Source organism: Natrix helvetica (assembly GCF_964273705.1).
Source record: "Natrix helvetica genome assembly, chromosome: Z".
Lineage (NCBI taxonomy): Eukaryota > Metazoa > Chordata > Lepidosauria > Squamata > Natricidae > Natrix > Natrix helvetica.
In genome coordinates, this window is record NC_138554.1 from 46,794,830 (window position 1) to 46,866,918 (window position 72,089).

The 72,089-nt window shown below is 43.0% G+C and overlaps 1 protein-coding gene across 1 annotated transcript; it reads left to right on the forward strand.

The window, feature by feature from the left end:
* Positions 1 to 22,013: 22,013 nt before the first annotated feature.
* On the forward strand, positions 22,014 to 51,053 carry LOC309401559 (keratin, type I cytoskeletal 17-like; the record flags this gene model as incomplete). The annotated part of the gene is made up of 9 exons (XM_081970629.1): positions 22,014 to 22,130; positions 24,639 to 24,767; positions 37,423 to 37,505; positions 39,118 to 39,274; positions 41,288 to 41,449; positions 43,347 to 43,472; positions 44,065 to 44,273; positions 47,863 to 47,885; positions 50,658 to 51,053. The coding sequence occupies 9 exons, from the start codon at positions 22,014 to 22,016 to the stop codon at positions 50,753 to 50,755; spliced, it is 1,104 nt and encodes a 367-aa protein (XP_081826755.1). The 3' UTR covers positions 50,756 to 51,053.
* Between the last annotated feature and the right edge of the window lie 21,036 nt (positions 51,054 to 72,089).

Consider the following 72,089-nt stretch of genomic DNA (forward strand, 5'->3'; position numbering starts at 1 on the left):
TTTGTATACCCCATTTTTTCTAGCACTGATGATGACACCTGGTTGGGTAATGAGATGCATGCAAGAAAACCACCAAGTTCAGAGAACACCACAGTCCTTTTCCTCCTTATCTTTTTCCTTTTTGTCCTTCTATCTTTCTCCTCCCCCCCCCAACCCCACTCCCTTCTAGCACTGATGATGTTACCTAGTTTGGTAATGAAATGTCTGTAAGAAAACCACCAAGCTCAGAAAGCAGCAAGGATCCCTCTATCCTCCACCTCCTCTTTCTCTCTCTCTTTCTCCTTTTTGTCCTTCTATCTTTCTCCTCATCCCCCCTCCCCTCTCCCTTCTAGCACTGATGATGTTAGCTAGTTTGGTAATGAAACGTCTATAAGAAAACCACCAAGCTCTTTCTCCTCATCCCCCCTCCCCTCTCCCTTCTAGCACTGATGATGTTACCTAGTTTGGTAATGAAATGTCTGTAAGAAAACCGCCAAGCTCAGAAAGCAGCAAGGATCCCTCTATCCTCCACCTCCTCTTTCTCTCTCTCTTTCTCCTTTTTGTCCTTCTATCTTTCTCCTCATCCCCCCTCCCCTCTCCCTTCTAGCACTGATGATGTTAGCTAGTTTGGTAATGAAACGTCTATAAGAAAACCACCAAGCTCTTTCTCCTCATCCCCCCTCCCCTCTCCCTTCTAGCACTGATGATGTTACCTAGTTTGGTAATGAAACGTCTGTAAGAAAACCACCAAGCTCTTTCTCCTCATCCCCCCTCCCCTCTCCCTTCTAGCACTGATGATGTTACCTAGTTTGGTAATGAAACGTCTGTAAGAAAACCACCAAGCTCTTTCTCCTCATCCCCCCTCCCCTCTCCCTTCGAGCACTGATGATGTTACCTAGTTTGGTAATGAAACGTCTGTAAGAAAACCACCAAGCTCAGAAAGCAGCAAGGATCCACCATCCTCCACCTCCTCTTTCTCCCTCTCTTTCTCCTTTTTGCCCTTCTATCTTTCTCCTCATCCCCCCTCCCCTCTCCCTTCTAGCACTGATGATGTTACCTAGTTTGGTAATGAAACGTCTGTAAGAAAACCACCAAGCTCAGAAAGCAGCAAGGATCCACTATCCTCCACCTCCTCTTTCTCCCTCTCTTTCTCCTTTTTGCCCTTCTATCTTTCTCCTCATCCCCCCTCCCCTCTCCCTTCTAGCACTGATGATGTTACCTAGTTTGGTAATGAAACGTCTGTAAGAAAACCACCAAGCTCAGAAAGCAGCAAGGATCCACTATCCTCCACCTCCTCTTTCTCCCTCTCTTTCTCCTTTTTGCCCTTCTATCTTTCTCCTCATCCCCCCTCCCCTCTCCCTTCTAGCACTGATGATGTTACCTAGTTTGGTAATGAAACGTCTGTAAGAAAACCACCAAGCTCAGAAAGCAGCAAGGATCCCACTATCCTCCACCTCCTCTTTCTCCCTCTCTTTCTTCTTTTTGCCCTTCTATCTTTCTCCTCCTTGCTCCCCAACCCCACTCCCTTCCAGCACTGACAATGTTACCTAGTTTGGTAATGAAATGTCTGCAAAAAAAACCACCAAGCTCCGTTCTGCGAGATTTTCCGCCAAACCCTGTGGAGAAAATCCTCCCAAGCTGCTTCCCCCTCCACGTTAGCCCCAAGAGCCATGGCCACCGACGCACGTGGAAACCAGTCAACTCCGCAGCCTCAAAAAGAGAAGGGGGGCAGATTTATCATGAAAAAGGAGCCTGGCAAAAGCCTAACGGGCGGGAAACGGTGTAAGCACTGCAGCCAAACTGACCTGGAACAAGGAGCGATTGCTTCCTCCGCCTGCTTCTTCAAGGACAGGCCTCGGCGGTGGTTAAGGCTCCTATCTTTAAACGCGGATCATTCCTCGCTGCTTTATGAGGTTTGCCCCGGACATGCTTTCTGAGCACGGGGCAATGGACGGTAGTTTGCGCCCATGCAAGTTCTTTGCTAGTAGGCAGATTCTAGGATGCCTGCCATCACCAAAGGATCTTCCCAGAGTTGCTTTTCTGAGCACAGGGAGACAGATGGTGCAAACTACCATCCCTCTCCCCATGCTCAGAAAAGGAAGCCCATGCAAGTCCTTTGCTAGCAAGCAGGTTCTAGGGTGCCTGCTACCACCAAAGGACCTTCCCGGATTGCTTTTCTGAGCACGGGGAGACAGATGGTGCAAACTACCATCCATCTCCCCGTGCTCAGAAAAGGAAGCCCGTGCAAGTCCTTCGCTAGCAAGCAGGTTCTAGGACGCCTGCTGCTACCAAAGGACCTTCCCGGAGTTGCTTTTCTGAGCACGGGGAGACGGACGTGCTTCAAATGTGGCCAACTGGGCCACAGAGCCTTCAAATGCCATGCACCAGCTCTGGCCCCTCAGGCGCAAACACCAGCAGGTGCAAAATTCAGGAGAACTCCCAGAAAGCTGCAAGACAAAGGCAAATTTGTTTGGTAAGCCATGGAGGTCTTCCCTCCACTGTACCATTAGGGGAGGTCTCTGGTTCCAGAACCACCAATACCAGTGGAAGTGGCAGGGGGGACCCGATGGTAAGTGAAGCCATTCATCCCTTTGCCATAAAGTCTCGCATAATAGTACCCAGGACAGGCACCCGTGGGAACCTAGAGGCCATAATAGATACTAGTTGCACCAGGTACTTGATCAGGTCCCAAACTGAGCAGGATCTAGGGATAGAGATGAGAAATTTGAGCCGTCCCATCTGGTTGAGCAGGTGGATAGATAACTAGTGAGTGGTGCACCTGCAATCTTAGTCACCGACCCTGTAAGACTGGAAATGGGGTGCCACTGGGAAATCATACAATTCATAGGTGCCCCCAAAATGACTGAATCACTCATCCTCAGTCTGTCCTGGTTAGACAAGTGGGCCCTGACCATCATATGGGAAGATGGCTATCGAAAGCTAAAAGTGGGCATTGGACCACTGCCCCCATTCTGCAAACTGAGAACCAGTCCTCTTTAGGATCACACAGCCTCAGCCAGAGAGAAGGAATAGCTTCTGCCAGGCTGCCTGAAAATACCTAAAGAGTACAGAGACTTAGCAGGAGTTTTCAGCAAAGACAAATGCAATGTACTCCCTCCACATTGACCCACAGTCTGCACAATAGAATTTGTGCCAGGGACAAAGCTGCCTAAGCCAAAAATTCCATGATCCCTAAGGAGATGGGTGAATTGAGAAAATACATTGATGCAAACTTAGCAAGAGGATTTATCTAGCCTGCTAAATCTAAGGTTGTAGCCCCAGTACTTTTTAAAGAGAAAAAATATGGGGGGAGACTTTGCATTGATTTCTGCAGAATAAATACAGGGTGTGTGGAAAACACCTACCCCCACTCCTCATGAAGGGCATGCTCAACCACCTGGCAAAGGGAAAGGTGTTTGCAAGCTAGACCGCAGAGAAGCCTACTACCGCTTGCGGATCAAGGAGGGTGATGAATGGAAAATAGCATTCAATTGCCCATTAGGCAGCTTCCAGTTTAAAGTCATGCTGTTTGGGCTAAAGAGAGCCCGCCCCTGAAGTTTTCATGCAACTCATTAATGAAGTGCTGCAACAGCACCTATACAAAGGAATTCTAGTGTATTTGGATGATATTCTTATTTTTAGCAAAACTTTGAAATAATACATGAAACTAGTATGGCAAATCTTGAAAAAAACTCCTAGACGACTTCCGGCTGTTCTTCCAGTGCCATCGGAAGCAAGGACTGCAAGCTCCAAAGTCCCACTCTGAGCTGTCCCTGTTGGAGGGCTCCAAAAGGAGCCATAGTCACCCTGTACGGGTGGTGAAGTAAAGGGTCTGTGTGTGTTGCAGGTTGAGGAGAGCTTCATCTCTTCTCCCTGACTTGGAAAATCCCCCTCCAAAGAGCAGGAGCAATCAACATGGCTGCCATGAAGCTAACGGCAGCCACAACACCTAAGAAAGTGTAGGAATAAAAAGGGCAGTGAACAGAGATTGCTTTTCTGCATGAGATAATTCTTTTGTCTTTACAAATTACCCCAAGGATTAAAAAAAAATCCTACAGAAGAGACTCTAACAATGTAACTGTTTAAGTGGGAGAAAATATTTTTAAAGAGATCTATGCTGAAAAGTAAGTTGAGACTGCTATCTACTGATGAAAGGAAAAGTGACTCCTAGACACCTGGAAATTTACAGAAAATACTTGATATTTGGTGGCTGTGATTTCTAGCTATTTATTGCCTCATGCTTATCAGAAGCGGAAATAAGAAAGACACTTTATAAAAGAGAGGCTAGGAAGCTAGAATAATAAACTAAAATCACAGAATAGACTTAAAGAACTTGGAAAATATCTTGGACTATCAGAGTATTGAGTGAATGCTGGAATAGGCCCATTTAAACAATTGACCTTGTTTTGAAAGAAATGGAGAGTGAGTGAAACAAATATCTGCTGGAAAAAAGGCAGTATGGAAATTTGAAAAGAGAGCCCCATTTAATAAACCTTACTTCTAGGGTTTTGGATTCTCTGAATTCGATTGAGGCATGATTTATTCCACTCTTATCGCTATTAAAGTAGCCAGATTGTAAACTGAAAGAGGCAGAAATAAAACTAGATAGGGGAAATATTAGAATATAAATTGTTTATAGAATGAATAAAAATAATAGAAAGAATAGAAGTTTAGAGATGTTAGGCATTTTTCTTTTATGTACATTTAAATAATATAAGGAAGATTAAATTTGTTCACAATAGAAAAATGTTTAAATTGAACAAGAAAGATAGAGATGAAGATAGAGATGAGGAGTTAGGCATTTTTTGTTTTTGTATGTTTGAACAATATAATGAGGATTATCTAAATTTGATAAATGTGATAGAAATTACTAATACTGTTATTGTGAATTGGATTAATATGAAAAAAATGGATAACAATTCAAGCACAAAAAAGGAGATGACATTAGACATTCTCCTTTTAAGTACGTTTAAATAATATAATGAGAATTATATAAATTTGATAAATGCAATAGAGATTATTAACAATGTTAGCGTGAATTAGATCAATATGAATAATACCTAGTCAAATTTATTCATATATAATAGAGAAATGTTTAAATTGAACAAGAAAAACATAGGTGAAGACAGAGATAAAGATGAGGAGTTAGGCATTTCTTGTTTATGTATGGTTGAACAATATAACGATTACTTAAATTTGATAAATGTGATAGAGATTACTTATACTATTATTGTGAATTGGATTAACGTGAATGATACTCAGAACCAACTCTGTTCACACACAATATGGGTGTATATTTAAAATCACACACACACACAGACAGCTGTACTTCCAGACATTCATACATACATACATAAATATATATGAAAACTCCTAGCCATTAAGCTCTAGGCTAAGCTGTCAAAATGCGAGTTCCACAACATCTCTCTAGACTCCCAAAGTGATCACACCTGGCCCGTTTCAAAGTACGAACGACAGAGACGTAGGGCACCGGAGTGCATATATAAAAAGGCCAGTAGCAAGACTGCGTCTCCTGTCTTGGGCAGAGGAAGACCTCTCCCTGAATGTGAGGATTCCTATTGACACCTGAGATGCTATGTATATTATCAACAAGACAATTGTGCAGATTTGCTACTGTTCACAGAAGTAGGGTACAACAACACTGTACACAGCAGCACTGGTATAACCCCTTTCCAAATCACTAGCGGAATGGACTTCATGCCCACACCTGAGTTACCCAGAGAGCCTCTATCCTCAATGATCCTAACTGAATGGATGGACTCACTCAAACAGGGGTGGGAAAATATCAAATTAGCCTTTACCCAAGCCGCAGAGAAATACCAATTGCAGGCAGACAAACACTGATATCTTCAAGCCCCCTTTAAAGTGGGAGACCGGGTCTATCTGTCCACTTTACCTTAGGCTAAGATTACCTACCAAGAAACTAGGTCCAAAATTCATAGGACTGTTTCCCATAGTGAAAATAATAAATCCAGTAACTATACAGCTTAACCTTCCCTGCTTGTTAGGGAAGGTGCATCTGGTGTTTCATAGCAGTTTGCTGAAACTAGCAACTAGCTTGCAGATAAGACCAAGAGATCAACCAGCTCCCAGGCCAAGTGTAATACAAGGGAAAACACATTATGAAGTGAAGAAAATATTGGATTCTAGAATGCAAAGGGGTCATTTACAGTATTTAATCCATTGGAAGGTGTTAGATATTAACTCTGTCTGCTATGGTTTCCACCAACGTCCTCTGTTCAGGCAGGAACCGAGATTGAATCCTATTGGTTAAGAGGTCTGACAGCTCCCTATAAAAGGGCTGCTGTCAGACCAAGCAGTTGCTGGATTGTACAGACTGTTCTACTGTTAATAAAGAGCTGTTGTTGCCACAAGCCTGTCTCAGCCTTCTCAATACCCAATCCAACACTGGTGACGAGGATGGGATTGGAAGGCATATAGGCAAAGAAGAAGAACAGCAGATCCAGCAAGTAGATCCAGCCCGGAGCTCTCGGTGCGACATCGAGCGGCCATTTTGAGCAGCAAACTCAAATCGCGCTCGGTACGAAAATGGCCATGCACACCCCGCCAACTCTGTATGACCCAGTGGCTGAACACTGGGAATCGTATATGTTACGATTCAAATGCTTTCTCGAGGCGAACGACTTGATGGGCATCCCTGAAACCCGAAAGAAGAACCTGTTTTGGGGGTACTGTGGCTGAGAGGTTTTCGAAATTACAAAGAACCTATCGGAGCCAAGCCCACTACAAGCAGTTCCTTGCGCGGCATTACAACAGACTTTGAAAATATTACTAGGAACGGGAGGAAAAACGATCACTAGATTATATAATTTTCTTTTAAAATATAAAATGGAGGAAGAGACAGTAAAGGAGGCAATGATTAGCTGGGGAAGGAATTTTGGCCACAATATAGAGTTAGAAAAATGGGATAAACTGTGGGAAAGAAGTTATAAATTTACGAAGGCAGCAGCTTACAAAGAAAATCTCTATAAAATGTACCCAAATTTATCCCCTAATTGTTGGAGATGCAATCACAAGCCTGGAACATTTTATCACATGTGGTGGACGTGCCCCAACACAAGGAAGTACTGGTGCAAAATTCGAAAGTGGCTGGAAGAAATTACTGAGCAAAAAATAGAACTTAAACCAGAAGCATTCTTACTAGGACTACTGGATCAAAAAATGGACAAACAATCTCAATATATAATCATACATATACTCACAGCAGCCAGGATTCCCTTCGCACAAAATTGGAAAGAAACTAATACACCCTCAGACGAAACTACAATCAGGAAAATACTTCAGTGTGCAGAAATGGACAAAATGACAATAGAACTAAAATATTAGGAACCAGAAAGAGGGTGAATCGATCAACGAATACATGGCGGTGCTTCGTAAGACAGCCACATATTGCAAGTTCTGTGACTTGGACGATTTAATATTGGACCGTATTATCTGCGGAGTGCGAGACATCAATCTGCAGAGAGATTGCTTGCCAGATCAAATCTGTCCCTGCAGATCGCACTCGACAAAGCAAGAGCGTCCGAGTCAGCAGACAAGTCAACGGAGACCCTGCAGTGCCAACAAAATGTGCTACAAGCCGCGCAGAAACAAATGCGAGTTCCACGAGGCTGCAGAGCCTGAGCAATCTGACAGGGAAGAAGATGACAGGTACCGCATGCGCAGTAGCCACACGAAGCCGGCACGAAAATTCAACTCGCGGATGCTGCCCTGCGCAAGCTGCAGAGGAGACCATGCCCGGTTTACTTGTTGATTCCGAGACGCAACCTGTTGGCGTTGTGAATGAAAAAGGAACATTGCCAAGGTGTGCCGGAGCAAATTCCCTGCCACCACATAGCAGCCTAAAGATACCCCTAACTGCCAGCAGAGGCCCACCCCAGGGGCCTGGCGTAAATCACAAGGGTGCCCAGAGAGAGAAACAAAAGTTACCTATCACACAGCGATAGGACAAGTCCGCACTAGGCAGCTAAAAAAACTGAAGATCACTATCCTCATAGAAGACGCTCCCTGTGAGCTTGAAATAGACACTGGATCGTCATTAACGATCATGTCTTGGTCGACCCTGAAGCAAGCCATTCTGAGCTTGAAAAAACAGCACCTTCGCACCCCTGACATCAGCCTGAGAGACTATCAGGGGAACCAAATCTCCATCATCGGCCAGGGAACCTTCCGCATAAGGTTCAAAGACTTCTAGGCTAAGCTTCCCATGACCGTGGCCAGAAACAACCCGCAGAGCCTCCTGGGGCTCGACTGGTTCCAAGCCCTGGGGTTGGAGGTGACCGGAATCAACTCCGTGAAGGAAGATGGTGCACAGGCCATCTTTAAGGAGTTCGAGGACATCTTCGGTACCAGTCTCGGTAAGTATGTGGGCACGCCAATCTCCTTTAGCTTGGACCCCAACATAGTGCCAATTAGGGTGAAGCCCAGGAGAGTGCCTTTCGCTCTCCGCCCTAAAATTGATAGGGAAATTGACAAGCTCCTGAGTCAGGGAATCCTTGAACCAGTCGACAATGCTCGCTGGGAGACCCCTATTGTGACCCTGGTCAAGCCTGATGAGTCAGTCCACATTTACCCAGACTATAAATGAACAATTAACAATGCGCTACCCATTGTACAGCACTTACTACATTCGCTAGGCCCAGGAAAAATCTTTGATAAATTGGACATGGTGCAGGCATACCAACAGTTGCCTGTAGATGGCACTACAGCAGAAGCTCAAACCATTGTGACGCACAGGGGTGCATTCAAATGCCACCACCTGCAATTTGGAGTTAGTATCGCCCCCGGACTGTTCCAAAGCGTCATGGAACGGCTTTTGCAGGGGATACCAGGAGTCGTCCCCTATTTCAACAACATCTTGATATCGGCTGCAAACGAGGCACAACTTTTAAAATGAGTTCGAATGGTTTTGACCAGAATTAGAGAAAAGGGCCTCCGGCTTAAAAAAGAAATATGCAAAATTAATGTACCAAGGATTGAGTTCCTGGGGTAGATGATCAATGGCTGTGGGATTCACCCGACCTCACAAAAAATAAAAGCAATCCAGGAAGCCCCCACACTCAGCAATCAAATCGAGCTGCAGGTGTTCTTTGGGCTCCTTAATTTCTACAGCATCTTTCTCAAACAGAAAGCCACCATTGCTGAACCGCTCCACCATCTCCTGGCCAAGAATGCCAAGTGGTCCTGGGGCCAAGCCGAGGTTGCCGCATTTGCCGCAGTCAAGCGACTGCTGACAGCTGATTCCCTTCTAGTCCAGTAGAGCCAGACGCTGCCACTGGTGTTAACCTGCGATGCATCTCCATTCGGCGTGGGTGCTGTCCTCATTCACTGCATGCCCAATGGCACAGAAGCCCCTATTGCTTTTTACTCACGAATCTTGTCTTCAGCAGAAAGAAACTACAGCCAGATGGACAGCGAGTGGTGGGAGTCAAAAGGTTCTACAAGTACCTTTACGGCCAGGATTTAGAACTTGTGACCGACCACAAGCTGTTGTTGGGACTACTGGCTGGGGACCAACCTACCCCAGTATTGTTATCTCCTCGCATGACCAGGTGGACTGGTTGCCTACTCCTACAATCTAATCCATCGCCCTGGCTCCACTCTGGGACATGCAGATGCTTTGAGCTGCTGTCTCCTACCAGAACTTTTGGCTGACCCCACTCCTGAGATACGCTCATTGACTGCTTGAACACTGGACCTGTCTCATCCAATGACGTTGCCTGTCATTCTGCCAAGGACTCCACCATCAAACAAATTTTGAACTGGGTGTGGAGGGTGTGGCCCAAGGTGCCTGTTGGGGCTGATTGTAAATTGTATGTTGCAAAACGAGATGAGTTGTTGGTAATTAATGGCTTTCTACTGTGGGGGGACCGAGTGGTAATTCTAAACAAACTGTGCAGGGCAGTATTGGAGGCTTTACATGTGGGGCATTCTGGCATTGTAAGGATGAAGTCTTTGGCTAGGAGTTACATTTGGTGGCCTAACATGGACAGGGAGATAGAAGAATGGGTGGCTACCTGCACACTGTGCCAGGAGTCAAGACCAGCTACCCCAGAGGCGCCCGCTAAGGAGTGGGAGCATCCTCAAGCACCCTGGTCTACGGTGCACATTGACTTTGCTGGCCCAGTGCATGGCCAAACTTTCCTTGTAGTTGTAGATGTGTACTCGAAGTGGTTAGAGGTAGTCCTGATGACCTCCACCACGGCAGAAGCAGTCATCAAGGTGCTACGGAGACTTTTCTCCATGCATGGCCTGCCCGACATCTTGGTCTCTGACAGCGGGCCCCAATTCACAGCCATTCAATTCGAGACCTACTTAGCAAGTCAGGGAATCAGGCATGCACTGGTCACTCCATTCCATCCAGCTTCCAATGGTCAGGCAGAGAGGATGGTGCAGTCTACAAAAGAGGCCCTCGTTAGGATGGGCCCGGGCAATTGGCAAATATGGGTTGATCACTATTTGTTAATCCAACACATCACGCCAAGTGCTACTACCGGGAGAAGCCCCTCCGAGCTTCTCATGGGTCGCCGGCTAAGGTCCCACTTAGACCGGCTACACCCAAACTACTCTGCTGCATCGCCCCCTGACTCCACAAGCAAAATTCGAAACTTTAGCGTAGGGGACTCGGTATATGCCCACAACTACACTGGGGGGGACTCTGTGGATCCCTACCATGGTGATAGGCATCACTGGGCCTCGCTCTTATCTGTTAGAGCTAGAGGATGGTAGAAATTGGAGGAGGCATGTTGACCAACTCCGTGGTCGCCTCTCCCACTCCAATCTTAGAACACCAGACGCAACTCCAGAACAATTCAGCCAAAGCCCTACCCAAAAGGAGCAAACACTCACTCCCTCTACAGCCATCTCAAACCCAAGGGTACTGGGGGACTTATCAGAATTTGTTGCAGGCCCACAGCGAGCTCCAAACGAGCAAATCCTAGAAGCTCCAGCCGTGGCCTGGGAAAAGTTCCAGGAGGTTCCACTGAGCAGAGCTGGAGAGCAGACAGGTCATCTGACCTGCCCAAAGAACCAGTTCCAAATGAACTGCGCAGGTCTGATAGGACTAAACAAAAACCCGCCTACTTACGTGATTACATAATCAATAGAAACATCCCAACTAAGAGGGGAGGGGTGTTAGATATTAACTCTATCTGCTATGGTTTCCACCTAGGTCCTCTGTTCAGGCGGGAACTGAGATTGAATCCTATTGGTTAAGAGGTCTGACAGCTCCCTATAAAAGGGCTGCTGTCAGACCAAGCAGTTGTTGTATTGTACAGACTGTTCTACTGTTAATAAAGAGCTGTTGTTGCCACAAGCCTGTCTCAGCCTTCTCAATACCCAATCCAACAGAAGGGGTAATCTTTGTCTGAGGCCATGGATGAAAAGCTGGGATGTGAAAGTGGATAGATTGGTGAAGCATGAAAAATTCACTGGTAAGCCAAAGGGCCCCCATGGGAGTGGGAGAGGTGGTTAGAGAGTGTTTAGACCCTTGTCCCTTACCCCATCACTTGTCTATTTTCTGGATGTTCTCATCGCTTGAGGGGATGCAGCCTGTCAGCCCTGGATCCATCTTTGATCAGACTTTACAGCGCTGCCACAGTGGGAATGGAGAGTACCAAAGGGAATAAATCATAATATTCTTTCACATGAGATCAAGGTCAGGCTGCTGGCACCTGGTGGGGAGTGAATGAAGTTTGGTAGCAGCTGAGATGGGATTGATTGGGCCACGTGATGTGAATGTCACTGGACAGAGCAGAATGTGAGTTTTAGTATGGATGGGGGAAATTGCGGGATATCACATTCGGGTTTTCCCCAGATGTGCCAATATGATTTCTCTAATTAAATCTTACTTTGATGGACTTTGCCTCAGAGTTCTGAATCGCAATGAGAAGTTAGTTGGGATGCTAACAGCTAGATCTATGCTATGAAGCCATTCATTTTCTATTTGGAATCTATCTTGGGCAGCTAACATGGAGGAGTCCTTCCCAATAAAAGCAGGTTTTCTTGGAAATCACGCCCAGGGTTTGCAAACGAAGTCTTGTCAGTTAGGACAAGATTCAAGAAATCTGTCTAACATGCACAATCTCCCCCCCCCCCCCATATTTTAATAAGACCAGGCAGAGACATGGACTCACTACAATACATCAGTCTTGATAAATTTTGCTTTTTTCATTGAATAGTGTGTTCTGAAAAGCCAAGTTACTTGACTAAATTAAAATGTACTGCATTGTGAATCCACACAATCAGAAAGTCATATAAATATGGCTCTTATTTTGTTTTTGGCAGATCTGTCAATCCTGGTCTGTTGGATGTTTTCTTTTTCAAGACTTTTTAATGTGTACTTAACAAGTCTCAGCGGATGGCAGCATCTGGTTGGCCTTTTTGGGAGTTTAAAAATGAAATCGAGTCAAATTTAAATATTGGACAAGAGACTACCAGGAAATATCATGGTGACACTTTGCCCAGATTGGAATATTTTAAAAAATCCTGAAAATGTAGTAATAAACCCATGAAAGCCAATTTGGTGTGATAATTATGACATCTGTCTAGAAACCCAAAGGACCATGTGTGTTTTCCTTAGAGACAAAACCAGTTGGGCAACTTTGGGCTAGCCACTTTCTCTTGGCCCCAGGAAGAAAGCAATGGCAATCTTCTTCCAAAAATGCTACCAAGGAAACTGCAGGATCCAGTCCCACATAGGAGTCAACACTGACTTGACAAACAAACAAACAACAACAAAACAAAACAAAGGAAAACAACCCCAACTACTTCTATAGCGATGCCAAAAAAACCTACACTGATATCCAGAGTTGTTAAGGATCAGGCAGCATATATTTAAATATTAATAAAACATTTATATATTCATATGGTCACCAGGAATTCAGTTCATCATTTACCTTTTTAAAAGGCACACATTTATAAACATGGTTTTCTGGACCATCTTGTATTATAAATCTGTGCTGGAATGGTTGTCATTCAGGCAGCTATTTAAGCACCAATCCCCTTGATCAGGAAAAAGATAATACTGTACATGATATTGCAAACCAAGCAGGAAAGAATAATGCAAAATTGCAAGAAATCAAGAGAAATAGAATAAGGAAGGTATAACACTATCTAATTATGATGTTAATTTGAATTGTTCTCATCATAAAGGGATTACAAATCCTACAAAATAGAAACATCTATTCTATTATTTGAAACGGATTTTCTCAGTCCAGAGGTGGTATTCAGCAGGTTCTGATCAGTTCCGGAGAAATGGTAGCGGAACTTTTGAGTAGTTCAGAGAACCAGTAAATACGACCTCTGACTGGCCCCGCCCCCATCTATTCTCTGCCTCCCGAGTCCCAACTGATTGGGAGGAAACGGGGATTTTGCAGTAACTTTCCCCTGGAGTGGGAAGGGAATGGATATTTTACAGTATCCTTCCCCTGCCATGCCCACCAAGCCACACCCACCAAGCCATGCCCCGCCCTCCAAGCTATGCTCACAGAACTGGTAGCAAATTTTTTTGAATCCCACCACTGTCTCAGTCAGCTTGTCATCCCTCTCTCCTTCCTCTCCTAATCTACTCCTATATAGTCTGTACAACGACCTAGCACATCAGGGGTGGGTTCCTGCCAGTTCTAACCTCTTCTATAGAAGAGGTTCCACAAATCTACAGTGCCATTTAGAATCAGTTCCAGCTCCCTCCCCCCCGCCTGTCCGCACATCATCAAGATGAAGAGCGAGAGGAGGAATTCTGGGAGTTGAAGTCCACAAGTCTTAAAGCTGTCAAGTTTGAACACCCTGAGGTTTTTTTCTAAAGGGTTAGGGGTGCAAGGGTCTTGTAACTTGACAGCTTTAAGACTTGTGTGCTTCAAATGCCAGAGTTTCTGAGCCAACATTTTGATTGCTAAGCAAGAGCGTTGTTAAGTGAGTTTCACCACATTTTATAAGTTGACCGTGCCCACCCAGTCACATGGCTGACAAACTACTCCCACCCGGTCACATGGCTGGCAAGCCACTCCCACAAAGCAGGCCACACCTACAGAAGGGGTTCTAAAAATTTTGAAACCCACCACTTTAGCACATTAAAAAAAAATCCAACTGTAAAGCTGGCAATACTATGAAATTATAAATAACAAGTTCTCAGGAGCTTTTCATTATGGATACCTTTGCTTTCTATGTGGGCTGGGAGCGGAGAAGAGAATATATATATATTTTCTGTAAGCCAGCAAAGCCATACTTGTCTACATAGCTGTGTATTTCAAAGGGTTGCAGCAGACCAGGAATGAATGAGGTTCCTGTATAAAAAGTTCAAGGCCCAGGTAGCTTTTTTCCTGGCTCCACTTTCTTAGTTACAGCATGCTTACCTGTGCCCAAAATCTTTTAGGGGTCCTTTGTTCCATGGCTTTCACTTTAAGGTACTGTTGCTATTCCTTATCCTATTTCCATTTCACATGTACAGCCTAATTTTTCCCCATGAGGTTCATCCATTACCTAGCTGCCTTTCTGACCCATGGCATCACACAATCTAAGACAGCCATTTTCCTTCCCACACATCTATCTTAAAGCATGCCAGAAATAATGTGGAAAGCAGCAGTATGTGTGACACTGTTAGATATTAACATATATCGGGATAAGTCTTCCCTCTGGTCCGCTCCTACAGCGGGAAACAGGTATCCCTGTGATTGGTCGAGGGGCGTGCCCAATCCCTATAAAAGGGGAACCCTCCGACTACAGAACAAGCTGGATCACTACTACTACTAATAAAGAGCTGTTAAGTCACTTCGTGTCCGCAGTCTGTCTCTCGTTGCCCAGATCCAACATTGGCGACGAGGGTGGGATTGAGAGACAGATAGGACGAAGAACGCTACCTCCAGAATCTCCGGATTTGATCCAGCCCAGGAATTCGGCAGTAATTCCGACAGCCATCTCAGATCACCGCAGCGCGGCAAATTCAAACTGAGAAGATGGCGATGCATGCTCCCCCCGCTCCTTTCGACCCAGCAAACGATGAATGGGAAGCTTTCATGATTCGTTTCGAGTGTTTCCTCGAAGCGAACGAATACACGGGGATCACCGATGCGAGGAAGAAAAACATCTTCCTCGGCTACTGCGGAAAGGAAGTCTTCAATACGGCCAGAGACCTCACCGCGCCTACTCCAATACAGGCAGTATCGTGGACGACGTTGCAACAGACTCTGCAAACTCATTACGCGCCAAAACCTTCCCGCCATGTCTGCCGCAAGGAATTCAACATGAGGACCCAGAAGGCGGGAGAATCCATCAATCAATATGTTGCAGCCCTACGAAAAGCAGCAACTCACTGCGAATACAGAGATCTGGAAGAGCACATCTTAGAGCAGCTCATCTGTGGGTTAAGAGACATTTCTTTGCAAAAGAAGCTGTTGGCAAACCCGAATTTAACCCTACAGACAGCGTTAAACGAAGCAAGAGCGTCAGAGTCAGCGGAGAAATCATCAGTGACCATACAACGAGGGGCCAACGTAAACCAGCCAGCACCAAGACAAACCAGAGTTCACTACGAGGACACAAGCCCCGACTTCGAGAATCCCGAGTTCGAGGACAGTCACCTGATGCAGAGCAGTCACGTGAGGCCTGGGGGGAGACCTGGATCCCGTTTGCCGCCCTGCGCAAGCTGCGGAGGGAATCACCCCAGGTCTACTTGTAGGTTCAGGAACGTTGTTTGTTCGCACTGCAACAAACTTGGGCACATCGCACGAGTGTGCCGGAGCGGAGTCCCTGCCTCACGGCAGCCACCCATGTACCGCCAACAGAAGCCCAACCCAGGGGCTTGGCGAAATCAAAAAGGGCGCCCAGAGAGAAATCCACAAGTGTTTACCCAGAGAGAAAATTTCCAAAGAGCTGAACGAGCGTATTCCCAGAGAGATTACTCACAAGGAAGTGAGCGAGCGTATCCCCAGAGAGAATACACACAAAGAGCTGAAAGAGCGTTCTATCAAGACGCTCAACGAGAGTATTTTCAGGATGTTGACGATGAGATAGAGTTGACCCAGAGAGAGGAGTTGCGAACGTATCTCACCACAATACATCAGGTCCGCCCTAAGCGGCCCAAAAGGCTGAGAGTCACAGTCCTCTTGGAGGGCTCACCTTGCGAGCTAGAAGTTGACACAGGATCGACCCTGACGATCATTTCATGGGCATCCATGAAACAGGCTATCCCTAGCCTCAGAAAGAGCCAGCTACACGCTCCAGACGTCTTGCTACGAGACTACCAGGGGAACCAAGTCCCCATCGTGGGCCAAGGCACATTCCACATCCGTTTCAAGGACATCGAAGCCCAGCTGCCTGTGACCATCGCCAGGGCACCATTGCAGAACCTTCTGGGGCTTGATTGGTTTGAAGCCCTGGGGTTAGAAGTCACCGGAATCAACGCCGTGAGAAACAGCAGCGCTGAACAGATTTTTAAGGAATTCGAGGATGTGTTCAGCCCCGGTCTTGGTAAGTATGTGGGTAAACCAATATCATTCAATTTAGACCCCAAAGTGGCGCCAATCCGACTTAAACCAAGACGAGTGCCTTTTGCACTCCGCCCAAAAATAGATAAAGAGATAGATAAGTTAGTGGAGCAAGGAATCCTTGAGCCGGTAGATCACGCGCGCTGGGAAACGCCCATCGTGACCCCAGTCAAACCAGACGGATCAGTCCGCATCTGCGCGGACTATAAATGCACAATTAATGTCGCGCTACAACAGAGCGCATATCCTGTGCCTGTAGTACAGCACTTATTGCACTCGTTGGGGCCAGGAAAGGTATTTGCAAAGTTAGACATGGCACAAGCTTACCAGCAACTGCCAGTTGATAGTGCCACAGCGGAGGCCCAAACTATAGTGACGCATAGAGGAGCATTCAAATGCAACCGGCTACAATTTGGCGTAAGCATTGCCCCAGGACTGTTCCAGAGCGTCATGGAACGACTTTTGCAAGGGATACCAGGAGTCGTCCCCTATTTTGACGACATCTTGGTGTCTGCTGCAAATGAGGAGCAATTAAACAAAAGAATCAGATCTGTTTTGGCCAGAATCAGAGAAAAGGGTCTCCGCCTTAAAAAAGAAAAATGCCAAATTAACGTGCCTAGCGTAGAATTCCTGGGTTATAGAATCGATGGTCAGGGAATACACCCCACTTCAAAGAAAATTAAGGCGATCCAGGACGCCCCCACACCACGAAATCAGACCGAGTTGCAGGCCTTCCTCGGATTACTTAATTTCTACAGCATTTTTCTGAGACAGAAGGCGACCGTTGCTGAGCCTCTACACCGTCTACTCCAGAGGAACGCACCATGGAAATGGGGACGATCCGAAGCTGCAGCTTTCGCCGGGGTAAAGCGCCTGCTCACCACTGACTCACTGCTTGTGCAATACAGCCAGACCCTACCGCTGGTATTGACCTGCGACGCATCACCTTTCGGAGTTGGAGCAGTCCTCAGCCACAGGATGCCCGACGGAAAAGAAGCACCCATCGCGTTCTACTCCAGAACTCTGTCATCGGCCGAAAGAAATTACAGCCAAATGGACAGGGAAGCGCTGGCTGCCGTCGCGGGAGTAAAACGTTTCCACGAATACCTCTACGGCCGCGATTTTGAACTGATCACAGATCACAAACCACTGTTGGGACTTCTGGCGGGAAACCGCCCCACTCCGGTCTCCCTTTCTCCTCGCATGACCAGGTGGACTGTTTTCCTGGCTGCGTATTCATACAAACTGATTCATCGACCGGGCTCCACTCTTGGACACGCAGACGCACTCAGCCGTTGCCCATTACCTGACATTCTGCCAGACCCCACTCCAGAAGTACCGGTATTGCTCATTGACTGTTTGGATTCGGGACCGGTTTCTTCCTACGATGTTGCAAGGTTCTCCTCTAAAGACAATTTAATAAAACAAGTTCAAACTTGGGTTTGGAGGGGGTGGCCGAAGGGAAATGTGGGCCCGGAATTCAAAATGTTTTGGTCAAAACGGGACGAGCTCTCAGTGCTACAGGGATGTTTGTTGTGGGGGGATCGAGTTGTTATTCCGTATGCTTTACGTAAAAATGTATTGAATGCTTTACATTTGGGTCATCCGGGGATTGTTAGAATGAAGGCGTTAGCAAGAAGTTACGTGTGGTGGCCAAACATGGACAAAGAAATAGAGGAGTGGGTGGCCACTTGCGACCCCTGCCAGGAATCGAGACCAGCACCCCCGGAAGCGCCCGCCACAGAATGGGAGAAACCCAAAGCACCCTGGTTGCGAATACACATCGACTTCGCAGGGCCATTCCAAGGTCAGACTTTCCTTATAGTTGTGGATGCATACTCAAAATGGCTAGATGTAGTCCTAATGACTTCAACCACGGCAGAGGCAGTCATAAAGGTTCTACGGCGACTTTTCGCCACCCATGGTCTGCCAGATCTCCTAGTATCCGATAACGGGCCCCAATTCACGGCCATGCAGTTTGAAACATTTTTAGCAGCGTTGGGAATCCAGCATGCCCTCGTCGCGCCATTCCATCCAGCGTCCAACGGTCAGGCAGAGAGAATGGTGCGATTCGCAAAAGAGGCCCTCGCTAGGATGGGTCCAGGTGATTGGCAAACACGCATTGACCATTACCTCCTCATTCAACACATTACCCCGAGCGCAACGACGGGTAGGAGCCCCGCTGAACTACTCATGGGCCGCCGCCTACGATCTCACCTAGACCGGCTCCACCCGAATTACTCTGCCACGGCTCTCCCAGACTCTACAAGCAAAATCCGGTCTTTCAGAGTAGGGGATTCAGTTTACGCCCACAACTACGCAGGGGGTACATTATGGATGCCGGCAAAGGTCATTGGCATCACAGGTCCACGATCGTATCTGCTGGAACTAGAAGATGGGCGGAACTGGAAAAGGCACATCGATCAACTTCGGGGTCGCCTAGCACACTCCAACCTTCGCAATGAAGACGAGAGTTTCCTGTCTACAGAAAGTCAGCCACAAGAAAACCCCATCATAGGAAACAACGACACCGGCGAGCCAAGCGTGGAACAAGACAACACGCACGTAGCAGAGCAACCCCCAGACAACGCAGCCGAACAAACTCCTGAACGCCCGAGCAACGAAGACACAAGACCTCCAGAACGGGAAATAGGAAAAGCACCCGATCCTGCAACTACTTCGAACCAACCCGCACCCAGTCCTGCAACCACTTCAAACCAACCCGAACTACGACGTTCCTCCCGAGCAAGACAAACACCCACCTACCTAAAAGATTATGTTACCTACCGCAACGTCCCATCTAGGAGGGGAGGGGTGTTAGATATTAACATATATCGGGATAAGTCTTCCCTCTGGTCCGCTCCTACAGCGGGAAACAGGTATCCCTGTGATTGGTCGAGGGGCGTGCCCAATCCCTATAAAAGGGGAACCCTCCGACTACAGAACAAGCTGGATCACTACTACTACTAATAAAGAGCTGTTAAGTCACTTCGTGTCCGCAGTCTGTCTCTCGTTGCCCAGATCCAACAGACACAGTATAAGAGCAGCTGGGTTTTGTGTCACCAAATCTCACTGCAATTTACTACCTTGCTTTTGGTCTGTAAGCCTCAGATGGTGATTGTTGTATTGACCAATGTCATATACTTCATTGTAAGCTTAATGTATTTTCAGAGATTTACTGTGGAATCTCTTGTTGAAACTATTAATGTATTACTAGGGATTTTCCATCTCAATTCTTTTGCTTGTAAAATACAATTTGTAGGGGGAAAAGCCATGGAAAATTCCAGGCATTTGAAGATTTCACATTCTTCTGCTTTTGTTTTTAGAAGTTTCCCCTGTTGCATTGATCCACTATGATTTACTTACTGGAATATCCACATACTTCATGTGAAGTCATCTTGTTTATCATTTTTCCTTCTAATTTTTAAACCAAGCATATCCAAAATCCTGAGTTTAAATCAAAAGGTAATAGCAATTTCTCTGTATTATTGGATAAAATTATATTAAATTTGGTGGAATTTGAAACATGTTGTAAGATATTCCTTTTATATACTACATTCCAACATTTGAGTCATCTAAAGTTTGATGATGAATGTAATACTAAATTCTAAATATTATTGAAATTCATACACAGTTCTCTATACAAATGATTTGCTCCATACAAATGATTATTATATGCCTTACTGCCTCATACAGTACACTGAATTGATAATAAATCATTGTTTTATAGGCATAGCTGAATGGGAATCATGATCCCTAGAATTCATTTAACAGAAAATGTCTCAAGGTGAAGGTTTACTGTATGGGTCTTAAGGAGTAAAATGCTTGCATCTAATGCTTTGAACAATAGAAATTTAATCCTTATGAGAAAATTGGGACAATTTTCTCATAAGGATTTACAACAAACCCATAATTTAATGGTCTGTGGTAAAGCAGACTTTGGAGTCAATGTAAACAAAACCCTATTTATATTTTTTTATTTTATATATGTGTAAAATACTATTTGGATTTCATAGGCATTTTGCGTTAATGGATTCTCCTCTGCCTTTTAACCCTATTATTCTATGCAATATGAATGAAAATGATTTCTCACACATCCCTAAATTATGTTTTTTTAAATCATAAAAATTATAGAGCACAATGGATCATGAGGCTAGAATGCTGGGTTGGCAATCAACAAGCCATGTTCGAAGCCCGAGTGCTGTTGCATGCTGGGATGAGCTCCTGTCCCCCAGCTTCTGCCAATCTGGCAGGCCGAAAGTGAGTAACCATAAGTTGGTAGGTACCACTTTGATGGGCACATTAATGGAGTCATGAAAAGACCTTTAATCCTTTCAATCTGGAAGTGCCTTTGGTGCTTTCAACATGAAGAGGAATGGGGGATCATCAAAAATGTTCACCAGGATGGGTGAACTGTAAATTATTTTTTCATAAAATTTAAAAATGATGTTTGTATAGCAGCATTTAAGGACCAGTCCCAGAGCTAGTATTTCAGTGCATAGAAATATATTGCCAAGCTATTAATTCAATATATTTTACGTATATGGGGATGGGGTGGGGGGAGAAAATTGGTTAATTAGGATTATAGGACTAAATGTCTATGGTGATTCTCAATCATCAGGTCATGATGATCAAAGGTGCTTTTTTGAAGAGGCAACTGGACGAGAAAGTATAAAAATCTACTGGGGCCTCCCCCCCCTCAAAAAAGGAGAGATTAAGATGCTGGCACAATAGTTTAAGAATTTTAACTTGCCTACATTAGGAACATTGGAAAAGCACCATTAAGGCCAAGTATACTTATAAACAGTATTAGTTCTGCAAAAGGGTGGAATTTCCTCTAGTAAGGAAACTGTAGAAGCAGCAATGAGAAAATGTGGGAGTACTACAGATGCATGCCAGTATTATGTGGTTCCTCCATAAAATGTGAGTGACTGAGTGATAGCAATTTCATAACAAGAGCTCACATGAAACCCCTCCCCATGCATTTCTTACTGAACCTCTTTCATTTTTATGGAATCAATCCCCACCCATTTCTTTTCCTTCCATTATTATTTTTTGAATCATTGTGCTTATTTGGCTTGGGAACTGTAAGGTCGGTATGAACATTCAGCTTGGTGTTATTTTTGATGAAGTGGATTGAGATCTGATCAGAGAATTTTGCAATGGCCCAGCAAACTAGCCTCAAGGATGAGGTGGAGGGGGGAACGACCTTGGGCTTGGTTTCCAAAACAAACTCTTTTCTTTATGTTATCATGAGGTACAACCAGACAGTCCAGTAAGGGGAAGGCTGAAGATTAGTTTTGCCCTTAACTTGCCTATATAAGGAGACTTTCAAAGATTTACTTTGCTTTCACTCTTCCGTTTTGCACTGCTTCTGCAGGTGAAACCATGCCTACTACCTTTTCCACTCACAGCATGTCCTCTGGAAGCATGCAAGGACCCAGGGGAAGACGCCTGCTTGTCTTAAGTAGTTCTCAGGCAGTGCCAAGTATCCACAGGGCTAGAGGGGACATGGCTGGACTGTCATATGGTGATGGGCATGCATTTATGGACACAAATATTCTGGACATGAATGAAAAGGGCACCATGAAAAATCTGAATGACCGCCTGGCTGCCTACCTGGACAAAGTGAGTAATCAGATAATGTTTTCCTAGTGGCAATGTGAGGGAAAAAGTAATACTATAAAGGTATGTCTAACTTTGTCTTTGGGGCATTTTTGTGGAATATGGAAGAATATAAGACAGCTACTTGACAAGGAAGATGTTTGTCTAAGTGACAAACATTCTAGCATTTTTTCTGGAAGAAAGATACACGTGGGATCTTTCCAATTATTCAGTGTTAAAGGAAAGATGTTGGTAAATGTTTAGATGAATTATTAGATCATGTCCCTTCCTCTACCCAAGAAAGACAATGTTTGATAGAAAATTACAGAAGAGTATGATTTGAGAGGATAAGAGGAAGAAAATAATGGAGTCAAAAGCCAATAATTTTTCTTTGTTTCTGTCATCGGTATTCTATTTGTTCTTGGCTTTCAAGCATGCTTGTGAATACCCAAGGATTAATCCTGTAAAGCTGAGTAAGGGCCAAGATTTTTTGAATGTACTTTATATTTTGTTTTGAAGAATATTATTTAAAAAAGTACCTGATCTACACTGGCAGGGCATAGGAGTTCTTTTTTTCCTTGAAGCATTCAGATCTGCTTTATTTAATGGTTTTATTTATTGAGGAGACTTATTTTTATATGAGATTAGGGGGCATATAACCCTGGGAATCTTACAACATAAAAAATAAACAAAAAAATAAGACAGGAGTTTTAACAGTAAAATCATATTTTATGGTACTCTAAGGCAACACTCCCCCCCCCAATACATCGGCCATCAACCTCAAAACTTCTACCTTCCATTAGAAAAACTCATCTCGTGTGAAATAGTTTTCACAGTGTAACAGAGGTACTCCAGAACACAGTTTATGGACTAATAATAAATAAATACATTTCTATGTGATTGTAGTCTGTGTTTTACTGGTTTTTGTGGTAAAATGCTTTAGTTATGTAAGATTTATTTTCTTTGTTTTATATTGCAGAAAGTTCTAAATGAGACACTGAATTCAAACAATTTGGAAGTTAGCAAGGAAAGATTAATTGTAGTTATTTGCAATAATTGTAGGTTATTTGCAATGGCCAGTGGTTGCTGTTTTAAATGTCTTGATACACTATCTTTTGGGGGATGGAAGTGTGGTAGGTATAATTTTCCCTGAACTCCATATGTTTGGTACCACAGAAACATTGTTTGATTGCACTTTGATGCAATGTGTCATTAGCATGACAACACCCAGGATGGAATTGTCCTCTCACTATGGAGATGATATTCCCTGTCTACACAAATTAAAATCTCTGTCTTTATCTCTTGACATTTCTCTCAATTTATGAGCCTCTTTAAGAGCTATAATTCTAAACACAGGCTTAGAAGAGACAATAATTAACCCAGAATGTTGAATAGAGAAAATAGAGGATTTTGAAGTATAGCTAATCCTCCAGCACAGAAACAACTAAATAGATTGTAATCTACCATCTCAGTATGAGAACATGGAATCATATTTGTAAGGATAAATTAAAATGACTTTTCTTTTCAGACTTGAGACAAAGCAAGACATAGCAGAGCAGAACAGAAATAGTTCCAATTCCTTCCATGGCTGGGACCATGTGTTTAGTCAATAGTGGTATTATACCACTTTCATTAATTTAAATATAACATATATGCAACTATGCAAATAAGCTTCCAATAATTTCCCCCCATTTAGTACTTTCTAAAGATTTTCAGATTGTATTTTTCTTGATACACTAGGACCTTTCATTTAGGAAATGTCATAGTGGATTCTGCTAGTATAACTTTTGAAGACATCTATTTTTCATACTCCACTATTCTGTTTTCTCTGGTGATTTTAAAAAGACAGAAGTATTCTCTTTATCATTCTTTCTTCATCCAAATTTCAGGATGGAACCATTCTAGGAGTGATCAATAGATAAGTGTAGGATTAAGGTCTATTTCTCTTACTTTCCACCTCCGTCTCTGCACTCTGTATTCCTACCAACCCGAGTAAAGCCATTTCCACACTGAGGACTTCCAATGGCATCATTCAGGTATTGGTGGGGGGGGGAGGAGGAAATAAAGCCTGTTCTCCTTACAACTACAGCAACACAACAATAGTTCAATGACTTGAGAAGAAGATGCTATGCAGTGAGGAACTGGCCAAGTACCTATGGCAATTCTAAGAATGCATAGTCTGTTAAAGGTATGATCAAGGAAGGAAGGAAGGAAGGAATTGCAGGAGGAAAGAGGGGCTGATTTTCTTCTGCCCTTCATTCAATCTTTCCAATCTAATTATTGACATTGGCTACATGAATGAGAGATTCTGGAAGTCTGAGGGCACCAGTTAAGAAAGTCAATTACTCATTCAAGACAGTCTATGTGTCTGTCGAATTATTCATTTATCTATGTCCAAAGCTGACAGTAGTTCCGTCTGATGATGATACTTAAAGTCAAATAGCAAAGCACATCTAGAGATTTTAAGATTCTGCAAGCTGTTCTTTATTCTGATATTCTAATTCAGTTTTACTTTATTTTCCTTAAAACAAGGTGCTGTCCCTTGAAAAAACTAACATGCAACTGGAGCAGAACATCCAAGATTACTACACAAAACGAGCATCAACTGGTACCTCTGATATGAGTGCCTATTTCAATGCCATGACCCAGCTAAAGTCTGAGGTATTATGTTGATTTTTTTTCTTTTTTGCTGTTCGACATAGGATGTATTAGTGACCTGAAACAAGTCTGTCTCAAAATATTTTGTTTCTGAGGAAGAGATCAAGATGATGTCTCCCCATTCTATATATAAAAGTTAAACACATATTTTATTTTACATCAGTCACACTATTTTGTCCTGCACTGCAGCTGAGGGTGGAAACTTCAGAGCAAAGAACTAGCCATGTGGCATGTGAGGTTATGTCAGTTTCTGGTCCTCAACATTTGTTTCTTGAGTTGGTGGCTTTATCTCTCTCACAAAATTACTTGCAGTGTCATAAAGCAATGCTCAGAGGAAAGTACCAAGAGATGTGAACTTTGTGTGGTTTCTAGAAATGTTGAATTCTAACTTTATTTTCTAGAAATCTCAAAATTTTTAAAAAAAGGGTGAATGTGGATTTCTACATTTTGTTTATCTTAATGACACAATGAGACTATATCTGGAGCCCTCAAATCTACACCATTCTCAAGGCTCCTTATTCTTCCTAACATCACCCTTCCTGATTTCAGGTGACAACAACAGACAGTTTGAGAATGGAATAAGATAAACAGTCAATTGACTTCGAGAGATCTTCCAATCATGAAATATTAGACTCTACCTCTCACCAGGCATAAGTCTAGGAAACCAATTCAGAATAACATATCACAGTCATGATTTAGACCAGTGGCTCCCAACCTTTTTTTAGCTATGCCCCACCTAAGCATCTGTAAAATCCTGATGTACCCCTGTGACATATACTTCTTACTTTACTCAAAAAGTGAACTCTACTCATGCAAAGGAAGCCTAAAAGGCCATTAACATGGTTTAAACAAAGTTTAAATTTCCCCCATTAAAAATCAAATTGTCCCCATCCTGTGGGGCATGGGCCCCACATTGCGAATCACTGATCTAGATGAAGAATTGAGATCAAAACAGGCAGCCTTTAATAACTATAACCAAATAGGTGAAGTAGATCAAACCACTCCCAGGAATACAGTTGCCCTGAAAAATATGGAGCCACCACAATGGAATCAGGATAGGCCATACCAAAACTAAGATGAAAGGTCTTTAATTGGGGAATTGTCAAGAGTCCGCAGTGTGACTGTGGTACACCAAAACAAATGATAAAGCAAGCTACACAGCCAGACTTGACTCCGCGGGACGAGGCTACAAGAGCCATGCTACCCCAAGAAGCAATGGCCAAAGAGATACTGTCGAGCCGGCAGATGAAGGATAGATTGGAACAAACCCCAGCCTATGAGTGGAGGGCATTGGGAACGGCAGACCCCAGATGCTCTTGGGAATGGGGACTTCCACTACCATCACACAGCCAGTCATTGGTGGGCCTTCCAGAGCAGTTCAGCCAACTCAATATGGGCAGCGCCTCTCCACTCCTTGGAACTGGGTAATCCCAGTGAGCCCTGGCTCAACCCACATTTACTTTTCTGAACCTCAAGGTGCAGCACCACCAAGCAGAGCGTCGGCCTCATTCTATTCAGCATGAAGCAGATCATGCCACAGCCTCCAGTGTTGGGCCCAATCTACTGAGAGAGTAGCCCATGTGGAGTTTGGAACACAACAGCAGCAGGGCCCAATGGCTCAACTCGATTTGGCTATGCCAGGGCCACAATGGGGGCTGGTGGGACTTAGTATGCTGCCCCAGCAGCCTATTTTTAGACTGTCCCCAGTCAACAAGATCCCATCTGGGTGGGCATTCTCCCCTGGCCAGGGGTGGATACAGTATCAGTGGATGCTGTTCCAGCCACTAGTCATGGTTCCACCACAAGTACTGCATCAGCAGCCAGTGTAAGTTCCACTGCTGGCTATGTCCCAGCCACAAGTGCCTGCCCAACCACCCACGCAACTCCAATCATTGGCAGCTGCCCAGCAACTGGTGCCAGCCCAACAGCCTATCCTACCAACCACTCCTCCTCCAAGAATTAGAGTGACCTTTGATGGGCCAGCTAGCCTATTTCCTCAACCAAGTCTGGACATACATTGATTATTATGGAGATCAATACCCAACCAACCAGGAATTAATTTTGGTGATTGCAAATGACATGAATGAGGGAGAAGTGGTGGAATGAATAGCTGAGCTTCATGAAGAAGCCCCTGAGCTAGATGATGCAGATGAATTTGTCTAGCTGTTCTGAGGCTGCTTCAAGCACATGGTCCATCAAGTGGAGGCCGAGGCCCAAATCAAGGAATTTAAACAAGCTTAAGAAGGAATTAGCAAGAGACATTAAAAAACTAACCAAAACTTCTTTGAAAATGCAAAAACAAAACAAAACAGGGAGGTGGTTAGCATATAAATTGAAGAAATATAAAGAGAAAAGAGGGATGGAAAAGATGGAAAAGATGAATGAGTAAACTACAAATTAGTAAACTAGATGAGGAAAGAGAGATGTGCTATCAGAATGAGAAGAAAAAGAATATAGTGCAGGATTATTATAAGAAACTGTATGATGATATAGACAGATATTCGGAAGATAAAGCAATAAAATGTTTAAAGAAAGTCTCACTGCCTAAAATTTCAGAACAAACGAAAGTATGTTAAATGAAAAAATAAGGTTGCCAGAATTAATTGAGGCAATAAAAAAAAACAAAAGTGTGTAAATCATTGTCAGATAAGGCCTATGACCTGCGCAGTAACTCTTCAGCTTGGCTAGCAAACAATTAATGCAGTGACAAGGCACCTACTACCACATGTGGTAGTCATGTAGCAAAGCAAAAGAATATCGGCAAAGGATTTGAAGGTGGTTGGAAGAAATGATCAGACAGAGATTGGAATTCAAACCAGAAATATTCCTATTAGGAATTATCAAAGAGGATTTAAGCAAAGGGTTAACATATTTAACACTGCATATCTTAACAGCTGCAAGTATAGTTTATGCCCCACAATGGAAGAGTGGAAACATACCTAAAGAAAGAGAAATTACAAAGAAAATATTTGACTGTGCAGAATGTGATAGACTGATGCTTGAACTGAAGAATAAAGGACAGGCAGAGTACTATGAGATTTGGGATAGATTTTATCAGTGGTTGGATTTAATGAAGGGAAGTCAGAATGAATAAGCATAAGGATGCATAGATTGAAATAAGAGGCAATATAGGTAATAGAGCCGAGGGAGTCTACTGCGCCACAGACGTCCGGATGTGAATCCCTTGTTGTGAAATGGGGCCCTGGGAGACAGTTGGGCCTGCTGATAGTATACCTGGCTCCTCGCTATACATCAGCGGCCCTGCCTGAACTCCTCGAGCTGATCGCATCGGTGGCGGTTGAGACCCCCAAACTTTTAGTGATGGGGGATTTTAACCTGCCATCGATGGGAGAAGCATCAGAGGGGGTTCGGGAGTTCATGGCTTCCATGACAGCCATGGACCTGACTCAAATGATTCAGGGCCCGACACACGAGGGAGGACACACTCTGGACCTCGTTTTTGTCTCTGGCCAGTGGTTGAGTGATCTGAGTGAAAAAGGAGGAGGAGCTTCCAGGGAATGGCAGCTGACTTCTGAGCTCCGAAAATGCTCCGGAGCTCTTTGACAAAGGAGGGGTTGCTGCCGGCCCTTTTTCCACCTTTTGGGCCGGGATTGAGCCTCAATGACCACCCTGGTTTTCTTTGAGACCTAATTTGGTCCGTCAGGATGGCGAATAGCCAGAGGAAGATTAAGAAAGCACTGGCTGACATGGAGATTGCAGTTGGAATTGGAGACCGATTATGGCGGTGGCCACCGGAGGGCAGCGCGAGGACGGAGAGAGGCCCGTGATGCAGGATGCCGACGGAAGGCCTTCGAGAGGCCTTCGAGAGGGCCGTAAGTCGGCTGGAACGGCGCCCAGACCAGGAGGGGAGGCAGGTTGAAGCCAGGACTAGCTGCTGGAAGCTGTGGAAGCTGTGCTGTGTGCTGGAACCAGGCAGAAAGGGGAAGAGGGGCAGAACAGGGCTTCTGCAGTAGGGGCAGAACAGGGCCTGTCCTGGAGACAGGCAGGAGCCCCCCCCCACCTGGCAGACTAAGATCTATTCCCCCCCCACCTGGCAGACTAAGATCTACTGTCCTTTTGCAAACTACCTGCCATGGCTTGTGCCCAGGTGCCCCTGATGACTATAATCTGCCCGTTTAACATCTGGTATCCTGCTGACTTCCTGCTATTTATGACTTATGGCATTTCACCTGCCGGGCTACTCCTACTACCTCTCCCCCTCCCACCCTCGCCATCTGCTATTTTATAACAACTAGCTACTACAAACTATCTGCCCTCTTCCGCCCATAATGGACCGCACCCAGGCCTCCATCTATTTATTTACCATCCATCTTCCAACCGATCACCTGGCCAACATAAGATCTTCCCACCTAGTTGTGATCGTGGACATTTCTTTCCTCCCATTAGATCCTGGCTTATTGATTTTAACATCAACAGCACGCTGACTTTGTCATAGCTTTTTACCATTACGTATTCGAGGTCGGATTTGCTCCAGCTGCGGGAATCCCCCCTCTCGCAGGCATGGCCCTTTGCCCCCTCCGGGGCCCACCTTGATGACGGGTTTGTGAACCCAGAGAGGTGGAGGAAGCGCAAACTTAGGGGGTTTTTAATGAAATGTTTTTTATCCTTTTTAGGGGGCTCCAGGGTGGGGGGGCGGGGGCGGGTGGGTCAGATCAGGAGCGATGTGAGAGCTGGGCCTCCAGGTGTGGTTGTGAGCAGAAGGAACGGAAGGGAGGAGGAGGGGGAGAATATCATTCCTATACAGGGCTCTTTAATTCCAACGGTCGCAGGGAGGGGCAGATACGAGGACAGATTAAGAACTTATAGTCGGTTGGGAGACCGTGGTTGCTGGTTACACCTGGTCGCTTGTACCAATCCCCGCGGTCTAGGTGGTCAAGAGTTACAGACCCAGGGCCTGAGGCTGTTGTTATGCAATGCGAGGTCCGTTGTTAACAAGGCCCCCCTCATTCACGATCTAATTTTAGAGGGGGAGCCGGACCTCGCGGGAATAACGGAGACCTGGTTGGGCCACGAGGGAGGTCTTCCCCTCGTGGAAATGTGCCCACCAGGCTACCGAGCATTTCACCAGCCCCGGGCCCAGGGAAGGGGCGGTGGGGTGGCAGTAATTATTCGGGAGGACTTAGAGCCGAGGGAGTCTACTGCGCCACAGACGTCCGGATGTGAATCCCTTGTTGTGAAATGGGGCCCTGGGAGACAGTTGGGCCTGCTGATAGTATACCTGGCTCCTCGCTATACATCAGCGGCCCTGCCTGAACTCCTCGAGCTGATCGCATCGGTGGCGGTTGAGACCCCCAAACTTTTAGTGATGGGGGATTTTAACCTGCCATCGATGGGAGAAGCATCAGAGGGGGTTCGGGAGTTCATGGCTTCCATGACAGCCATGGACCTGACTCAAATGATTCAGGGCCCGACACACGAGGGAGGACACACTCTGGACCTCGTTTTTGTCTCTGGCCAGTGGTTGAGTGATCTGGGAGGAGGGGACTTAACCATCACTCCCCTGTCATGGTCAGATCACTCACTCCTTCGTCTTGACTTCCCTGGTGCTACCTCCCGCTGCGGGGAGGCGGAACCGGAAAGCACTAGATGGTTCCGCCCCAGGCGCCTGATGGAACCAGATAGGTTCCAGACGGAGCTTGGGCCACCTCCTGTAACCTTGACCCGCCCCCGGGTAGAGGACCTGGTGGTCGCGTGGAATAATGCGACTACCGGGGCCTTGAACCGGGTGGCGCCTTTGCGGCCTCTCCGGCGGCAACGATCCACCCTGGCCCCTTGGTTTACCGAGGAGCTGGGGGTGATGAAATGCCGCAAGAGACGTCTAGAGAGTCGTTGGAGATCCTCTCGTTCCGAACTTGATCGAACACAGGCACGAGCCCATTTAAGGACGTACCTTGTGGCATTGAGAGTGGCCAAACGCCAATATTGTGCCACTCTCATTGCATCCGCAGAGAACCGCCCTGCCGCCCTGTTTCGGGTGTCCCGCTCCCTCTTGTTTCAGAGGCCGCGGGAGGCCCCTCTACAGGGCAGAGCAGAGGAATTTGGGAAATATCTGCAGGATAAAATCGCTCAAATCCGGAAGGATTGGGTCCCTGTTAGTGGTCCAATGGAGACGTCCGTGGCGAGTCTTGAGGAATCGAACTGGGAGGAGTTTGACTTGGTTGCCATCGAGGATTTGGACAGAATGCGTGGACGACTGCGACCCACCACATGTTTATTGGACCCGTGCCCCTCCTGGCTTGTACTGGCATCCTGGGAGGTTACACGAGACTGGCTCCTGGACCTAGTGAACACTTCGCTGAGCGAGGGGTCTCTCCCGGCCGCCTTGAAAGAGGCGGTGGTGAGACCCTTGCTCAAGAAGCCTTCCCTGGATCCTTTGGAGCTGGCCAATTATCGTCCTGTCTCCAACCTTCCCTTTTTGGCGAAGGTTGTAGAGAGTGTGGTGGCCTACCAGTTTCCACGGCATCTGGAGGAAAATGATTATCTAGACCCGCGCCAGTCCGGCTTCCGCCCCGGTCACAGCACGGAGACGGCCTTGGTCGCGTTGGTGGATGATCTCTGGAGGGCCAGAGATAGAGGTTGTTCCTCTATCCTGGTCCTATTAGACCTCTCGGTGGCTTTTGATACCATCGACCATGGTATCCTGCTGCGCCGGCTGGAGGGGTTGGGGGTCTGGGGCACCGTTTTGCGGTGGTTCGGCTCCTACCTTTCTGGCCGGACGCAGCGTGTGTTGGCAGGGGAGGAGAGGTCGACCCTACGCCCCCTTACTTGTGGGGTGCCACAGGGGTCGGTCCTCTCGCCACTCCTGTTCAACACATATATGAAGCCGCTGGGTGAGATCATCCCTGGTTTCGGGGTGGGATACCATCTGTACGCTGATGATACTCAGCTGTACTTTTCCATCCCAAACCACCCCAACGAGGCCATCGAAGTGATGTCCCGGTGTGTGGAAGCCGTACGGATCTGGATGGATGACAACCGACTCAAACTCAACCCCTCCAAGACGGAGTGGCTGTGGGTCCCGGCTCCCCGGTTCAGCCAATTAATTCCATCATTGGCCATCGGGGGCATTCAACTTGCCCCCGTGGAGCGGGCGCGCAATTTGGGCGTCCTCCTGGATGCCCGGCTGTCCATGGATGACCATGTGACAGCCGTGGCAAGGGGGGCGTTCCACCAGGTTCGCCTGGTGCGCCAATTGTGCCCCCTACTGGACCGGGACGCCTTACGCACAGTCACTCATGTGCTGGTGACGTCTCGCTTGGACTACTGTAACGCTCTCTACATGGGGCTTCCCTTGAAATGCACCCGGAGGCTACAGTTGGTCCAGAACGCAGCCGTGCGGGTAATTATGGGGAGTACTAGGTACTCCCATGTGACACCGTTCCTGCGCGAGCTGCACTGGCTTCCTGTGGTCTATCAGGTGCATTTCAAGGTTTTGATAACAATCTTTAAAGCGCTCCATGGCTCAGGACCTAGTTACTTGCGGGATCGTATTCTGCCCCATACATCCCTGCGACCAATCCGCTCGCACAGAGAGGGCCTCCTCCAGGTGCCGTCCACCAGACAGTGTCGAGGGGCGGCGCCTAGGAGTAGAGCCTTCTCTGTGGCGGGCCCAGCCCTGTGGAATGACCTCCCCCCGGATATTAGGAATACCTCTGACCTCCGCTCCTTTCGTGTAAAGCTCAAGACCCACCTTTTTCAAGTTGCTGGCCTGGCTCAACTTTGATCCAACTATATCGCTCCTGACGGGTTTTTTATTTGGGGTATTTTAATTGCATTCAATTTATTTAGGGGTTTTTAAACATTGTGTTTTTACTTGTTTTTATCTATCAGTTCACCTCCTCCTTGTATATGTCGTATATATGTCTTGGTATATGTTTTGTTATATGTATGTCGATATATTTATTTCCTATGTTTTGTTGTACGCCGCCCCGAGTCCTTCGGGAGAGGGTGCGGCTAAGAAATAAATATTTATTTATTTATTTATTTATATATTATGTAATTGTAACTGTAATTGTAATTGTGTAAAAGAGATTAAGTATGTATATATAATTAGTAAGTAGTAATGGGTATTGAATACACAAGAGATATGTGTTATACTCTGTATGGCAGAGAGATCAACAAGATGGTTTCACCATGTCCAGTTTTTTTATTCTTTTAACAATAAAAATTTTCAAAAAAAGAGAAAAAAAACAAGCGAGCTGACCTCCCAAAGAGCTAATCTGGGACTGGCCAGGAAACTGAGAAACTGGCCAGAGCGCCTCCTCATTCACCACTTCAAAGAGGCCCTTGACCCAAAGCTCTGGAAATCTTGCAGCATTCAAGGGGTTCCAGAATGCATAAAAACTTGGTACAACACTGCAGTGGCCATGGATCTGGAGATCATCCCCCATAAGAAGCCAACTATTGAGAGGCCAGCGAGAAGCCCTTGGGCCACCGGACCCCAACTAAACAGTCCGAACGGCTGTTGCTCACACCCTCTGGGACTGTCAGTGTGGGCAGCATGGCTACAGGGCATCAGAATGCCTGGCTTCAGCTCCTGTCCCTCAAGTTCGGATGCCAGCCATACCCTGGGCCAGGAAAACCCTGTGAAGGGAAGGGAAAAATTGCCAAACAGGCTGTAGAAGTTCCACTCCTTCCCAATGAAGTCGAGGGAACTCTGGTCAAAGAACATCTCTCAAGCCCAGCCAAAGGGAACAGTGGCAATGATGATCTGATGGTAAGTGCAGCCACCTGCCCTTTCACTATCAAGATTCAGATAATAGTGCCAGAAATAGGGGCCCAAGGGGAGATAGAAGCCATCATAGACCCTGGATGCACCAAATGTCTAATCAGCCTTCCCATAGTCAAACAGCTAGCATTAGCACATGCCCCATCCACTTTGAACAGATCACTGGTACATGGATAGGTGTAGCTCCAGCCACGTTAATGACAGAACTCATCAGACTTGAAAGAAGACTGCAACTTCCTCCCCCCCTCACCACCCAAAAGATTGCGTGATCAAACTACCTAAACCAAAGATGTACTCCATGATTCCCAAAGAAATGGAAGAACTAAGGAAATACATCAATGCCAATCTAGTGTAGGGATTTATCCAGCTTGCAAAGTCCAGAGGGGGTGGCCCCCATGCTGTTTAAGGAAAAGAAAGTTGGTGTGTGTGTGTGAGGCTTTGCATTGATTTTCATGGAATTAATGCCATGTGTGTGGAGAACACCTACCCTCTCCCACTCATGAAAGACATGCTAGGCCACTTAGCCAAGGGCAAGGTGTTGACCAAACTAGACATGAGAGAAGCATACTATCATATAAGAATCAGAGGAGGAGATGAATGGAAAACTACCTTTAACTGTCTGCTTGACAGGTTTCAGTTCAAAGTCATGCTGTTTGGCCAGCAAGGAGCTCCCGCAGTCTTCCTGCCATTAATAAATGAGGTGCTGCGTGAGAATTTATACAAGGGAGTCCTAGTTCACCTAGATGTCATTCTCATATTCAGCAGAACTCTCAAAGAGCATATGAAGTTGGTACGGCAAATACTCAAAAAACTCCTACCGCCAAGCTCTATGTGAAGCTGTCAAATGTGAATTCCACAAAACTAGATTATTTTGGCTATAGGATTTCCAGTGGGGGGTGGGTGGGGTTGAAATGGACCCAGGGAAAGTGAATGCGGTGGCTAGACTGGCAACCCCCATGTACCCGCAAACAGCTGGAAAGTTTCCTAGGGTTTGTGAATTTTTATAGGCAATTCATTCCAGCTTTTACAGAAGTCTCTCTTGCCTTGACTGAGCTGCTGAAAACTGGACTGCCTCCTACCAAACTGCAACTGAATTAACCACTTGCCTGGTCAATGGACTGCCAAAGAGCTTTTGAAAAATTAACAAGACTCCTTGTGGAGAAGCCAATCCTTCAACACCCAGATCCTGAGAGACAGTTCATCATCCAAGCAGACGGTAGCGATGTAGCTGTAGCAGTTGTGTTCTTACAAAAAGACTCACAAGGGCAGCTCCTGCCTTGTGCATATGTGTCAAAGAAACTTACTGAGACAGAGAGGGTGGGTGGTTTGGGAAAAAGAAGCCTACACAGTCCACTGGGCTCTCCTCTCTTGGAGGCATTTTCTTGAAGGGGGTAAGATGCCTTTTGAGGTTTGGACTGATCATAAAAACCGCAGGGCCCTAAAAACTCCTAGAAAATTATATCCTAAACAGATTTGCTGGGCACAATACTTCAGATGATTTAAATTCGAGCTGAAATATATCCCAGTGGGAAAGAATCTGCTCGCTGATGCCTTGTCAAGAAAACTGCAGTTTGATAGCAGCAGGGAAGAAGTCATCCATGCCATCATTCCCACTGTACAACAAGCCACACAGGTCACCACCAGAGGCCACACCAGATGGCTATCCGACTCTGACCAGACAAGCTGACAGCTGCGCTAAGAACCATGCTTCCAGATGACCCCTGGCTCACAGATAATAATAACGATCTGACCATGAGGGATGGGCTAACAGGGAAGGAATCCAAGCTATATGTCCCTGCAAGCTTGAGACTGGAGGTGCTACAGCGCAGCCACTACTCAAGGATGGCTGGCCACTTCAGATTCCTGAAAACCCTACACCTGGTTGGAAGGCAATTCTAATGGTCAAAGATGAAAGCAGATGTGGAGGACTATGTGAAAAACTGTGCCACTTGTACTGCTATGAAAATGAGACCAGGAAACCCCCCTGGACTCCTTCAACAACTGGCAAGCCCCTTGGGAAGAAATTGCAATGGATTTTATTGTCAAACTCCCAAACAGTGGGGGAAACACAGTGATTTGGACAGTAATCGGTTTATTTTCTAAGCAAGCCCACTTTACCGTTTGCTCAGGATTGCCTTCTGCAAAGAAACTGGCTAAGATGTTCATCAAACAGATGGCAGGTCATCTCATGGCCAATTCATGACCAAGTTTTGGAGACAGTTCCTGAGATCCATCAAATCCACACAAGGACTCAGCTCGGCTTTCCATATGAGTATGATCGGCATGGCATAATGGCACAGCAAAACATACAAACACAATGGTGGAGTAATATATAAGATACTATATGGATTACAAACCAGAATACTGGGCAAAACTGTTGCCATTTGCAGACGTAACTTACAACAACTCTGTGTGTAGCTGCATTGGATTAACCCCTTTGCATGTCACCAGCAACATAGAGTTTGTCCCCATGCCTGAACTGCCCAGAGAATCCCCTTCCTCCGTGACCTTGACCGAGTGGATGTAGTTATTAATGAAGGGGTGGGAGAATACGGAAAAAAGTGCTGTCAAAAGCCACTGAGGAGTATAAAAGGCAAGCAGACAAACACTGGTCTCTTCAAACCCCCTTCCCTGTGGGAGATCAAGCTTTTCTATCAACCAAATACATACAGTTGAAGCTGTCTAGCAAAAAGCTGGGTCCTAAATGTTTAGGTCCCTTACCAATAATGAAAGTAATTAACCCAGTGACAGTTCATCTTAGCCTCCCCCGCATTCTAGGGTAAGTGCATCCTGTTTTTCACTGTAGTCTGCTGAAGCCAGCTCTATGGTCTAGATTAAGACTGCAGACTCAGCCACCTCCCAGACCTATAGTGATGCAAGGAGAAACCCATTATAAAGTAAAAAAGATTGTACACTCTAGATTGGTTGATTGAAATATTTAGTTCATTGGAAAGGGTACCCTTTGTCTGAACCTACCTGGATGAAGTGCTGGGATGTAAAGATAGGTAGACTAGCAAAACAATTCCATGATAAATACCCTGATAAGCCAAAGCATCCCTCTGGGTGGAAAGAGGGGGGATGGTTAGGATTTTGCTGTTAACTCCCTGTGTTAAATCTCATTATAGGACACAATCTTCTGATGAATGGGTGTGTGTGTGTGCTGTCAGGCCAGGAAGCCATATTTTGCATTGGACTGTCCAACCTGCCACATTTAATGCTGTGGGAAAATGGGAAGGAGGATTATATGAAGTATGTGAGATGTATAGTCAAAATAATATTCCTTTCTCAGAGAGTCAAGGACATCTTGCTCTGCACCAGGAAGGGCATGACTAGGAGGCATCTCCAGTTAGGATGGTGCCTGATTGGGCCATGTGATGGACATGTAGGTGCTGGAAAGGGACTTAGACTTTCATTTGGGTGGGGAAACTTTGAGATTCAGGTTTTCCCAGAGGTGCCAATATGACATCTCTAATAAAATGTGACTTTGAGGAATCTCAAGCCTCAGAGTCTTCTTTTGTTGGGAGTTACTTGGAACCCTGACAGACAGACAGATAGACAGACAGACAGACAGTCAGTCAGTCAGTCAGTCTCCCTCTCTCCCTCCCCCCTCCCCCCTCTCGCTGAGGAAACCTTCCTCTTCACCTCTATGCTAGTACTTTACTTAAACTTTTATGTGCGTTTGTACATATCTATTTTATTAGTGTTGTACATCAGTGATTGCATGACCTCTATAAATACCATATCCTAAATTAAATAAACAAACAGGAATCAAATATTGTACCCACTTCTTATCTTGGAGTCCTGCACTGACATTATTCAGAATTGAATAATTAGTATATTTAACAATTTTCTTGCTAAATGATATTCTCTATCATGATGTTTTGAAATCCCCCCCCTTTTTTTTCATAGATTCAGGAGGAGACTTTGAAAAATGCTGGACTGCTCTTACAGATTGATAATGCCAGGCTTGCTTCTGATGATTTCAGGGTGAAGTAAGTTTAATTAATCAATGTTGTCCTTTACTTTTTCCATCACACACATAACCATATTTGCTTCACAGTAGGTTTCCTGATTTAAAAAAAAACAAAAATTAACCATATACTGTGTTTTTATTTGTTGGCATCCTGACATTATGCAAATATTTAATGATTTTTTAAATCAACAATTTAGGTAACAGGTACAAGGTAAAAACATGATTAAATTTTCCCCCTCTGTGTGAGTAGCTATTACAGCCGATAGCAAGCAAAAGCCTGGGCTGCTGGCTATACAGGCTGCAAAAAGGAATTTGTGAAATGATAACTAGATAGGATTTTTTTCCTTATTCAATTACCATTTATCATTGATGGTGACATACTTTTCTACCAACTCACAGACTAGAGGTCAGCACATTAATGTGATAGATTAGCTGTGCCCTTAAAGAAAAAATTAATATTGAAAAGCTATCACCAACAGGAAAGAATTAAAATTAAGATAACTCACTCAAACAACTGATTACAATTCTATGAGGAGATGCTCGTATTTTAATCTGGTCTACATTTGAAAACAAATCAACCAGTTTCACACCTCTTTTATATGTTGGTCAGAATATAGTTATCCTTGGAATTCAACACTGTATATACTTTTCAGAAAAAAGAAAGGTAAGAGAAGATGTACAAAAGTGTGTATTAAGAGATCATAAAGCATTAATTAGATAAAGCCTACCGTAGTGGCCAAAATTGTGGAAACCTTTCGGGAAAAGTATATTTTCTAAAACTAACTAATAACACCACCTTTTTTCTGGAGTAGTACCATAAAATTATATATCAATGGAAAGATAATTTAATCAAGAACATAATGCGATAACGTTTATGAAGGATTTGCTATTAGAATAGCAGTTATAAAGAAGAAAAGTGAAACAAGATATACAAAATTTATCACCATAGAAAAAAATGAGATATGCAAAAATTATCACCATGTCAATTAATACTTAGTTGGGTAACCTTTAGCATGAGTTACAGCCTTACAACATCTTCCTATGGAGTGAACCAAGCTTTTTAATTCTGCAGCCGTTACAATGTGAAACCAAGATTGAATGATTGCTTCTATTTACTGGGTTTTATTGCTGGGTCGCTTCTGACTAACAAGTTTCTCTAGTTGGTTCCATAAATTTTCAATTGGGCTAAGGTCTTGGCTATTCCCAGGCCATTCCAGCAGTGGAATATGATTGTCTTGAAATTAAAAAAAGTGGTGTTATTAGCCTTCAAACCTCAAAAATACACTTTTTCCAAAAGGTTTCCACAATTTTGGCCACTATTTTAGGTACAGAGTGTGCATAAGCACACGCGTGATCCTGTGCCATGTTTGTGACTTCATATCCATTTAATTCTACCCTGTTCATAAATGATGGACTGGAGTCTCCCATGACTGGTTTGCATGATCTATATACTAAGCTCTCTTGTCTGTAACTGGGTGAAACGGTGCATCACAGGGCAAAACCTTTTCAACCAAGTTAACTCAAAAGGACTAATTTACAGAATGCATCCGGAAGCATTTGATGGTCTCAGTTATGTAGCCATCAAGAACCATAGCTAAAAATGTGCTGAGTGGGCCCTTTTGCCTTTGTAGGCTGGAATCTGAGGTAGCCTTGCGCCTGTCTGTGGAGGGAGACATTGGGGGTCTGCGTAAGGCCCTAGAAGAATTGAATGCAAGTCGAACTAGCTTGCAGGTGCAAGCTGAAAATCTCCAAGAGGAATTGGCCTGTCTCAAAAGAAACCACAAGGAGGTAAATATGGATATAGCTGTGTGAAATTTGTCCGTGATATTATGCAAGTTACGTTACACTTTCTGGATCAATGTTGCCACACAGTGTTTCAATAGAAATTCTTTTAATTACACGGCTGCTGGAATACAAATGTTTATCATGTTGTTTCTTTTGTTAGGCTATCTGAGTTTGGAATCTAAATAATAAGGACCACAGATTAAAATAATCTCTTTTTTCCCCTAATGGGCCTACACAAAGTTCCAATTTGAAGGAAAAAAGATGCTTCAGAATACATGTAAGAATTGCATCTATTAGAAATTCTTTAAAACAAATGCAATATTTTCCAGGATGGGTCTGTTATTGCAGAAAGAAACCTCATCATTCTAGGAAAAGAAGCAGTTGCTTTAAGGAGTTGTTGAGAGGTGTGGCTTGATGCCTCTGTGTGCTCCATGCATCTTCTATCTTTTACACCCAAAGTGTTGCACAGCCCTACTTTCTAAATAGTAAGGAATGGCACTTTTGAGATCCTTCCATAAGGTTTGTTGAAGGGCTATATGAAAATAGCTTGAACATTCTATTTCCTTGCTGCCTACTGAAAAATTTCACCTCTATTTTATATTATTTAGGCAGGGCCAAATTGATACAATAAGACTAACATGCTCAACAGCCGAAAAATAGAGACTTTTTTTCAGAGGTAGGACTGGAAGAATGGGTGGGAGGGAAAATGGAATTGAAAAGCAATGAAAGTAAACTATGCTGTCATGACTTGCATTTCAATCTTTGAACCCAAGAGAGTCATAACGCTGATCCACATATTGTAATACAAGGGCCACAGACTATATCTTGAGAATAGGAATGTGTGATATTGTCCTTTCCTGACCCACCATTGGAGACACCACTACCCACTCTTTTTTGCTGTGGGATATGTTACTGTCTGCCTCACTTCTCCTTCATTTCAATGTAGACAAACATTTCTATCTAATTAGTTATTTTGGCCTATGGTTAAAACATTGCCTTCCCTACTTTCACTGATTGTTGGCTTCCTCTACCATTTTTAAAAAATCAGCGTGACTGTGAAAAGCTGGACTTTTTAAACAATTTCACTGATAGAATTGTGAAACTCTTCATGTGTATTTTTTCTCCTTTTTAACTAGCTGAAATTGATAAGACTATCACTTTCCTTTTATAGTCCAAGTGATGGGACAAGTAATGGGATGTTTTATTGATCTGGGTGGGTGGGTAAAGAAGCAGAGGAATCCAGCAATTAGGGGCCATGGTAAATATGATGACATCGGACCATGATGGCCAAAGTAGAAGAAAGTGATGAAATCTGGAAAGGGACTTTTAAAGCCAGTGTCAGATCTGCTATCTTCAGCTTCGTTGCTTCACTGGCATCCTGCCGTAAACTACAGGATGGTAGCGGGGGGGGGGGGGGCGGAAATGGGGGACTGACATACAAATTTGTCACAAATGGAGGGAGAAGCTGATAAGAACCAGAGGTTCAAGCTGGAATAAGGCAACCCTGACCGCTCTTTAAAAGGCCAGATCCTGAAGATGAAACTCAAATACTTTGGCCACCTAATGAGAAGAAAGGACTTACTGGAGAAGAGCTTAATGTTGGGAAAGATTGAAGGCAAAAGAAGAAGAGGATGACAGAGGTGGCTGGGTGGAGTCACCAAAGCTTAAATGAATTCCAGAGGATGGTAGAGGATAGGAAGGCCTGGAGGAACGTTGTCCATGAGGTCACGATTGGTCGGACATGACTTCGCAACATCCAGTCTTTGAAAACCTTCAGTGATGAAGCTGGAGGTGACTTCAAGAGTTAGGCTGCTGCACTGCTTAATTTCCCAGTGCAATGGTTCCCCACCCCCCAGGGCCCACCTATGACAATTTGATTTAATTTCATGTAATTAATATTTTGTTGCGACATTGCTGGTTGCTGTCCTTTGCTATCAGGCTCTTCCCCAAATGATATTTGGCTGATTTCCTACACACGTGAACTAATACATTCTGAGCTCTTTTTTCACTCCATAGGAGGTGGCTCCTCTCCAGGGGCAACTGGGGGGCACTGTCAATGTGGAAGTTGACTCCATGCCTGGCAATGATTTACAAAAAACCCTGAATGAGATCCGTGACCAGTATGAGGGCGTCATGGAGAAGAACCGCAAGGAAGCTGAAGCTTTGCACCAATCCCAGGTGAGGAAAGATTTGGCTAAGCAAAATACTAAAATTTCTCTTTTCAGAAGAGAGAGGATGCGAACATTATATGAGCTCATATATGTCTGTAGGAGCTAGGAAGAGCACAAAGTAAAAATAGAAGAAATTTGTTTTGGCTGAATTCTAAGGTCATAGTAACAAGCTTTTCTCAAGTATTCCCTTCTTTGATATAGTTAAAAGCTTTTATTTATGCCATTTGTAGGCCTTCTCCCTAAATACTTTCATTTCCCTCTTTGTGTGTGTTGCTACATTTACATCACCACCATCATGAAATGTGTCCTCAGAAGGAGAGGATATGGTTGATAGAAATAAGAGAAGATACAAGTTTCTGTTTTTCATCTTAAGCATATGTGTTTGTGCCTAAAAGGCATGCACAATTTCCTCTGATGCTAGATGTGAAGAGGTAGCAATGAGATTTTGGTTGATACTACCATGTGCCATGTAATGGTCCAGCCAGTATCAAAAAACCCCAATTATAACACCTGGAATGACTTCTAAAAAGTTTATTGCTGTTCACTTGCAGTGTACAGATAGAATCTTGTCAGACTAAAGCAATTATCTGCAGAACTGTAGATATATTCTGTGAATTGGTAAGGAGAGACCATGGTTGCCCTCTTCTTGCCTTCAAATTGTACTGTCTTTACTATCTAGGAAAGTGCCCATCCTTCCTGGGACTCCAGAATACACTCCCCCTCACACCCTTTCAGCCTGTTGCCTTCAGGTATGACTAAGAAGGTGGTCTCATTGCCCAAACACTGTATTTAGGTACATGGAATGGAGGGGGAAGCTTTGCTGTCTTGCTTTAGGCAGCATTAAGTCATGATAATGGCCCTGACACCATGGAGAGCCTATACACAATTGTGTGTAATTCTTCTAGTTACTCTTTCACTCAGATTCAAGTACCTATTTCACCCATACGGGTTGAGGATAAGAATATAAGTGATGAGGAAAATAATGAAGATAAAGAACATATCCAATACAAATACCAATTCAGGTGTATTTCATTGTTAAGTTTGGGCAGAGGTACCAACCAAGGTTGACAAGGAGGGAAACAACCTTGAGACCAAGCCATATACATTTTTCTCTTTTAACACAACAAATATTTTACACGCAGCTTCCAGGTAGAGCTGTCTTTGCAACATCTCCAGTTCTACTTTGCAAACCCAGAAATTCAAAAAACATTTCCATTCAAACAACAAAAACCTCATGTTTCTAGTTCTTGTTTCTGTTAAGATTAGGCTTCAAACATTTTTGGGCTGTAATAAAGACTTATGAAATTTCAGAAACCAGCTTAGGGGGAAATTGGCAATAAATGGCAGCAAGATTAAGTGTCTTGCAATCAATGCTCTTCATTTACTCCTTGTGCTGCTTCATAGCCAACAGAAGCCAAACAAATGATACCATAAACAAGCACAGCATTTATCAGCATTAGGCTAGATTATTTAAACCATAAAAATGTTGGACAGATGGCCTCAAAAAAATGAATGACCTTAGTAGAGAATTTGATCTGACTTATTGTAATTATAGACATGTGCATATCCACATCTTTTTTCAGATGCTAATCTAGTTTGAATAGAAAGAGAGTTTATAATTCAAGATAATTGAATGAATAAATATCACTAGCCAAGGTCTGCACGTGATATTGGATTCTGCTTTATTGAAAGACAACAGAGGTCTCTGATCAAATATAACCTATATGAATCCTGGTTAAAAGTTTTTTAATTGTTAGAGTGAAACCACTGAACAAGTGAGCAATGTGAGCATATCCACACCTGTTCATACACAAATGATAATAGCAATTTCCATAACATTCCCATTCTCCCTATGGGAGAGAATGTGGTCAGAATATCTAATGGGTAACTTCTCTTTTTCACAGTGCGATGCACTCAATCAGGAGGTTTCTGTCAGCACTGAAGCTCTACAGAGTGCTCAGATGAAGATGGTGGAGTTGAAGCGGCTGGGCCAGGCTTTGGAGATTGAGCTGCAATCTCTTTGGAACATGGTCAGTTCCAGTCATTTTCAAATTTCTGGATTAGATGCTAAAAGCCTCAAATGCGGAAGGAGTTTTACTGACCTAAAGATTAGTATGAACTTAGTTGCCTCATGGGCCAAAGAAGGAATGCCTCAATATTGGGTACTGATTGACATATTTGGAAGTTTTACAGCAGGTTATGAACATTTTCATAAACTTTACCGCTTAGAAGGCTGACACACAGCCCATCTCTCATAAGATGCTGTCATTTCTCCAAGCATGACACTGGCAGGCTTCTCCTTTTTGTATTTTAAGATGCCTTGGAAGGTTCCTTTAAATAAAGATTATGTGCAAGATACTTTCCTTGTAATAGGCAAGCTTCCAAATTATTTTACTAAAAACAAACTAAGACAGGTTACTCTGGACACCATTAGCTAGTATCCTCATTGAAACATTTTGTGTAGGCTCCTATAATATCTCCTTGAAGGCAAGTCATGTTTGCAAGCTGGACTCAAGTTTCTATTCTCTCCATCTACCTTCTGCTTTTCCTGGGTCCTGCAAAGCATCTTTAGATTTAGCATCTTCAGAAAAATGAAATCAGAAACCTTTCTTTTGTTCCTAGAAAGGAGCCCTTGAGGGGACCCTGACTGAGGTGCAATCCCATTATGGGTTGGAGTTGTCACAGTTACATAACCTTGTGGCTGCCCGGGAGGCAGAGCTGCTGCAACTGAAGTTGGATGCCCAGAACCAAGCTGAGGATTACAAGCGACTGATGGATATTAAAAACAAACTGGAACAGGAGATAGCAACCTACCACTCTCTTCTTGAAGGGCAAGGAGTGGGGAAGATGAGTGCCATCTGTTCAGCTTGTTGATCCATTTATTTCTATTCCTGGAGTTTAGGGGGAGGGGAGTGCTGATATTTATGTAATTCAAACAGCGACATTTGCACTCAACTGAGAAATATCAAGAGATTTGGAAAGGACTGAATGAATATGAAGAATTGATTTTTAAACAAATGATGTCTAAGAGGGATTTTTTTTCTCCTCCATTCACTGACAGTCATGGATTGCTGGTTGACAGCTGAATGAGTAAGGAAACTTGGTGGTGAGTGGGAGGGATGAAGTAGAATTTCCTGGAGGAAAACTAGTTGTCTGAATGTGGCATGGAACAGAAAAATATCTTTGCTCAACTCTGAACAGTAGTTGCCACATGGTATTAAAGTCCTTACTGTATGTGTTGTATACATTTATTATTTGAACCCATATATGGAATGTAACTTGGAAAGAGAAAGCTGGAAATGATGGAACATATTTTTGTTCAAGTTATTTGAATAGTATATTTAATTGTTGCATTATTTTTCTATTTTCTAAATCAGATTCCTAAGTACAGTGGGGCCTCCAGTCATGACCATAATCTGTTCCAGGACTTCGGTCAGCACCTGATTTGGTCGTGACTGGAAGCAAGACTGATTGTGCTTGCGCGATGACACACACAAAAAGATGCAGAAGGGGAAATCGCTGCGGCTATGTTTGATCGTCACCTGAGGATGTGTTTGTGACCAGAGTAAAACATTTAGTGGATTTTTTCATTGGCACCTGATTTGGTCGTAGTCAGAAGCATTCGTGACCCGAGGTCCCACTGTAGTTGACTACTTGTCAAATATTTTAATACATAATTAAATGACAAATACATAAATAAGGCTTCCGAAGTAATTATAGGCTGGATTAAGTCCCCTATGAAGAAGAGCTAGAAGTTTGAGAGACTTTAGATTTTTTTAAAAAGACCAAGCAATGGGGAGGCAACAGAGCTAGATAATAGTTATGAGTAACTTCAAAGGGGAATTAGATAAATTCCTGGAAAACAAGCCATTGATGGCTACTAGTCATGATAATTATTGTTTCAAGTATAGTCCTCAACATATGAGTGACTGGAGAAATTAAATTGGAAAGTATGATACTCATGTTTTCTCTGAGCTTCCCCACGAAATCTGGTTGGCTACTGTAAGATTAGAATGCCAGACAATGTGGTTCAATTGCTGAACTAGGATTGGGAAAACCCAGTTTCAAGATCACCTCTCATCCATGGAAACCCAGTGGATAGTTTTGAACCATCACATTGTTCATTTCAGCTGCCACTGGGAGAATTATTTTTATGGGAAAAGCTTGGAGAGGAAATGTTATCTACAATGAAGGCCTTGATCTCTTTGAAAAAGGCAGGATATCAGTCTTATAAATAAATAAAAGTAAAATATAATGCCAGAAAATGTGGACCTTGCACATATAGAAACTGTTCTAAAATAACTTTTTACTGTTTTATTCTTTGCACCTTTCATCTGGCCTCAAATACATTCTTCCAATCTTGCTCACAATTTACAGGTCCTTCATGTTTGTCATATGTGAAGCTCCTAAACTTCCACCTATACAGAATTATATTGCACCTGCATAGGATTACCTCTTTAAAATAATAATCAATTACTTCCCTAGCTGAAATACCATTATAGGCCTTTATAACTTTTCCTGTTAAACATCTGGCCACCTGTTCACTCGGTCAATCTCAGTTTCAATGTCATTTATAGGAGGTAGCAACTTTTATATATAGCAAAATATAGTAAAATAGGCTTTTATGTCTTCTTCCTCTCTTAAGTTAGGGATTTTTATATCTTGGTGACCACCTTCCCTCTCAGCATGTTCTGAAAATTCTAGATATGAACATGCCCTTCTAGTGACTGGATTCCTTTAAGTTTATCAGATCTCTAAATCATTTTCTTGCCTCTCACTCTTCCCATTTTTGTCAACTTTTCCTCTTTCTCACTCCAAAACTGCTTTTCTTTCTCTTTTTTAATTAATAAACTTTCCCTCTTTCTGTTGTTTCAAATATCTGAGCCTAACCCCTTTTCTGGCTGGCCTACTTTTCATGAAGTAGATACATTTCCCTACCAAAGCAGTAGCCTCTTCTGTGTCTAAGAGAGAATCTTTGTTGGTCTATTTCACACACACACACACCCCTTCTTTGTTTGGTGTAGTAGACTCTAGTGAGGAGTCTGGTTTCTGAAGTCAGGTTGTTAGTTATTATCTGCAAAGTCTGAGGTCTGCAAGACCAAACTCTCTTCCTTTTGTGGTTAAGATTTGTTTTCTTTTGATACAGAGTACTTAATTAACTCCTTGAGTTTGAGCCAATTCCACAGGTGTGGATACCCTCTTATGTTGGATATCTCACCTTGTTTTGGACATCCAACTTTTATCATCCCTGTGACAAATTCTTTTAATCTATACCTAATTTGATTGGCTCAAACACCAAAAGAATAGGCAACACCAAAGGTCCCCAGACAACCCATACAAGCTCTCGCATTCATTACTCACTATCTCCACTCTTTCCCACTGCTACTTTCCCTTCTACTATTGCTGTTCCTGCTATTACTCCTGCTAGAGAAGAACATTCCTTTCTGACTGCTTTAGGTTACTTTATTTCCACGCACACAAACGCTCCCCCTTCTCTCCCTCCCCCCCAATATATCTTCAGGTGTTTCACAGCACAGCTTTTATAGATAATTTCCTGTGCTGCTGGTGGTGAGAGGGCTTAATGGGAAGAGGCAAAAGCAGCACAGGTGCCATTCATTTTTCTAAGCAGCCTGCTCTCTCACAGGTCTGCTTGAACATGGCTAACACTCTTATGAGATGCTGCACAGTATGTCCTTGGGATCTGATGCAAGTGTAGAACTGTTTCTTGATTTAGATACACACATTCCTGGCCTTCTTCTACATTCAGTGTATTTTTTTTTTTTGCTAAAGGAAACACCGTGCAAATCATTAATATCTTACATAATACCAGACCATGAAAATAAGTGATTATTGCTCTGTAACTACATTGGTGCATATTGAGTTCATTAGCAAAAAAATAAATAAAATAAAAAAATCTTGCAATGAAAGAAATGTGTATTTTCTAGACATACTATAAGGGATAAAGCAAAAGAAAAAGTTTTTCTAGAGGCATCCTGTGAAAAGATTGCTACTGATTGTAATGTGAATGTAACCCAACTTTTTCTAGCTTGGAACCTTTCACTTATATTGAAACTGTTAATTTTAATTTTAACTCATTTCAAATGTATTGGTTTTTTAAAAAAAAAATCGGTTTTTTTGGGGGGGAAATGGATTTAATCTTTTTTTTTTTAACTTTTGAGATGTGTGTTTTTTAATGTTGTATGCCGCCCTGAGTCCTTTTGGAGAAGGGCGGCATATAAATCCAAATAAACCAAACCAAACCAAACTGCAACTCCCAAAATACTAAGCCAACATGAACTATTTCTTTGTAAAATGAAGGGGATTCAAGTAGGAACTGAACATTACACATGAACTCTTTATTAGACAATTTGGAAAACCAGAATCTTGTTTATAGACCTGGTGTTCTTTTGTTTTTTTTAGGTCTGAACCACTGACTTCTCCAGGTATGCTAAATAATTTGATATTCAGGCTGCTCTTTAGGGAATCTACATTCACACATGCAAAATGAAAATCAGTTCATAATTGTGCAGCAGTTTTAGACAGAGACTCTTATGCAGGCCTATAACAACAAAAAACATTAACAAGAGAACTTCATTTATTCACTGAATCTTTTCTAGAGTTGAATGAGTCTTGCAATGGTTTGGATATCTCAGTTTACCTCTCCATAACCAGTGGCAGGAATCCTATGGTTTTCCAAAGTTGTACTCAAGTTCCCATCAAACCCAGTTAGCATGGTCAATGGTGCAAGTTATACTTTCAGTTTCCACTTCTGCGTTTCTCAGCATTCCTTCACTTGGTGTCCTCCAGATGTGTTGGACTTCAACTTTTATTCAGTATTGCTTTTACACACACACTGTAAAAATTACTGGACATTGTTATGGTCAACTCATCTTTAGCAGATCCTGCATTAGTGGGTATACTTACATTCTAAATTTAAATTAGTTTCAGTCTTACTTAATTATCATGTCTTCTAAAGAAAGAATCCTCTAAAGATCTCAGCATTGACACAAAATTGTACTTCCCACGATTATTTGCTAGTCATGATGATGAATAGCTGTAGAGGCGCATTGATTAGAATGCAGTATTGCAAGCTAATTCTGCTAACTGCCAGCAGTTTGATTCTTACAAGTTCAGGATTGACTCATGCTTCCACCCTTCTGGGGTTGATAAAATAAGGACCCAGATGCAAAGCTGCACTGGTGAGGGGGTCCTTGCCATCTGCAAGGACCGGGGGGAGGCTTGCTTCTCCGGGGACCCTCGCGAGGGTGCGTGGGTGGCACGGGGGCACCTGGCTCAAAAACAACTCGACACCATGAAGTCCTCGAGGTGGGGTGCGCGCAGATTGCTCCGTCCGACCCCTTTTATTAAGAAGCTTACACAAAGAAGTAACATTCTATTGGTCAAAGAGCCAAGCATATGCATAGATAACTACTGCCACATATACAGAAACATGATACTGCACATAGCTTCTTCATGGTCACCTGATTTACAGGAAATCTTGTAAATATTCAGGAATGGGAAAGCGAAACTTATCTTGTACTTGGGCCTAGCTTCAATCCAGGCCAGTGATCGCTACACCCAGATTGTTGGGGGCAATATGCTGACTCTGTAAACAGCTTAGAGAAGGCTGTGAAGCGGTATATAAGTATGTGATATTGTTATTTTAGCAAATCATTTGATAGACACAGTATTTGTTTGATGAACTGCAATGTGAACACATGTTGAATGGATTATGATTCCATTCTCAAGGAAGTGCAGGGCAGGCACCATCTTTGAAAGGAGTCTAAATTGAAATATACTAAATGAGTGGTAAAAATTAGTATGTATGATATATGTGGAGTAATGAAACACGTTCTTCAAACCACTGGGGGGAAAATCAGTAGGGGACATAAATAAAGCATCTCAGACTGTGCCAGTCTTCAAAAACATTATAATAGGATAATTTTAACTGTGGGATATAGTCTTCAGAGACTATAGCTTTTAAAACTTTTCTATTATCATATTGTCTTTGACCATCATAGAGCTATTATAATTTGGGAATTATAATTGCCAAAAAGTAGGGCCATTTGTTTTTATTAGATCCTCATAAAGATAACAGATTTCAATTTGTAAGTTTTTTTTTTAAAAAAAGGAGAACTGGGTGCAAAAGGCATGGGTATAGAATTAAAGAGTTTTGATGACAAAATTTATTGGAGTATTACAACTAGTGTCTACAATTTTTTTTACTTGAAGTCTGTCAATTGTTAACCCTGTACTAAAATTCCTTTTTCCCTAATTTAGATGAGAATATGTTACTGTTGTAATAGTAGTAGTTGTCATTATTATTATTATATGTCTAAATAAAAAATAGTCAGAAACCATTGCAAATTCCCTTAGGGATATATCAAAAGATTTGTATCTACTTTTGATACAGATTATATGCTGAGGATGCATTTCATTCAATGAAAAAATAAGGGATTCTTTGCAGTTAGAACTAGAGAAAATCTAATCTAATGTCCAGCAAATCGATAGCTAGTAATGCTATCACCTCTTACCTGTACAATGTAGTTTTTGTATCCTGCTATCATAAATGTGGATTGACAGCTGTATGGAAAAAATTGGGGCTCAATACCATGTACAGCTATATATATTCATTGGAAAAGAGGCTGGTGTTTCATTTCAACTAGGTTGAAAATACAGAATGTCAAACTTGCGTCGTCATGGTGTCATCACATGACCTATTGCGACTTCCCCCCTTTGCTAAACCAATAGTGGGCGTGGCCAGCACATGACGCATCCGGCCTGTGGGCCACAAGTTTGAAAGCCGTTCTCTAGATGGTGAATATTTGAAATAGATTTGGTTCCATAACGGTTAAGCCTCTCTGGCAGAATAAAGATGTGATATACTATGGTTAAATTAATTTAAGATTGAAACGGTATATAGCAGACCCTGTAGGAAGTGGGATTCTTAATACGTAAAAATCCCAGTGGTTCAAGTTGAAGACATAGACGCTAACTCTCTGAGGGGGATGGGTAGTTCAAAAATGTGAAATATAAAAAATAAAACAATTATTTAGCTGAAATGTCATTAGACAGCTCTGGTTCGTATTTGCATATATAATAGCAATCTAAAAGGTGCCCTTTTGTGATTTATCCCTTCCCTAGCACCTTAGCTACTCCATGCTCTCTCTCACCCCCTCCATCCCTCACACAGTGCCTTTTGCCACTCCTTGCAGAACCTTTGGTAAGCCGACGGGTGAAGACGGTCATTGAAGAACTGGTGGATGGCAAAGTGGTGTCATCCCGTGTGGAGGAGATGGAGCACCAGCTTTGAAAGATGCTGCCTTCCTTCTAGCAATGTTGGCAGCACAACGATGATGGTGATAAGGAGGAAGAGGGGAAGAGAATAGAAGCTCTGGATGAGGTGTTTTTTTTTTTTGTTGGCCTGCAAATAGATTAGGCTTTCATTTTTTGCCTAGGTATCTGTTGATTGTGACTTTTGGAATTATTTGAAGTCTTTACATTTACACCTTCCCTTGGATTCTGTTGCACAACTGGCTAACCATGTCTTGGATCACACTAAAAACCACGATGCACCATCATGTGGCTTCTTTGGTTTTGTATTAGTACAGGTAGTCCTCAACATTTAGCCATTCATTTAGCGACCATTTGAAGTTATGATGGCACCGAAAAAAGGGATCAATGATCAGGAGTGGGTTCCGGCCACCATTACTACAAGTTCGGTAGTAAAAAAAATTTGCTCTGGGCGCATACGCATTTTCATTTAAAATGATCTGTGCATGCGCACACCATTAAAAAAAATGAATAAAAATTACATTTTTAAAATGAAGATTGTTCTGCGCATGTGCAGAACAGAAAATCAAGATGGCGCCACCGATCATAGAACTGGTACAGCCACGTATCCCCCAGAGTTACTATCTAGTTGCCAAACTGGACCAAATAGGTAGGAGCCCACCTTTGCTTATGACCCTTACCAGTGACGTGCGGTGAGGTTCATGGCTGGTGAGGCTGGTGACGTCATCAGGAAGGCGGGGAATGGGACCACGTGTGCTGGAGGCTCAGGCTGCCTCAGCCTCCAGCACACGTGATCCCATTCCCCGCCTTCCTGAGCGTGCTCCGCCGGCTCGCGCTCCACAGTCCTCAAAAGCGACTGGGGAACGACGAGAATCTTCCTGCCTCTGCTGGACTTTGCGCGCTCCTCAAGGAGCGCACGAAATCCAGCAGACGCAGGAAGGTTCTTGTCGTTCCCCAGGTGCTTTCGTGCCTTCATCATCCAGGAGCGCCTACATTTCTGCCTCCGCTCTCCGCAGCTCCCGGGTGCGCCCGGACGGAGGTAGCCAGAATGGCGCCGAGGCAGTCCGGCGGGCGAGCGACCGAGGATCAGGCTGCCTTGCTCGCTCTTTCGTCCGCCCGGACCGCCTCGGCGTCGCTGTGGCTACATCTGTCCGGCCACGCCCGGGAGCTGCGGAGGGCGGAGGCAGAAATGTTGTCGGTGCTGCCGGATGACGCACGCCGGCAGTGCCAACAACATTTCTGCCTCCGCCCTCCGCAGCTCCTGGGCGTGGCCGGATGGATGTAGCCACAGCGACGCTGAGGCGGTCCGTGCGGATGAAAGAGGGAGCGAGGCAGCCTGATCCTCGGTTGCTCGCCCGCCAGACTGCCTCGGCGCCATTCTGGCTACCTCCGTCCGGGCACACCCGGGAGCTGTGGAGGGCAGAGGCAGAAATGTAGGCGCTCCCGGATGACGAAGGCATGAAAGCGACTGTCGCTTCCGTGCCTTCGTCATCCGGCAGCGCCGACAATATTTCTGCCTCCACCCTCCGCAGCTCCCGGGCGCGGCCAGACGGATGTATATAATGTTATAATATTATATATATATATAGTATATAATATTATATACTATTATTTCATGAAGAGGGGTGAGGCTCTGCCTCCCCTGCCTCCCCTGACCGCACGTCCCTGACCCTTACAGATTCACCATGGTCACCTGATCAAAAATCAGACCCTTGGAAACTACTTATATTTATGATGGTTGCAGTGTCCTGGGGTCATGTGATCATCTTTTGTGACCTTTTGAGGTCAAGGGGAATCCAGAATCACTTAACAACCGTGTTACTAATTTATCACTTGCAGTCATTCATTTAACAAATGTGGCAAAAAAAAATTCACTAAGCAACTGTCTTGCTTAGCAACAGAAATTTTGGACTCAATTGTGGTCATAAGTGGAGGCCTACCTGCATAATCTGAATCATGAAACATTGGAATATCTACTTTTGGAAAATCAATGAATCCAGATATTAAGAAATAGAAAGTATGATTTAAAAATGAAATGAAATAATCAGAAAACATCATTTCCTGTTTATTCCATACATTAAAAATGTTTAAAAAGGGACGGACATTAAATTTTTATGATGGTGTTATAAGAAGTTTGAAAATCAATGATTTGGTCTTATCTACTTATATCTTTGCTTTGCCTTCAAATTACTATATATGTTATTATAATTATGGGAAAAGATATTATAGTTAAGAGCATCATTATATTCTGAACTATATTCCTAAAACATATTTTATTGTTTCACGAAAAGCTTTGGTTTACCAAGTCTGAGTTATGGCAAAGTGGATAATTTTACATGTTTGGAAAGTATTTTACTTTCCTGATTTTAAGAAGTGGCTCCAGGATATAAGCTTGGTTTTGAAAAGTCTAAAAATGAGACAATGACATAGGAATTGCTGCATTGTGTAGATTTAACAATAAGTTTAAGAATTAATTTTATATTATTATTTACAGCAATTATATGGATCTTTTTTTCAGTTATTTGTCCGCACCCCCCATTCTATTTTGTCATATTTAGTTAATTTTAGTCACTACAGCCCATGGTTTAGTTTTTTTTTCTTCATTAACTTTTTTCTTCTGTTGGTGATGTACAGTATGATTATTTTTTATTTTTCTCTAAAAATAAATTGTTTAAAACAATTGTCTTCAAAAACCAATTGTCTTGTCTTGTCTGGAAAAAACCAACCTACTAGTGTTTTTTTTAAAACTGGGGAAAATGTTCCAAATGAGAGTTTGCCGATTTTTTGTTGCTTCTGCCAACAAGGAATTTTGCATGGTTCTGCTTTCTGCTTTTTTTGTTACTTTGGGAGAGAGGCAGTCCGACTTTGCCTACTCTAACCAGTGGTGGGTTATGGGTGCCTGCAGGGGGGAACCGGGTACTATCCCAGTACGGTGCTCCGGAGGGCCCACCCGCCCATCCGCCAGTCATCCTTACCTGTATTTGAGCTCTTCGGGGCTTCCGCGCACGGAGCGTACGGCACCTACACGACGCTCTGCTGAGCAGCTGGAGCATTGCGGAGGCATTGCAGAGCGTAGCAGAAGGCAAGGATGCATGCTCATGCTGCGTTCAGGTGGAGGATGCCAGGCCCCATTGCACCGTACCAGTTTCAATGGGATCTGGAACCCACCACTGACTCTAACACAATGCTGTATACTCTGTGGAGTGCATCCATATACTGCTGGTTACAGCCATTTTCTTGATACCTTTAATTGGGAGCTAAGGTAAAAATGACAAAGTTTTGCTAGTATCCCTGGCTAAATCAAGAGACCAGAAGATGAGTAAATCTCACCTAAAAATGGGATGGGCCAGGGTGAAATGGCAGTTCTTTCCTCTACCTCATATACCTATCAGTTGGGTTAAGGTTCGATATAAGTCTGACAGACTTCCAGAAGACCAGTAGACCTGTGTTCAGCAATAGCTCAACTAATAGTTTATCAGCAACCTGTCTTCTGGGCAATATGAATAAAATTCACACATCCTTGCCTAAGCCCAAACTTTCCACACAAGAAGAGAGGGTAGAAGCAGAGAAGCAATCTAGAAGTAAGGAGAAATTTCCTGATGGAACAATGGAATGAGGTATGGGTGCTCCAACACTGGAAGTTTTAAAAAAGAGATTGGACAATCATTTGTCTGAAATGATATAGGGCGGGAGTGTTAAAATTGCGATGACATGTCATGTGACATATCGCAACTCCCCTCGCTAAATGGAGGATGGGCGTGACCAGCACATGATGCATCCGGCCTGCAGGTCACAAGTTTGACACCCCTGGTGTAGGGTTTCTGCTTGGATAGGGAGTTGGACTAGAAGACCTCCAAGGTCCCTTCCAACTCTCTCCTTCTGTTAATGTAAAAGGTGGTTGTTTTTTGACTAATTGGGTGATGCTATGTGGGAAAGGAAGTCATGGAAATCAACCAGCTCTGCCATTAAATTATTCTGTAGTAAAGCTCTAAGAATAGGACTTCTCACAAGCCTGTAAGCTAGAGTAGCATCTGCCATGGTTTTCTACCTATTGAACAATTGGTATTTGAACCCATTGACTCTATGTACATTACCACTGTGCATTTATTTGGGAGGTCTGTAGCTCAGAAGTTAGGTGCATCTTTGCATGCAGAAGATCCCAGCTTTAATCCTTGGCTAAAAGGGTCTCAGTTTGTAGGTGACAGGAAATATGGATTGCCTTATGGTAAAAGAGTCACTGCATTCTGACTACACCAGACTTTTCAAATGGCTACTACCTATTGTAATTAAATTACAACTGCTTTCTGGTAATTCTGGGAATTGTGTTTTCACTATATATGGAGGGCATGAGGTTAAAAAACAATATAATACATGATATTAGACTGGATAGATTAAGTGTCTGACTTGGTATTTCCCATATTTCTATTCACCCTCTATACCTTCAAAGCACAAAATTATGAAAACAATTTTATGATTGTGCAATGAACACTTCCAGGAAGGCATTGAATGTTGAATTTGTTTTACTGTCAAATTAGGTTTGAGGTAGAGTCAGATGTAGTTGTCTTTCAAACTGAGCAAATCAACTGATATAAACCCAACAAGAAGCAATGGGTGGAAACTAATCAAGGAGAGAAGCAACTTAGAACTGAGGAGAAACTTCCTGACAGTTAGAACAATTAATCAGTGGAACAGCTTGCCTCCAGAAGTTGTGAACACTGGAAGTCTTTAAGAAGATGTTGGATAGCCATCTGTCTGAAACGGTATAGGGTTTCCTGCCTAGGCAGGGGGTTGGACTAGAAGACCTCCAAGGTCCCTTCCAACTCTACTATTGTATTGTATTGTATTAAACTTGCTTACATCTAACCACTTCCAGCCACAAGATGGCGGTAGAGGCTGTATAATCAGATCATCATTGGTATTTAAATGCTGACGCTTTAAATATCAGAAAGGATAATTTAAATTGTTAAAATTAACCCTTGCACTTGTACAGTCTTCTATGAATTTATTTGTAGCCTTAAATCTAAGCAATTTATCTTGATGACCATAATCATATGCAAGGGTACTCAGGGATTTTTTTTTAATTTCTTCTCAAAAATATGAAATAGAATCTGATCTCAAAAGGGAAAATTAGAAATGGTTCTCATCAATTGCCAAGTTAGTACATGTAATGTGAGGACAAGAAACAGAACTACCATAGCCATTTTAGTGCAATTTGATATAGCCTGTTCCTACTGAAAAATATGCGTTATCTGGCTGAAAATTGTTCCGTGCAACATCACCAGGTGGCAGTGCAGCCTATACATTAGAGGAAAGGACCTAAGCTACATTTTGCGCTGCTCTCCAGTTAGGGGAGCAACAGAGTTGAATATATTTAACAAACTATTGTCACAACACATGAAGTGAATTAATTCAGGGCCAGATTAAACCAAAGTCTGCTCTGATTCAGAAACAATGATTACCCTGTTTCTTCAATCACTATCATTATTACCGAATACAAGACAGGGTCTTATTTTCTTTTGACCCCTGAAATAAGCACTTGGCCTTATTTTTGGGGAGGTCTTATTATTTTTGAGGTGCAGGAGGTGGTGAGCGTGGTCACTTCATGGCTGCTGCTGTGTAGCAATATTTTTTGGGAGGGCTTATTTTTTTTGGAGGGCTTATTTTAGCGCTCAAAAGCTTGATTGGGCTTATTATCCAGGGAGGTCTTATTTTTGGGGAAACAGGGTATTATTACTTACTATTATTCATTTGCAATTCAATCTGGGGACCCTGACAGGAGAAAAAGTTAAATAAAGTGAGGTCTCTCCAGAATTTTGTATCTCCTTACTGGGGATATTGAGAAAGAGGATTTACACATTTAAGATTTCTGTTTCTAGGCCCCTCTCTAACTGTTGCAGAATTAGGATTTTTATGAATCTGCCCACAGTTTAAAAGAATAGTGAAATGCGAATGCCTTGTTAGCATACCTCCTTGGCTAAATCTCAATTTAGAGGTGAAATAAGATTCCCGGGAGGCAAGAAAATGGTCTGTTTCTAAGTTCTGTGGAACTACAATGTTTGGATAAAAAAATCAGACTTGCAAGATCTTTGTTGTGCTGCAACTGAACTGGAAATAAATGGGCTCAGCTGCTTATCATGGCATCAGAAAGCACAGAACTGTCTCTGAAACAATACATAGGTGTCTGGGAGAGACATACTTTTCCAACCAATTGTCCTTCATGAGTGCAACTTCCAGAGCAGGATTCTCCAATCTTGGCAACTTTAAGACTTGTAGACTTCAACTCCCAGAGTTCCTCAGCCAGCTGGCTGAAGAAATCTGGGAATTGAAGTCCACAAGACTTAAAGTTGCCAAGGTTGGAGAACCCTATTCCAGAATATCTTGACAGATGGCCACCAGTTCCAAATATCTACTGTTTTGGCTCTAAGAAATTAGGGAGGAGAAATTAAAAAGTACAAAGATGATACAAGGCAAACTGAGAATGTCCGTCTTATATGAAAGCCATAACTTTGGTGATCCTCTTATGACTCCCAATCTACCAAGGATTTGAGGATAAAGGATCAAATTTCCTGATGATAAACATAACATCATAAACATATGGAGGGCCAGTTAAACATAATGGTTTAAGGTATGAGGTGAGAAACCAGGAGATTGTGAGTCTTATCATAGGCACTAACCCAGCTGAATAATCTTGAGTTAGACACTCTCTCTCAGGCCTAGGAAGCAGGCAATGGCAAACCACTTCTGAAAAGTTTGCAAAGAAAAGGAAGTCCAGGAAGTCCCCAGGCATCAAACATTGACTTGAATCATAAAAATTAAAATCAGACAGAAAAAAAATATATATGAAAAAATTATTTGTTTCATCCCTAATAATTTAAAATGGATGCCCAACATCTGGAAAATTGCCATCCTTCTGCATCGGTGAAATCAAATAAGCACAATTATTCCCAACAATGGAGGTACCTGGGAATGTAGCCTGTTTGGGGGGGGGGGAACTCCTCCAATTCAGCACTCAAACCATATTTCTGAATATGTGGGACTTCAGACTCAACCTTGAAAAGTGCTGTACCCTCTCTACCTGAACAGCTGAATGTACTAGCTTGCACTTCTTCCATAAGGGGGAAAAACACTAATGAACCAAGACAATGCAGTTCTTTGTTCTGCCACCTCAGACAAGGGATTGCAACTTTCTATAGCAGCTGCAGTTTCCGTACACAGAGTGCATCTCACTGAGTTCTGATTTCTACTTCAGTCCAGCACTGTAGTTCACTCTATAAATATAATCCACTAAAGTGGGAGGAAAAAAGCCCCCCCTTTCCCCTCAACCTTTGTGGAAACCCCAGTAAAAAGATGCTGTTGGAAACATAGGTCCTTATGCTGGTTTTGTGATATTTGCAAATACAGGTTGCCCTTGACTTACAATTAGTTCCCTTAACAATCTCATTTGCTTAATGACTGCTGAAAAAGAGGTTGTAAAATTGGCTCAGTCTTGGTTTGTGGCATATGACTATAATGGGCAGGTTCATTTATAGTTGTATGTTGAGGACTATCTGTGGTTATTTCTGCTATGACCCCTGAACGGGTTGTAGATGGGGCTGCAAGAAATCTTTAACCCTAAAATATGTGTGTATATGTGGAGGGATGGAGGAGGTCCCGTTAAAAAAATGGTGGTATTTTCTACACAGGTCTTCACTGGCAAAGAACGAAAGGGCAGTTCTCATGAGCGCCTTTGCTAAACACCCTGTTTCCTCAAAAATAAGATTGGGTCTTATTTTCTTTTGACCCCCGAAATAAGCGTTTGGCCTTATTTTTAGGGAGGTCTTATTATTTATGAGTTGCAGGAGGCCCCTTAACTTTGGCCCGTGGCCGGTGGATCAGCTGATCCAGAGAGGGCTAGAAATTCTGTCTCTGTTTCTGGCACACTCTTGCCAGCCCTAGAGTCACTGGGCCTGCAGCTCTTTTTCTGGCTGCCACTAAAAGAAGGGGCACGGTAGCTAGGGTTTGCAGGGGCAGCCTCCATGAGGCCATTCTGTGTGGATGGCAGGTGCATGTGGGGCACATGGGGCATGTTCCCCCTTCCCCCCAGGAAATGGTAGGGACCAGCTGCACATGCATTTAAATATTTAGGGTAGGGCTTATTTTCAGGGGAGGGCTTATTTTAGCACATGAGCTCAAAAGCCCGATTGGGCTTATTATCTGGGAAGGTCTTATTTTCAGGGAAATGGGGTACATAAGGAAAGCATAACACCTGTATATCAGATCAACCACAGTGAAGGCTTTTCATCTCCAGCGTAAGGTATAATTGACAGTTTGTGCTTCTGAGACAAAACTTTGGCTTCAGAAACCCAACCCAGAAAAAAAAGGAATTGCTGAGAGCATTTCCAAAGACAGGCTTGTCCCTGCTTGCCAGGATTTCCTTTTGCAATTGCACATGGACAGGGAACCTGGGTAATGGGTGTGGGACCCAAGCTGCAACTCCTAGGCAGAAAGGAACAACCTTGCAAATTAATATTTGCATTGACGGTTTGCTTTATTCTCAGCACATTGCAGAATATATTTCTAAATACATATTAAGGTTGCAGATCTACACACTGAGATAAAATGTTTTACAACACACAAAGTACAGTAGTACTTCACTCTGGATGGATGTTTGCATGTTTGAATATTCCTGTTGGGAGTGTGCATAGTTAAATGTTTCCCCATAAAATTATGCATGCTCACTGAAACCTAGCATAGCAAAAAAAAAAAGGCAGGGTAAGGGCTGCCATCTGAGTTTTTTCTAGTGTGGAATTTATTTAGAGGACAATGCAGAACTTGCATATCATTTATTTCTCCTAAACTTTGATATATTACAGTTTATTGATGGTTTCAAAATGGCTTGAAGACATTTAATTTCAAGTAAACCAATATTAAATACAGCCAGACCAATATACATAAAAGTGAATAAAAAGATATTCATTAATCACTTAAGTACACAATGCAATTTAGTATTGTAATGTATTTAAATTGACATTTCCTTAGGTTTTGCTGTGGTCATTGTCTTCTACTTTCTTTTCCCGATTACCATTGTTGGTCCTCCATATTATCCACTGAGACCAGATAGAAACAGACTCAGAAAAATTTGACAACATTCACAGAAATCTAATTTATCTCAAGTAGATTCTTGTGATATTCAACCCATCTATCTATCTGCTTTCACCCAACAACTTACCCACCTCACTGGCTGGTAATGAGAGCCCCAGTGTGGCAGAATGCAAAGTGAATAGCAGTCTGAATGCAATCTGTATGAACTTACACTGACCTGAAGCCCTGTATTGTATTTGTTTTTAACTCCCATGAACTGAATATGCTGTTCAGGTGATGATGTTCTACACATTTGAATGAGACGAAGTTGGGGAAAACTAAAACATAGATTGACTTTGTACAACCTTCTAAAAGGATTCCTCAACATTCTGTTTTAGGCCTAGCACTCTTCAACATCTTCATAAATGATTTAGATGAGGGAGTAGAAGGGAAACTCATCACATTTGCAGACTACATTAAGTTAGGGGCAAATAGCCAACATTTTAGAGATAGCTCAAGATTCATAAGAGTCTTGAGAGACTTCAACACTGGGCCCTTTTGAACAAAAGACAATTTACTAATTTAAAAAAAGCAAGGTAGACAAGGTATGTAGACAATCAAAATCAAGCACACAGATGTAGAATAGATGGTACCTGACTCAACAGTAGTGATTATGAGAAGGATGTAGATGCCCTGTGGATAACTACTTAAGTATGAGCCCATCAGTGTGCTGCAGTTGCCAAAAAAGCAGTGCAGTCCTAGGCTGCATCAACAGAGGGATAGTATCAAGATCACGCGAAGTGATGATACCACTTTATACTGTGCTAGTGAGGCTACACATGGAATACTGTGCCCTACTGTGGTCATCACAATACAAAAAAGATGCTGAGATTCTAGAAAGAATGAAGAGAAGAGCAACGAAAATGATGATAAGAGGCCTGGAGACTAAACCAAATAGTGGTTGTGGGAATTAGGTATCTCTAATCTAACAAAGAGAAGGACTAGTGATGATATGACAGCAATATTCCAATACTTGAGAGATTTATAGAGAAGAGGAAGTCAACCTATTCTCCAAAGCACCTGAAGGCAGAACAAGAAGTAATTGGTGGGAGATTGTTAAAGAAAAATCAAACCTAGAATTAAGGATCAATTTCCTGGTAGTGAGAACAAATAATTGGTGGAATGGCTTGCCTCCTTCATTGGAGGTTTTCCAGAAGAGATTGAATAGTCATTTGTCTGGAATATGGTAAAAGAGTTTCTGGCTCCAGCAGTTAATTGGACTAGAAGACCTCCAAGGTCTCTCCCAACTCTGTTATTCTATGTTCTGGCAACAGCATATGTGCATGCATTTTTCTTGGCATTAGTTCAAAAATACTTTGTCACTGCTTTCCTCTGGGTATTTTTGGGGGTCCTAATGTAGCCCAAAGTCCTGGCATTTTTTAGTATATCCCATCCAAGTACTAACTGCAAACAAACCTGCTAATGTTCCGAGGCCAGACAAAATCAGCCATGTTTTAGTCACCCACTAACATGTTACATCCTAGATGAAGCTAAAATGCAGTTAGTAATTTGTGGATCATTGACTTGTAAGAACCTAGCCAATGTTCAGCATGTTGTATGAATCAAGCAATCAAATAGTTCATTTGCATATAAATGAGTACAGCAATTGGGCTTCATGAACCTGGATTTGTTTAGGATGTTGTTCAATCTAGGCCAATGAAAGAACATGAAAATGGTGAGAAATGTACTATTTTATTCTGGTGTACTGCATATCCCTTGGTATTTTGAGCAGCAGTACTATTAGGGTAGCCAACTTTAGGGCAAAAATCCTGGGCTATCCTAGCAGAATGAGCCATGGATTCTGCGATGCACATTAAAAAACTCCTGAGAAAGATGCCTTTCAGAAGATTCTTTGGAGACCGTTACTATAACATACAGTATAATACAGAGAGGTCTCCTGTAAACAAGTTTAATATGACCCAAAGTCTATACTGCTATATAATTAATGAATAATGCTATTAATATTGCTAATTATAAGGATATGTTGTTCTAATGACTGAACAAAGCTATCCTGAAAGTAACCAAACTTTAAATGATAGAAAACACAGTCCTCTGATTCTGGTGTAGTGAATTCTGCCATCTTCCCGACTCTCATTATAACTGCCCTATGGAGCTGTTGTTTTGCAAAATTCAAATGCTGTGTACAGGAAATGCAGGAGGGAAACAGGTAATGGAGTCTCCTTGACAGGTTTCCAGGGAATTAAACCCTTTGAAAGGGCCCTTAAGAAAAGGGCAGGGTGTGGCAAGGTTCCTCTGGGCGTTGGGCATGATTGCTGTTTGCACACAGCTCACCCAAAGTGTATGTTTGAAAAGCTGCTGCTGTTTAGCCCCGAGGGTGCCTAAGCACTGTGGGTGGGAGCAGAATCAGTTTCTCGCTCTCCCTGTTTTCCACCCTCTTTGCCAAGCCCTGCAGGAACCGGTAAGGGTTGGAACCAAAGCTGCAGACTGAGACACACCCTGGATTCTGCTTTGTCAGTGAAATATCTCACTGGAGACAAAGAACAAAGAGACAAAACCTTTGGAGGAACAGGCTCCTTCTTGTTTATAAGGTCAAGAGGTAGCCCCACTGTTTTTATCTCCCATGGGCCCCTTGTCCACAGTGGCCATAAGTTGTACAAAGGAAGGAGGCCAAGGAAAAAAGAACATTGCCTTTCCTTTAGACCTGGGGCAGTCCTACCATTAGGGCAGATGGGGGAAGACAGGGACAATGTTTTAGAAGAGAGTTTGGTTTGTGCCACATGATTTGCCCCGTCTCCCCTAAATTATCCTGTTTTGGCAAAGGATTTGGATAATGCTACTATGTCGCCAACTATCAGCCCATCAAGTTGCTGGAAGTAAGAATCCAATGTCATATAGGTCAATACTACCTTTAGTGTAAAGCTATCGTAACAGCATCTTGCAGGTCTGAATGTGTTTCTCGCCCCCCACCGCCCTTTACCTTGATGAGAACTAGGAAGGGTCTTTTCCGAGCTCTTTACTTGTGTTACATTCCTGCCCAGACACAGGTTTTTTTTGTGTGTGTCTGACCATTGTCTAGACTCTGGTCTTCCTTCTGTCTCCAAAGCTTATTCTCTCATCCCACTAAAGATAAGGATAGGTTGCAGACTGGTTGGCTTTTGTACATGAATAGGAAGGCAGGATATCACCTTGTTCTTCAGCCTTGGCAGCAAAATGGTTCTGGCTAAAATGTAAGCTCTTGTTCTAAGCAGTTTTTTTTTTTTTAGCATTGTTCTTCTTCCCAATAGAGGACTGTTCAAAAGAGTGTGTTGCTCAGAATGGTAGATACTCCCTTCTAGCACCATGACAAGAGGCTCAGTATCCCAAGTTATTTTGGCACAATAGGCAGGGAAAATCCTCTAAAATGTTGATAACGAACCATTTGCTGACATTTCACATTTCATGGTGCCAGAAACAGCTGCCTAAAGCATCCACTTCATTTGAACTAAAGTATAGGTAGCTCCAAAAGTAACTTGCCTGGCATCCCACCAGAGTTTTATATATTCAAGATCACCAGGGCTAATAGGCCCATGCAACTGATCTTGTGTCCTGAAGTGAAGCTCATCTATTTTCTCAATGAACCTGGGGGCCTGTACTTGACAAGAAGAATAGATGTGTACTGATCTTTCAATGGTTACTGGTCACACCTACCATGTTTTCCCCAAAATAAAACAGGGTATTATTTTCTTTTGACCCCTGAAATAAGCACTTGACCTTATTTTCGGGGAGGTCTTATTATTTTTGAGTTGCAGGAGGTGGTGAGTGTGGTCACCTCATGGCTGTTGCTGTGCTGCAATATTTTTGGGGAGGTCTTATTTTTGGGGAAACAGGGTAACAAAGAACCAGTTAGTTAGTACTTTCAATTGGGATCTTGGAAATTGGACTGAAGCAGGGGTTTCAGCAAATTTTGGCAATAGGTTCTCTGTCCGGTTGCTGGGTGGGAGTGGCCATGGTCAGCATGGCCAAAGTGACCTCCTGCACCACAGTGGGGGGGCATTTTTGCTTTCCCCAGGCTCCGAAGGCTTTCCTTGAGCCTCTGGGAGGACGTAAACTGGTTCCCCCAGGCTCTGGAGGCCCTCCGGAGGTCGGAAATGGGAGGCCCATTTCCCCTCCCTCCCTGAGCCTCTGTGTGGGCCCTGCACTTATCTTGCATCCAAAATTGGGAGATACTCCTGGGAGGGTGGGGTGGAGTGCGGTGGGAGAGGCCAGCTGGGGATGGCATTTGGAGGTTCTTCAAACTGGCCAAAACATTAGCTACTGGTTCTCCTGAACCCAGGTAAACACATAGAAGCCCACCCATGGACTGAAGGCGCTTCTACTCAATCACAGAACCTGCAAGGCATCTTTGGGCCAGCCACTCCATCCTTTCCTACACCCAGCATTCTTGGATGGAGAGAAAATGAGGAGAGTTCCCACGTATGCTTCTTTGAACTTCCAGGGAAAAGGCCAGGTATAAATTAAGCAATAAAGAAATAAATATTTCCCCCTCTTCAGATGTGAAGAATGAAAGTGCCAATTCTGTTAAAGGATAATAGATGAAGGTGATATTTGTGGTTTAAATATCTCCAACTCAGGTTTGTGGAGAATAGAAACAAAACATTGTGCCAAGGCAATATTTGGGTAGTCAACTTGGATGCATCCTTAACTTTGTATAAGATTTCAAGTCTTTAAAACCAATAGTTCATTCCTACTTCCTTGGCAGTTTGCAGTTTCTATTAGGTTTGAAAGAAACATTGTATTCAGTATTGTACATAGTTTTTTCATGTATATAGCAACCAATACCTTTCCTGGCCTTTTTATGCAATTAACCTTAATACCGTGTTTCCCTGAAAATACAACCTGTCCTGAAAATAAAGCCTGGCCACATTTTTCGCATGGGCAAAAATATAAGCTCACCCCCAAAAATAAGCCCCTGGACAATCCCCCCCCCCCTCTGGCCAGGCAGAGCACTACTTGCCAACCTAGCGGTATCCCGAAGGTGCCAAGCCGCGGGAATGAGGTGGGGGCAAAGGCACTCATGTTGCTTGGTGCTTTTGGGGTACTGCTAAGTCGGTCAGCGGTGCTGTGCCTAGCTGAAAAGGGGGGGGGGGTTGCCGCTCACGCAACCCGCATCTCCAGCCATGCAGAGCCCCATTCACTCACCTAGGGGCATTCTGAAGGCGCCGAGCTGTGGGAGGCGGAGGGTGGTGAACAGGCACTTGCATTGCTTGGTGCCTTCCGGGTACCGCTAGGTCGGTCAGCAGTGCTGTGCCTGGCTGGAAAGGGGGGTTGCCGGGCGGCTGCTCGCAAGTGTGGTCACCTCATGGCTGCTGTGTTGCTGCTGTGACAGCGCAACACAGCCATTTGATCCTGAGGCTGTGCCCGGCTCTTCGGAAGCCTGGTCGCAAGGGAGCAGCCACCCGGCAACCCAAAAATAATAAGCCCTCCCTTTTAATAAGCCCAAGGCCATATTTTATGGGTCAAAAAATATAAGACCCTGTTGCATTTTCGGGGAAACACGGTATGTACTTTTTTGTGCTCCCCACTCCCAGACAACATTGCTGAAAATTCCATTCCAGTTCATGTTTAGTTGAGGAAATACAAATGAAGTCAATCTGATTAATCTGCCACCAAAGATATTTTATCTCCATCCCTAATGCAGAACAACTTAGACTACACTGTAATGTAATGAGGTTGACCTGTGCAGAGACATGACCATTCTTTAAACTAATTGCTAGTCTCATTATCTAAACCCAGTAGATTGTTAGGAATGGGCCTGATTTTATAGAGTTGCTCATTGCATTGCAGAATCGTAGAAGACCTCCAGTTGTGGCAAAGGCAGAGGTGGTATTTTGCCGGTTCGCACCGGTTTGGCCGAACCAGTAGTGTCACTGGGATCCGCCCACCCACTCAGACGTCATCAAGGAGCTTCTGCATATGTGTTCTTGCTACCGAACTGGTAGTGAAGATAAGAGGATACCATTACTGGGCAAAGGATTCTGCATGCAATATTTACAAGATAGTTAACATCCAGAGGAAGTGGAGTGATCTTTTTTTTTAATTTCAGTTTGGAGGATGTAGAAAAGGAAATAACTTTCTGGGGAATTTAAGCATCTATTTTCTTCAAAGTGCAGAAACAGTCGATATGCAGATTTAACAGGCAAATTACAAAGAGTAAGCTATCAAGAGCCTGTTGAGAATGAACAACAATACAAAAGGAAGCTGGGAAGAAAAGAAGGAAGAAAGGAAAAGAAAAAAAAACTTTGATTGATGTATTGTTTTGTCGATGTTGTCTACTACTTTCTAAGAAAAGAAGTACATGGGTCTAAAAGATGCTGATGCTTTAGGAAATACAGGATAGGCTGCTAGTTTTCACTGTAGAAGTAAACTTATACTTCTGCTGCATCATTTCAGAATTCAGAATTTAGGAAAATAAAATTGCAACCTGATTGCAATTTCATATTTTTTTAAAAATAGAAATGTATGTACCGGAAATCATCCTTCCACAAGAGAAAGGCATAACTTTCTTTCCAACATGCTTGTTTTCTATAAGCAGGGGCAACATGTTCCAGCATTGGGGAAGAATTGCCAGTCAAACCATTCCTGACCACCATGGTTCCTCATTTATTGATTTCCAAAGTAGATGGTCATGTTCCCAAAGATGGACAGTAAATTTTAATGATGACACATTCCTGGCAAACAGGCAGTCTCTAGGTTTAGCTGACACGTTGGTTTTTGCAGCACATGCCCCAGCTTAGTCACTGATTAATGGGAAGAGTTGGGTGCTTTTTTCTGGGAGAGGATTCCAAAGCCCTGCCCAGGGTGTTCCTTCTCTTTCAGGTCTTGCCAAGGTGATTAGACAGATGGAAAGCGATATTTGTATAAACCTGAGCGATATGCCGCACCCTTTAGAGAACGAACCATGATTTTAACCATATAAGGAAGCAACTTGCAGCGCAGGCATTTTTGTAAAAAAGAGCCTGAGCTGTGGGTGACTATTTAGGTCAACAGATAGTTTAACTGTGGTCTACTTTGTTAAAATGTGAGAAATATTTTATCTGGAACCAGCTAAAGATATGCCTGATCTTGGGGTCCAAGATCCTACTAGGTTTGGGCCTCTTGCAATAGCTGCTCGATCTGGAAACTGTCTGCCATGGAAACTTCCCATAATGCTTTAAAGCAGTGCTACATAAGGCTGTAAATGATAGGCAGCTCCTCAGGTGTAGCTGCCATCACCAGATAAGCCCATAGCCAAGGTAATTGTGCACATAGCACAAAGTGCACCTAGTGCTCCTGGCTGCAGGCTATCTACCAAGGATGGCAAATATTGATTTAGCTTGATGCCAATCCTAATAGAGGTTAGAGCAGAAAAGTAGCAAGAACACCGAGAACTTGTATCTCTGCAACATTATGGATTGCAATAAAATAAAATAAAAATGATTGCATTGTTTCTACAACTCTCTAGCCAAACTGCACTGTTTCATTTCTCACCAGGTTTTGCTCTGATATTCCAGGAATGACCTAAGATGCTTAGACTACTTCCCCCACACTTAAGCTACTTGGGAAGTTATAGTTCCAGCACACTTGCAGAATATAAAGTAGGGCAATGAAGTTCTTGACAATCAATGTAAAGGGCCTTCAGCTTTCTAAAATCTCTTATCTTTTTGCCTGGCATACAAGTCACCATCGCATCCTCTCCTCCTGGAAATAACTAGGTACTGAACCTAATTAATCTATAGTTTAAATACCCACATCTAGTAATGGATTTATGTACAAGGCAAAGAAACGGAAGGGCCTGTATGTGTATGAATTGTATGGACCAAAATATGGCTACTTGAGAAGGGGCATAGAGTAAGTGTCAGAAGATGCTGGGGAGATCTTCTATGTTCCTGTGCATGGCATACAGCTCCATTATTTTAAAGAGAAAGAAGAAATGAAGACATTTCTCAGGGTTGCTGCCAAGTTTTTAGGTTGACAGTATGAGTCATGCAGAGGCTAGTAACTCACGGCCAAAGGTCCAAGCATGACATCAATATACCAAAGAGCTCTTGTTAAGCATATACAACAGTGACCTGAGCTCCATTCCTTTCTTGTAGATAAGGTTCATTTCCCTTTCAAATCGTGTCTATTTTGGGGCAAAATAATGATTAGTTGACCAATACTGGTCTGTGCTTGGTTCTATTTTCTCAGCAGGTTCTTCTGCATGCATCTTTTCTTCTCTTATTTCAACAGTATGGGGTACATCCCAGCTATATTGCACCGGGATTGAACTTTGAGGGCATTTGATCTTTTCTGCAATGAACCGATAGGTCATCTCGGTACAGGGCTGAGAAATTTTGTGGCCTATCAGATATTGCTGGACTATATCTCCCAGCAGGTAGCAGAATTGTTGAGACCAGAAAATATGGACTGCAATCTTTTTTTCAGCTTTGTCTTAGGTTTACTATAAAGTAGAAAGCATGACAAATTATACCTAACTAATTTCCAGCTGATAGATTTACTTCTGTTTAGCTTGTATCTCTGTGTCCAAAAGTGCTTTTGACACATTGTAATCGAAGCCTTTTTGCTCTATAAAAGAGGAGTAACAGTTGGCAAGGCAATTTGGGTGCTTAGAACATTATGTCAATACATCCATAGTTATGGCTTGTTATCACCAATTTGAGATATATGAAAGGTTGATTATAGGGATATGGAGCTATTTGGCCCAAAATTGAAAAGGTGCTTTGGATGTGGCTTTTATACTTGCTCAGCTGTCATCTTTTCTTAAATTCATATAAATATTGTAGTGGACAGCTGGCATGTAAGTCCAGGAAAAATGGTGTCTTCTTTAAAGAGGCATTGACAGGTGCAGACATAGTGGAAGGAAGGACTGCTTTAATCATTTATGATTCTCCTTTGCTGTCAGGAGAAAAACGGGGCTATTTAAAGAAAGAATGGCTGATACGAACTCAGTTGAAATTTTGGAATTCAAGGTATATAAGGCCAAGCCTTCATAAAATATTTTCAAAGAACTTCAAAAAATCAGAGATCTCTTTTGCAGAAATCGTGGATTCTTTCTTGGTAACCTTTGTTCTTCTAGTCCTCACAAATCTTCAGACAATAAATATCAACCTTGTTTCCCTATAATTTTCTCCATACCCACCTTTTTATTCTGTTTGAGGTTTTCTGCATGAGAACATGCAATAGTCGATGAGCATCTTGAACTGAATGCAACTGGGGACATGCCAGTCACTCCGAGCAAAGAGGCTCAGAGCTAGGAAACCCTCTTTGATCCAGTCTGGAGGTCTGAATTTTTCTCAGTCTCTCTGGGAATTACATCTGGGATGGAACATGGGGGGGGGGGGCTTCAGAGATTGTATAATGTTTACTCCCAGAAATCCTAACAGGATAGCCAACTGTGAGGAATACAAAGTGTTATAGTCCAACAGTTTCTGGAGGCTCCTTTATGCCCACCTCTTAACTTTTAGTTACTTCTTGATTGTATTATCACGTAACTTGCTCTCGGAGCTGACTATTGTTGGTTTTACCTTGACAGCAGCATTGCTCCAGACTATAATTTCTTTCTTCTTAGATTCTTTTTCTTCAAAGTATTGTTGTTTCCCGCAAGGAGTACCTGTTGAGAAAGGAGGGACTCCAGATACCTTTACTTGCCCATAAGGGGCTACTTGGAGACTATTGTGGAGATCCCAGATACAAGGCACAGTGTGCCCTTCCATGTGGCATAGAGGACTATGGGGCAATAGAGTTGGTGCATTTTCATACACAGAGATATGTTCCCTCAAAGGTGTGGAAAGCTACCACACAACTTGTTGAATAATTACCGAATTTTTGAGAGAACAACTTGACATGGGTGCGGCTCAGTGGGAAGGAATGCAGAAGCCTTGACATCCACGCCTGTCCTGTAATTAATTTTTTTCCCAAGTTTCAACAAGCTTGATCTGCGGCTTGATGAATGCTAGAGCAAGAAGGCTGAGACAAACAAAATGAGTGAGAAAAATTACATGTTCCTTTCTGACACAGGTATGAGCTATGATTCAGAGGGATGAGATCTAATCCTTTGTTTGGCAGGTGGTAAACCCTTTCAGAATATTGGTTTTAGGCATACATCCAAACGTAAATACACTTATCCCTCATTTATTGCAAGGAATAGTTCCCATAAGAAAGAACATTTTCACAGAGAGTGGATTTTTGATGGGAAAATTTATTTATTTCAAATATTTCAAGGCTCAATAATAACACTACCCAGTCCACTACCTAGTTCAATTGTGTCACTAAGAGACGATGTGGTTGGCTTGCTGAGGCTTAATTGCTTATGTGAACCCAGCCGGGCATTGTGATCAGCAGACAATGGGTGATACAGCACAATGTTTAAATACAACTAATAACAGCTTGGTAGCAAATTATAATTATTCCACTTCAGGTTGAACTCAGATGCTGAGAAATCCAGCACTTTAATGAAACCATACTTCCCCCCCCCGAAAGATCACAGATTTTGTCATGCAGTGTAGTTTTCCTTCTTCTTTATCCCAGATAAAAATGGCATGAGACTGTAGTGCAATCTCAGTCATGTATGAACTGAGCCATTCTTTATTATAGCAATGAATGTGGTTTTGTCAGTTAGCTTGGAGAATGCAGTTTATTATGTTACTATGAATGCTAAGTCAGAGCCATAAAGCCCCAATCCACATTATAGTTTAATAGGTAAGCACCTAGATGATAATCTCATAGCTAGACTGGATAGTTGTTGCACATTTTAGTAGACAGTGCTACGTAGGTTTAGATCAGGTTTTTTCAATCTTAAATATGCTCTAATTTCTGAGTGGAATTTCCAGGAATTTTTGTTCAAATTTGATGACAGCCAAACGGAGCAAGTCAAAGTCAGTTGTAGTAGTGATATGACTCCATATAAGGCAACTTTATGTATCCGGTGTGGCTTTGTAAATGACATAGGTATTTATTGCCCTTTGAGAATGAACATCAGTACGCCTGCAAAACATGAACCTTCTGTCTGCAAAATAAGGCCTCCCAAAAGAAACAGAACCAATTTCCTTCTCACTTTCACCATGGTTTGCCTTGAGATTTATTCATTTCTGTTCCTAATTGACTTCATTTTTGAAGGCCAGGTATTATTGTTTTAAGAACAAGACACTTGGCCTAAGGGGCTGCCACAAAGAAGAGGGGGGGGGGTCAACCTATCCATCAAAGCACCCGAAAGCAGGACAAGAAGCAATGATGGAAACTGATCAAGAAGAGAACCAACCTATTTATTTTTATTTATTTATTTAATTTGACTTCTTAGTCGCCCCCTCTCCCCCCAGGGACTCGGGGCAAGAAATAAGAAAAAAAAACCTAGTAAAACAATCAGTGGAATGACTTGCCTTCAGAAATTGGGGGTGCTCCAACACTGGAACACTGTGCTCCAACACAGGTTTTTAAGAAGAGATTGGACAACCATTTGTCTAAAATGGTATAGGATTTTCTGTTTAAGCAGGGGGTTGGACTAGAAGACCTCCAGGGTCCCTTCCATCTCTGTTATTTTGTTTTCATGCACCACCTGAATTTGTCAGATCATTAAATATTGGTGAAGAAGTGGGTCATGGAAGCAGTCCATTGAGAAATTATATTTTGAGCTGGAAATAGTAGACCTGGCCGCCTTTGAAATCTCCATACTGAAAATGGAATGGGAGAAAAATCCAAGCGTAACTAATGGCCGCTCAAAGGGAACGTATCGGCTAAGGTTAGAATCCTTGGTATATTTTAGAAGCTGACCACAAGCAGATTATAAAATATAATGTGGGCATAAATAAAAACAAACAAGCTTTGAAAACTTGCAACACAGTAGCAAACAGATCCGTATTAAAAATGGTTATGTGAATGTGATATAAAAAGGTATAGACATTTTGTCTCTGGTATTTAATATATAAAGACGAACCTTTCCCACTAGCAAGTTACTGCTTGATGATGTACTCATCAAAAGAGATGGAGGCATTACTCAACCAGCCACAAGAATCTCTCTATTCCTGTTCAGAAAAAAAAAAAAAATCTAGAGACTTTTCTCAATCGGTTTCTTCCTCCATGTCCATGAACCTTGTATAGAGTCTTCAACATGCTCAGTTATTCTTATAGCAATTGAAAAGATTGCTTTAGCTAAGAAAAGAAAAGGAAAGGAAAGGAAAGGAAAGAGGACAGATAAATTACTGTCCAGATTTTTTCTTCTTCTCTATACAGGTGAAACTCAAAAAATTAGAATATCGTGC